The sequence below is a fragment of the Macaca nemestrina genome, chromosome 1 (assembly GCF_043159975.1).
Source record: "Macaca nemestrina isolate mMacNem1 chromosome 1, mMacNem.hap1, whole genome shotgun sequence".
Classification (NCBI taxonomy): Eukaryota; Metazoa; Chordata; class Mammalia; order Primates; family Cercopithecidae; genus Macaca; species Macaca nemestrina.
Window position 1 is genome coordinate 233221373 of NC_092125.1, and position 67323 is coordinate 233288695.

At 51.8% G+C, this 67323-nt stretch overlaps 9 protein-coding genes across 9 annotated transcripts; 1 reads left to right on the forward strand and 8 right to left on the reverse strand.

The window, feature by feature from the left end:
- Positions 1-2236: 2236 nt before the first annotated feature.
- On the forward strand, positions 2237-4372 carry LOC139356205 (double homeobox protein 4-like protein 4). Its single transcript, XM_071069267.1, has 2 exons — positions 2237-2256; positions 3601-4372. Exons 1-2 carry the CDS (start codon positions 2237-2239, stop codon positions 4370-4372), a joined length of 792 nt encoding a protein of 263 aa, XP_070925368.1.
- A 1391-nt stretch (positions 4373-5763) lies between these two features.
- On the reverse strand, positions 5764-6522 carry LOC139356206 (double homeobox protein 1-like). Its single transcript, XM_071069271.1, has one exon. It carries the CDS (start codon positions 6466-6468, stop codon positions 5764-5766), a length of 705 nt encoding a protein of 234 aa, XP_070925372.1. The 5' UTR covers positions 6469-6522.
- A 5181-nt stretch (positions 6523-11703) lies between these two features.
- On the reverse strand, positions 11704-13035 carry LOC139356995 (double homeobox protein 4C-like). The gene has a single exon (XM_071072470.1). The coding sequence runs from the start codon at positions 12979-12981 to the stop codon at positions 11704-11706; it is 1278 nt and encodes a 425-aa protein (XP_070928571.1). The 5' UTR covers positions 12982-13035.
- A 5177-nt stretch (positions 13036-18212) lies between these two features.
- Positions 18213-19544, reverse strand: LOC139356999 (double homeobox protein 4C-like). Its single transcript, XM_071072472.1, has one exon. It carries the CDS (start codon positions 19488-19490, stop codon positions 18213-18215), a length of 1278 nt encoding a protein of 425 aa, XP_070928573.1. The 5' UTR covers positions 19491-19544.
- A 5176-nt stretch (positions 19545-24720) lies between these two features.
- LOC139357002 (double homeobox protein 4C-like) lies at positions 24721-26052 on the reverse strand. Its single transcript, XM_071072474.1, has one exon. It carries the CDS (start codon positions 25996-25998, stop codon positions 24721-24723), a length of 1278 nt encoding a protein of 425 aa, XP_070928575.1. The 5' UTR covers positions 25999-26052.
- A 5172-nt stretch (positions 26053-31224) lies between these two features.
- LOC139357006 (double homeobox protein 4C-like) lies at positions 31225-32556 on the reverse strand. The gene has a single exon (XM_071072477.1). It carries the CDS (start codon positions 32500-32502, stop codon positions 31225-31227), a length of 1278 nt encoding a protein of 425 aa, XP_070928578.1. The 5' UTR covers positions 32503-32556.
- Positions 32557-37733: 5177 nt separating this feature from the next.
- On the reverse strand, positions 37734-39065 carry LOC139357009 (double homeobox protein 4C-like). Its single transcript, XM_071072480.1, has one exon. It carries the CDS (start codon positions 39009-39011, stop codon positions 37734-37736), a length of 1278 nt encoding a protein of 425 aa, XP_070928581.1. The 5' UTR covers positions 39012-39065.
- Positions 39066-44242: 5177 nt separating this feature from the next.
- Positions 44243-45574, reverse strand: LOC139357019 (double homeobox protein 4C-like). Its single transcript, XM_071072485.1, has one exon. The coding sequence runs from the start codon at positions 45518-45520 to the stop codon at positions 44243-44245; it is 1278 nt and encodes a 425-aa protein (XP_070928586.1). The 5' UTR covers positions 45521-45574.
- Positions 45575-50754: 5180 nt separating this feature from the next.
- Positions 50755-52086, reverse strand: LOC139357021 (double homeobox protein 4C-like). The gene has a single exon (XM_071072487.1). It carries the CDS (start codon positions 52030-52032, stop codon positions 50755-50757), a length of 1278 nt encoding a protein of 425 aa, XP_070928588.1. The 5' UTR covers positions 52033-52086.
- Positions 52087-67323: the final 15237 nt, after the last annotated feature.

A 67323-nucleotide genomic window follows, 5' to 3' on the forward strand; every position in this document is an offset into this window, starting at 1 on the left:
TGGGAACATAAGAAACAAACTTCTGCAATAATTGTTACACAGTTTTCCAGAGAGGGACCCAACCTCTGCCGTGAGTGGGTATCTGCATTGCAGGAGGGATTGTGAGGTCCCGGCTTGACTCACACCCTCTGTGGGTTTAGGCAGGGTCCAGGGTTTGGAGCCTTTCTTGGCTCAGGTTCCTGCTGGATCCCTCCCTGTGGCCAGAGAGGGAGGGCTCTGTTTCACCACAAGGTACCAGAAGAGGACTGGTGTGCGGGAAGACTAGGTAATCGTAATGGTATTAGTAATAGCAGTAATCATACTGTTTTATACATTGTATATGTCATAAGGATTTTAACTTTTATGTAACATAATTGTAAAAATGTCCCCAGTTGTTTGTCTTGTGTTTTTTTACATAGTGTTCAAATGTGTAAGAACTTTACATTTTAGGCAGTTTCATTTATTACTCCAATAATACCACCAATGGGATAATTATTCTTGATTTGTAGGTTCAAAGTGTTACCCCATTACTACACAAAATTACACAAAATTTCTGTGTTTTTAATTCTCTTTCTTTTATATGTCTATTTTTGTGCCATATCAAATGTTTAATTTTGAAAAGTTATAATGACCTTAAATATCTTACAGATTTATTTTGTAATATTTGCTCTCAGTGTGTGTTTGTTCGTCAGATGAATTTGAAATCACATTTTCTTGTTCCAAAATATTCTTCATGGAATTTGTATTGAAATGTGAGCATATTTTAAAATAATTTACAGCAAATTAGTGAGTTAATATTATTGAGTCCTGTCATCCAGAAGGTGATGAGCAAATTCCTCAAACCTCCTTTAATGCCATTTAGTGAAAATTAATATGTTAAATCAATATAAGTTAGCATAAACGAATATAGCTAATAATTACATAATGTGTTTGGCTCCGCTTTTCTGTCTTCTGCCTTCTGTCACATGTTTTATTCCTATGTTTGTTGTTTTCTACATTTTGTTTTATTATGTCTTTGTCTCTGTCTTGTGATTTGGAAAGTATATGACATATTGTAATTTTTAATTTTTTAATGTTTTTTAGTTTTAATAAATAAACTTTATTTTTTAGAGAAGTGCAGGTTCACAGCTAAACAGAGCAGAGAGTACAGACTTCCGCTGTGTCCCCTTCCCCACACACAGCCTCCCCACGACAGCTTCCTGCCTCACACAGCGCACCTGTGACAACCAGGACCTACCTGGACCCTTCATTATCGCTCAAAGCTTACAGAGCACATTCACGTTTACTCTTCACGTTGTACGTTCTGAATCTTGACAAAAGTATAACGGCAATGGGATATTACTCACTGCTAACAGGAGATGATTTACCAAGCCACAAAAAAATACAAGGAGGAAACTTAAATGCGTATTGCTAGGAGAAGAAGCCAATCCGAAAAGGCTACATACTGTTCGATTCCAATTATATGACATTCTGGAAACGGTGAAACTATGGGAACAGTAGAAAGATCAGTGGTTGCCGTGAACCAAGGGGAAGGAAGAGATGGATACACAGAGCGCCAAGAATCTTTACAGCAGTAAAACCATTCTGTGTGATACTATTATGGTAGATATATACATTTGTAAAAATATATTTTAACTTTTAAAGTATATTTTTGTTTTAAAAACTACAGATAACCTGGGTGTGGTGGCTCATGCCTGTAATCTCAGCACTTTGGGAGGCCAAGGTGGGAGGATTGCTTGAGCCCTGGAGTTTAAGACCAGCCTGGGCAACAGTGAAACCCCATCTCTACAAATAAAAATTAGCCAGGTGCAGTATTGCATGCCTGTAGTCCCAGCTACTCAGGAGGCTGTGATGGGAGGATCACTTGGCCTCAGGAATTCGAGACTGCAGTGAGCTATGATCATGCCACTGCACTCTAGCCTTGGTGACAGAGTGAGACCTCATCTCAAAACGTAAAACAACAAAAAACCTACAAGCACACCTCAGAAGTATTGTGGACTTGGTTCCAGACCACTGCAAGAAGACAAATGTTGCAATGAAGTTAGTCATACAATTTTTTTGGTTTTCCAGTGCATACAAAGGTTATGTTTAAACTATACTGTAGTCTAATGAGTATGTTAATAGCCTTATGTCTAAAAACTGTATGTGCATACCTTAATTAAAAACACTTTATTGCTAAAAAAAAAAATACTAACAAATGTCTGAGCCTTGAACAGGTCATAATCTTTTTCTTGGTGGGGATATTGCCTCTGTATTGATGGCTGCTGACCGCTCAGGGTAGGGGCTGCTGAAGGTTGGGTGCCTGTGGCAATTTCTTAAAATAAGACAATGAGGTTTGTTGCATTGATACCCTGTTCCTTTCACAAAAGATTTGCCTGTAGCATGTGATGCTGTTTGATTGCATTTCATCCACAGTAGAACTTCCTTCAAAACTGGAGTCAGCCCTCTCAAACCCTGCAGCTGCTTTATCAACCAGGTTTATGGAATATCCTAAATCCTTCACTGTCATTTCAGCAATGTTCATAGCATCTCCACCTGGAGCAGATTCCATCTCCAGAAAATACTTTCTTTCCTTACCCATAAGAAGCAACTCCCCATTTGTTCAAGTATCATCATGAGTTTACAGCAATTTCATCTCATCATAAGGCTCTAATTCTAGTTGACTTGCGATTTTTACCGCATCTGCAGGAACTTCCTCCACTGACATCCTGAGCCCTCAAAGTCATCCATGAGGGCTGGAATCAACTTCTTCCAAACTCCTGTTAATGTTGATGTTTCAACCTCCTCCCATCAATCACAAATGTCCTCAATGGCATTTAAGGATTACTATTAAGGACATTTGTGATTCACGGGAGGAGGTTGAAATATCATTAAAGGATTAATGGTGAATCCTTTCCAAAAGGTTTTTCAATTCAGTTTATCCAGATTCATCAAAGAAATCACTATGACACTGTACCTTTACAAAATGCATTTATTATTTAATAATAAGACTTGAAAGTCAAAACCACTCCTTGGTTCACAGGCTAAAGTATAGATATTGTATTAGCAGCCATGAAGATAACATTAATTTCCAAGTACATCAACATCTAAGCTTCTAGGTAGCTAGGTGAATTGTCAATAAGCAGCAACCTTTTTCCTTTTTTCTCTTCTTTCCTTCCTTTTATTTTAATTTTTGTTAGTTTCACTCTTGTCACCCAGGCTGGAGAGCAGTGGCGCGATCTCAGCTCACTGCAAGCTCCGCCTCCCGGGTTCACGCCATTCTCCTGCCTCAGCCTCCCGAGTAGCTGGGACTACAGGCGCCCGCCACCATGCCCGGCTATTTTTTTAAATTTTATTTTTAGTAGAGACGGGGTTTTACTGTGTTAGCCAGGATGGTCTCGATCTCCTGACCTCGTGATCCTCTCGCCCCGGCCTCCCAAAGTGCTGGGATTACAGGCGTGAGCCACCATGCCCGGCCCATCCTTCCAAGTTTTGAAGCCAAGCATTGATTTCTCTCTAGCTATGAAAATTCTACATCGTCACTAAGCTTAATCATTTCTAGTTCTGGACTTAAACTGAGAGACGTGCAATTCTTCCTTTCATTTGAGCTCTTTGAGGCCACTGTGGTTATTGACACCCCAGAGGGTGTCACCCTCCTCCCTCCTCTATCGCCTTCACCCACACCAGGGCGTGGGGAAGGGGGCTTCCCGCCCCCCACGTGCCCTGCGCGCCCTGGACTCTCCCACCGGGGGCCTTCGTGGGCCAGGGAGCAGGGGCCGTCGCCCCGCTGCAGCCCAGCCAGGCTGCGCAGGCAGCAGGGATCTCCCATCCTGCCCCGGCAGGCGGGGATTGGGATTTTTCCTACGCTGCTCTGGCGACTCCGGAAGGGGCGCTCTCCCACCCTCAGACTCCCCGGGGGTGGCCTCCGCGCCCGAGCCAATGGCGGGGGGATCGGGACCCGCAGCACCACAGCCTGCCGGGCCCTTGCTCGGTGGGACAGCCTGGGCCCGCTGGAGCTGAGACGCAGGGCCAGGGTGTGCTGGCGCCGCCCACGTCCCAGGGGAGTCCGTGGTGGGGCTGGGGCCAGGGGCCCCAGGTCGCCGGGGCGGCGTGGGAGCCCCAAGTCGGGGCAGCTCCACCTCCGGGGCCCGCGCCCCCGGAGGCCTCCGCGGGGCAGGAGCAGATGCAAGCCATCCGGGCGCCCTCCCCGCCGCTCCAGGAGCCTGGGCGCTCGTCTGCACTCCCCTCCAGCCTGCTGGATGAGCTCCTGGAGACCCCCGAGTTTCTGCAGCAGGCGCAACCTTTGCTAGAAACGGAGGCCCCGACGGAGCTGCAGGACGTGGGAGAGCCCGCTTTGCTGGAACCGCTACTCCTCAGCGAGGAGGAGTACCGGGCTCTGCTGGAGGAGCTTTAGGACGCGGGGTTGGGGACGGGATCGGGGGCGGGACGGTGGCCTCCCTTTCGCGGTGAACACCTGGCTCGGTGTGGAGAGGCGTGTCTTCCCTTCCAGCTGACCTGGCCCGGATCCCTGAGTTCCAGGTCCGGTGAGAGACTCCACACAGAGCAGGGCTGTCATTCTTTCTTGAGCATCCCCGGGATCCCGGAGCCCGCCCAGGTACCGGGAGGTGGACTGTCTACTGCGCATGCGCGGGTTTGCAGGCGGCCGGCTGGGTTTTCCCACCAGCCCCGGCGGAGCTCTCATCCCTTCCCCCACCCCCCACCCACGTTCTTCCGTGGGGTGGGCGGAGCTCTCATCCCTTCCCCCACCCCCCACCCACGTTCTTCAGTGGGGCGGGCGGAGCTCTCATCCCTTCCCCCACCCCCCACCCACGTTCTTCAGTGGGGTGGGCGGAGACCTCCATCCCAGGAAACACTGGCCCAGACAGCCGCCAGGCCTGCTCTCCTTTCCCCGTCTTGCCACCTCTGCCTCCCCCCGCCACCTTGACTCGCCTGCCGGTGCATCACCTTGGAGCGCCTGACAGCTAAACGCAGACCCTAGACCCCACGCAAACCTGGGTGCTGTCCTTTCTACTCCTGAGGCAACGCAGGCAGAGATGGGTAGCGGAACGGAGACAGAGAGGGAGGGAGCGATGGAGGGAGGAAAGAACGGATGGACGGAGGGACCTTGGAGGGAAGGGATGGAAGGATAAAGGGAGCGAGGGAGGAAGGAAGGAACTGAGGGAGGGACGGAGGGAAAGAGGGAGGGGGGGAACAGGGATAGAGGAAGGAAGGCAGAGAGAAAAACGGTCTTCTGCCTCCAGGACCAGCAGGACCCAGCACTCCGGGAAAATGTTGGGTGCCCAGTGCGGGCTAAGGGCTCGGCCCACAGCCCCGTTGGCCGGCAGGGCGCCCACTGGCCCCCCGGATCGCCAGCCTGGGTCACTTCATCCCGGAGCAATTCAGACAAATTCCGCCTCCCAAGGAATGGGCGATTTCCCGAGAGAGCAACGAGCCGAGACTCGCGTGGTTGTCCGTTTTTCATCCACGTGGTCCACAGATGACATAGCCCCACGTTGAGCCTGCAACAGAGCGCGAGGCGGATAGTCCCGTCCGCACAGGAGTCACACTCAGGCCGACTGTAGCCTGGTTTCGGGTTCCACGTCCCTTTGCCCTCTGCAAGGGGGCCTGTTGCTCACGTGTCTCTGGCCCCCGAAAGCGAGATCATATTGACTGTTTCCCCAGCTCTGTGGGGACCCAGAAACCTCCAGGGAAGCGTGAAAAAGCAGCGCCGTGTCTTCGCTCTTCTTTCCAGTTTCCAAACCGGCCACAGGGAGACTCCCCTTCTTGCAGGAAAAGAATCCGTCGTCAGGCCGTGATGCCTCCATACCCTGCCCAGGCTCTAGGCTCTCCGGGCGGCCTCCCTTTCGCAGGCGCTGCAGGCCTTCCCCGGCTCTGGAGCTCCCGAGCTTCCACCACACGGGCCGGCTCAGGATCGGGGGTGCTCCGAGGCGTCAGGGCCCAGGACTCAGGGTCCTGGGATCCCCTCCGGTCCTCCGCCTTGCCGCGGAAACATTGTTTCGGATCCCTCGCAGACCCTCCTGCAAGGCGCCCTCTTGCCCCCCACACAAAGAGCCACCAGGGCTGCACAGGGGCGAACAGATGGCCCTCCGGGAGGCCCGTCTCTCTGGCCAGTTCTTCCCGGGTGGCGATGCCTGGAAAGCGATCCTGCTGGAAGGCTCGCAGGAGCAGGGCGGTCTGGGACCGGGTGACGGCGGTCCGCTTTCGCCTGCCTTCTTGCGGGCCGCGTTTCCCGGGCCAGGGCCGAGATTCCCGCCGGTGCTGCCTCAGCTGGCGCGATCTCTCGTTCTGAAACCAAATCTGGACCCTGGGCTCCGGAATGCCGATGGCCTGGGCCAGCTCTTCCCTGGTGGCGATGCCCGGGTACGGGTTCCGCTCAAAGCAGGCTCGCAGGGCCTCCCTCTGGCTCGGGGTCCAAACGAGTCTCCTTCGCCGTCCTCGTCCTCGGGCTCCCGCCGGGAGGGCGCCGTCGCCGGGTGTCGGGAGAGCCATCGCGGGGAGACCTGGCCGGAATTTCGCGGACAGACACGGGCAGAGAGAGGCCGGCGGGCTCCAGTGCCCCTCAGTCGGCCTGTGCACGGCGAGCAGGTCCGGCCAGGAGGCCGGCCCAGCCGGCCAGCGGCCCTTATAAAGGCCCACAGGCTCCACCCCTTCAGGAATGCCGGAGGAGCCCAGGGCAAGGCCGCCCTCGGAAGCCGGGACCCACAGGGCCCAGGTCACTGTGGCCTGGGTATGGGTGGGGCCGGAGAAGCCCCGGAAGTGGGGAGTGGGGTGGGGGGAGTGGTTGATGATTTTTAGGATTGGGTTGGATTTGTGTATCGGAATCACTGGTGCTTTTGTAGTGGAAGTACAACGACGGTTTTTCGTATCATTGGTTATGGTTGGAGTCCATATGGAAGCAATGATATATGTTTTATTGACATTAAGTGTATCATTGGTTATGGGGTTTGTAGGTTTTTCTCCTAAGCCCTCTCCTATTTATGGGGGTTTAAGCCTTAATTGTTAGTGGTGTGATTGGTGGTGTGATTATTTTAATTTTGGGGGGGGGCGGCTTATATGGGTTTAATGATATTTTTAGTTTATCTGGGGGGTATGATAGTTGTCTTTGGTTATACTACAGCAATGGCCATTGAAGAGTATCCTGAGACATGGGGCTCAGGGCTTGAGGTTCTAGGGGGTCTTTTGGTAGGATTAATGATGGAGGTAGGGTTGGTTTTATGGGTTTTAAGTTTGGATGAAGTAGTGGTGGTGGTTAATTTTAATAATATGGGTAACCGTGTGATTTTTGAGGGGGAGGGGTCGGGGTAAATTCGAGGTGACTGTACTGGTGCGGGTGCCTTGTATGATTATGGGCGTTGGTTAGTGGTGGTTGCTGGTTGAACATTGTTTGTTGGTGTATACGTTGTGATTGAGATTACTCGGGGTAATAGGTTATATTATTAGAAGTAGGGTCAGGATAAGGGGGATGAGGAAAGAGAGGAAGTAGAGTTTGACTATGCCTTTCTGGGTGGTTACCGTTGTGGAAGCGGTAATATGTGTTTGTGAGATTGTTTTGGGTATAGATTTTTCCAGCCATGTTGAGTCTAATAAGAGGAGGGCTAAGTTTTGACTTCTAAGTAGGTTTTGCTAGGGGATCATACGGTGAACTGTGGTGGGGAAGTATCCTAGTATGTTGGAGAATTTGAATATTTGTGATGGGTTTTTCACTTTTAGTTTGTTGGTTATAAGGGCGAGGTCTAGGGCTGTTAGGAAACCGAGAGCAGTTGCGTCTAGGGCTGAGAGTTTGAGATAGAAGGGTATTGTTGGCTGGGGGAGTGAGGTAGGGGGGATATTACTGGTGATAGGGAATCCCGTGATTATACTGCCTATTGTGAGGCGTTTAATTGGGTTCAGTAGGGCGGGGTTGTTTTCGTTGATGTTGATTCGGGCTGGGAAGCGGGGTTGTCCTGTTAGGGTAAGGAGAATGGTTCGAGTACTGTAGGCGCTTGTTAGGGAGGTGGCGATGAGAGTAATAAATAGGGCTCAGGCGTTGTTATACGACGTATTTGTGGCTTTGATAATGAGATCTTTGGAGTAGGAGCCTGTGAGGAAAGGTATTCCTGTGAGTGCTAGGTTGCCAATAACTAGGGAAGTTGAGGTGAGGGGTAGTGTTTTAAACAGACCTCCTATTTTTCGAATGTCTTGTTCGTTGTTTAGGTTATGAATAATGGATCCGGAGCACATAAAAAGTATAGCTTTGAAGAAGGCATGGGTGCAGATGTGTAGGAATGCTAGGTATGGTTGGTTAATACCAATGGTGACTATTATTAGGCCTAGTTGACTTGAGGTAGAGAAGGCCACGATGTTTCAAATATCGTTTTGTGTGAGGGCACAGATGGCTGTGAAGAGAGTAGTAATGGCTCCCAGGCATAATGTGAGGTTTTGGATTAGTGTATTGTTTTCTATTAACGGGTGGAAACGGATGAGTAGGAATACTCCGGCAACAACTATGGTGCTGGAGTGAAGTAGAGCTGAGACTGGAGGTGGGCCTTCTATGGCAGAGGGTAGTCAGGGGTGAAGGCCAAATTGGGCTGATTTTCCTGTCGCTGCTAGGAGAAGGCCTATTAGTGGAAGGAGGTTTGAGTTGGAGTTTAGGGCTAATATTTGTTGAAAGTCTCATGAGTTGTAATGCAGGAGGAATCATGTCATAGCTAGGATAAGACCAATGTCGCCAATACGGTTGTATAGGACTGCTTGGATGGCTGCTGTGTTGGCGTCCGCTCGAGCGTGTCATCAGCTAATTAGGAGGAAGGATAGAATTCCTACGCCTTCCAAACCGATGAAGAGTTGGAAAAGGTTGTTAGCAGTAACTGGAATTAGTATGGCAGCGAGGAAGATAAGGAGATATTTGAAGAATTGGTTAATGTTTGGATCTGAGCTTATGTACCATAGCGAGGATTCTATAATGGATCAGGTGATGAACAGTGCGATTGGAAAACATATTATGGAAAAGTAATCTAGTTTAAAGCTTAGTGTTAGATCTAATGTCTGGGTTGTTATTCAATGTCAACTTCACATGGTTGTTTCTTGGTTGAAGAAAATGTAGAAAGTTGTTGGAAGAAGGCTAGTAATAAAAGCATATATGACAGTTGTTTGTACATAATTTGGATATGAGCTTTTTTTGTCAGGGTTGATGAGGGTGGCAAAAATTGGAAGGGTTAGGGAGGCGAGGGTTGTTATTATAATAGGGGCACACATGATTGTTACTTTTATTTTGAGTGGCACCAATGTTTTTGGCTCCTAAGGCCAATGGATAGCTGTTATCCTTTAAAAGTTGAGAAAGCCGTAATTTTAAGTACGGAGGCATGGATTAGCAGTCCTTGCAGGTTTTCTCGGTAAATAAGAAGTGATAAGCTTCTACAGTTAGGTTCACAATCTAATGTTTTGATTAAACTACATTTACAGGGAGCAAACCCTAGAATGATATTGGGGTTGAGGGATAGAAGAATGATTGGAGCGAGGTGTATAAATATGAACGTATTTTCTCGTGTGAAGGGGGGTTTTATGTTGATTATATGATGTGTAAGTGTTCCTCGCTGCATTGTGATGAACATGTGGAGAGAGTAGAGGGCTGTAATTAGTATGTTGAGTCCTGTTAGTACAATAGTAATATGGGATCAGGAAAATGAGGCTGCGATTACAAAGAGCTCACCTAGTAGGTTGATAGTGGGGGGTAGGGCAAGATTAGTAAGGTTTGCTGTGAACCATCAAAAGGTTCTTAATGGGAGAAGGGTTTGAAGTCCTCGGGACAGTAGTATGGTACGGCTGTGGGTACGTTCATAGTCTGAGTTAGCTAGGCAGAAATAGATGGAGGAGGTGAGTCCATGGGCAATTATAAGGATAAAATTATGATGATAAATGCAAGGACCGTTACAATAACGTTGTAAATATGGTCGTTACCTAGTAGATTGCCGGGTTGACCTAGTTCAGCTCGAATAAGAAGGCTTAGAGCTGTACCTATGATTCCAGCTCATGCACCAAATAGTAGGTATAGAGTCCCAATGTCCTTATGGTTTGTTGAAAAGAGTCAACGGTTGATGAGCATAGGTAGAGATAGAGAGAAGGGAAGGGTAAAGTGGCTGAGCAAGCATTAGGCTGTACACCTAAAGACAGGGGTCTAGTCCTCCTTTTAGCAGCCCTGAGGTGATTTTCACATTGAATTGCAAGTTCAAAGGAGCAGCTTTAAAAGTTTCTGCCGGGGCTTCTCCCGCCTTTTTTCCCTGCGGCGGGAGAAGTGGATCAAAGCCAGTTGATTAGGGTATTTAGGTGTTGACCAAATTTTTGTGGGTTCGAGTCCCATTGATCTAGTGCGGGCTTAGCTTAATTAAAGGAATTGATTTGCGTTCAATTGATGCAGAGTAGGTGTTTGCAGTCCTTATGTACTTCAGAAATTAAGTATGTTTACTTACTAAGGGCTTTGAAGGCTCTTGGTCTTGTTTAAACTACATTTCTAGTGGATAGCCCAAATTAGGGGGGAGGTTGGTAGTAAAAGGGTAGAGGCAATGACGAGTGGGGGAATAAGGAGTGTAGGTTTTGTGTTTTCGAATTGCCATATGATTTTTGTGTTGTTGGATGTAGGAAATAGTGTTAGGGAGACGGTATAGATTAGGCGTATAGAGAAATACAGGTTCAGCAGAGTTCTGATAATTATGATAGAGGGGATGAGAAAGTGATCGTTTATTGTGAGTTCTTGAATGGTAATTCATTTAGGTAGGAAGCCGGTTAGAGGGGGTAAGGCCCCTAGGGATAGGAGGGTGGATGCTCTTAGTGGTGCTAGACAGGTTGATTTGTTTCAGGTGTGGGATAGTATGAGGGTGGTGGTGTTTGAGTTTAGGTTGAGGGTCAGGAATATGGTAGTTGTTAGGATGATGTCTATGGTTAAGTAAAGAATTGTGATAGTGGGGTTATATACTAGCGTTCTTATTATTCAGCCTATGTGAGTGATGGAAGAATATCCTAGGATTTTGCGTAACTGTGTTTGGTTGAGACCTCCTCAACTGCCTACTATGATAGATAGGGTAGAGAGAGTTAGGAGGAGATAGGTGTTGATTGATGGGCGAATTTGGTATATGATCGAGATGGGGGCTAGTTTTTGCCATGTAAGGAGGAGTAGGCCAGAAGTTAGGGATGTTCCTTGGGTAACTTCTGGGACTCCAAAGTGGAAGGGGGCTATTCCTAGTTTTATGGCAAGGGCAGCCCAGTGCAGAACACGGTGGTGGTGCTTTCGGTCGTGGTGGGGGTGGGGGTGGGGGTGGTGTGTTTGGGTGTGTGGGTGTGTGGTTGTGTGGGTGTGTTGGGGTGTGTGGGTGTGTGTGTGCGTGCGGGCGCGCGCGCGCGCGCGCGCTCTGTGTTGGGGAGTGGGGTGGGGGATCAAGCGGGGGTCGGGTGGTGGCAAAGCATGAGAGCTCTGCCGGGGCTGCTCCCAGAGCCTAGGCCGCTGCCCGCACAGCCGCGCATGCGCAGTAGACGGTGCCCCTCCTGGAACCTGGGCCGGCTCTGGAATCCCCGGGATGCTCAGTTCTCCTCGGTGTGGAGTCTCCGGCCGCCGCCGCCGCGCCCAGACCGGGAAGGCAGGAATGCCAGGCTGGTCAGCCCGGAGGGAAAACAGGCCTCTCCACACCGAGCCAGGTGCTCACCGCGAAAGGGAGGCCACCGCCCCGCCCCCGATCCCGTCCCCAACCCCGCGTCCTAAAGCTCCTCCAGCAGAGCCCGGTACTCCTCCTCGCTGAGGAGTAGCGGTTCCAGCAAAGCGGGCTCTCCCACGTCCTGCAGCTCCGTCGGGGCCTCCGTTTCTAGCAAAGGTTGCGCCTGCTGCAGAAACTCGGGGGTCTCCAGGAGCTCATCCAGCAGGCTGGAGGGGAGTGCAGACGAGCGCCCAGGCTCCTGGAGCGGCGGGGAGGGCGCCCGGATGGCTTGCATCTGCTCCTGCCCCGCGGAGGCCTCCGGGGGCGCGGGCCCCGGAGGTGGAGCTGCCCCGACTTGGGGCTCCCACGCCGCCCCGGCGACCTGGGGCCCCTGGCCCCAGCCCCACCACGGACTCCCCTGGGACGTGGGCGGCGCCAGCACACCCTGGCCCTGCGGCTCAGCTCCAGCGGGCCCAGGCTGTCCCACCGAGCAAGGGCCCGGCAGGCTGTGGTGCTGCGGGTCCCGATCCCCCCGCCATTGGCTCGGGCGCGGAGGCCACCCCCGGGGAGTCTGAGGGTGGGAGAGCGCCCCTTCCGGAGTCGCCAGGGCAGCGTAGGAAAAATCCCAATCCCCGCCTGCCGGGGCGGGATGGGAGATCCCTGCTGCCTGCGCAGCCTGGCTGGGCTGCAGCGGGGCGACGGCCCCTGCTCCCTGGCCCACGAAAGCCCCCGGTGGGAGAGTCCAGGGCGCGCAGGGCACGTGGGGGGCGGGAAGCCCCGTTGCCCACGCCCCGGTGTGGGTGAAGGCGACCGGCGAGGGAGCGGGGGGACACCCGCCGGGGGCCGCGTCGCCCGGGCCGCCTGCGTGCGCCGGTGCCCCGCCACCCTGGCCCGGGTGCCTGGCCCTCCGGTTCTGAAACCAAATCTGAATCCGGGACTCCGGGAGGCCCGTCTCTCTGGCCAGTTCTTCCCGGGTGGCGATGCCTGGAAAGCGATCCTGCTGGAAGGCTCGCAGGAGCAGGGCGGTCTGGGACCGGGTGACGGCGGTCCGCTTTCGCCTGCCTTCTTGCGGGCCGCGTTTCCCGGGCCAGGGCCGAGATTCCCGCCGGTGCTGCCTCAGCTGGCGCGATCTCTCGTTCTGAAACCAAATCTGGACCCTGGGCTCCGGAATGCCGATGGCCTGGGCCAGCTCTTCCCTGGTGGCGATGCCCGGGTACGGGTTCCGCTCAAAGCAGGCTCGCAGGGCCTCCCTCTGGCTCGGGGTCCAAACGAGTCTCCTTCGCCGTCCTCGTCCTCGGGCTCCCGCCGGGAGGGCGCCGTCGCCGGGTGTCGGGAGAGCCATCGCGGGGAGACCTGGCCGGAATTTCGCGGACAGACACGGGCAGAGAGAGGCCGGCGGGCTCCAGTGCCCCTCAGTCGGCCTGTGCACGGCGAGCAGGTCCGGCCAGGAGGCCGGCCCAGCCGGCCAGCGGCCCTTATAAAGGCCCACAGGCTCCACCCCTTCAGGAATGCCGGAGGAGCCCAGGGCAAGCCCGCCCTCGGAAGCCGGGACCCACAGGGCCCAGGTCACTGTGGCCTGGGTATGGGTGGGGCCGGAGAAGCCCCGGAAGTGGGGAGTGGGGTGGGGGGAGTGGTTGATGATTTTTAGGATTGGGTTGGATTTGTGTATCGGAATCATTGGTGCTTTTGTAGTTGAAGTACAACGACGGTTTTTCGTATCATTGGTTATGGTTGGAGTCCATATGGAAGCAATGACATATGTTTTATTGACATTAAGTGTATCATTGGTTATGGGGTTTGTAGGTTTTTCTCCTAAGCCCTCTCCTATTTATGGGGGTTTAAGCCTTAATTGTTAGTGGTGTGATTGGTTGTGTGATTATTTTAAATTGGGGGGGGGCGGCTTATATGGGTTTCATGATATTTTTAGTTTATCTGGGGGGAATGATAGTTGTCTTTGGTTATACTACAGCAATGGCCATTGAAGAGTATCCTGAGACATGGGGCTCAGGGCTTGAGGTTCTAGGGGGTCTTTTGGTAGGATTAATGATGGAGGTAGGGTTGGTTTTATGGGTTTTAAGTTTGGATGAAGTAGTGGTGGTGGTTAATTTTAATAATATGGGTAACCGGGTGATTTTTGAGGGGGAGGGGTCGGGGTTAATTCGAGGTGACTGTACTGGTGCGGGTGCCTTGTATGATTATGGGCGTTGGTTAGCGGTGGTTGCTGGTTGAACATTGTTTGTTGGTGTATACGTTGTGATTGAGATTACTCGGGGTAATAGGTTATATTATTAGAAGTAGGGTCAGGATAAGGGGGATGAGGAAAGAGAGGAAGTAGAGTTTGATTATGCCTTTCTGGGTGGTTACAGTTGTGGAAGCGGTAATATGTGTTTGTGAGATTGTTTTGGGTATAGATTTTTCTAGCCATGTTGAGTCTAATAAGAGGAGGGCTAAGTTTTGACTTCTAAGTAGGTTTTGCTAGGGGATCATACGGTGAACTGTGGTGGGGAAGTATCCTAGTATGTTGGAGAATTTGAATATTTGTGATGGGTTTTTCACTTTTAGTTTGTTGGTTATAAGGGCGAGGTCTAGGGCTGTTAGGAAACCGAGAGCAGTTGCGTCTAGGGCTGAGAGTTTGAGATAGAAGGGTATTGTTGGCTGGGGGAGTGAGGTAGGGGGGATATTACTGGTGATAGGGAATCCCGTGATTATACTGCCTATTGTGAGGCGTTTAATTGGGTTCAGTAGGGCGGGGTTGTTTTCGTTGATGTTGATTCGGGCTGGGAAGCGGGGTTGTCCTGTTAGGGTAAGGAGAATGGTTCGAGTACTGTAGGCGCTTGTTAGGGAGGTGGCGATGAGAGTAATTAATAGGGCTCAGGCGTCGGTATACGACGTATTTGTGGCTTCGATAATGAGATCTTTGGAGTAGAAGCCTGTGAGGAAAGGTATTCCTGTGAGTGCTAGGTTGCCAATAACTAGGGAAGTTGAGGTGAGGGGTAGTGTTTTAAACAGACCTCCTATTTTTCGAATGTCTTGTTCGTTGTTTAGGTTATGAATAATGGATCCGGAGCACATAAAAAGTATAGCTTTGAAGAAGGCATGGGTGCAGATGTGTAGGAATGCTAGGTATGGTTGGTTAATACCAATGGTGACTATTATTAGGCCTAGTTGACTTGAGGTAGAGAAGGCCACGATGTTTCAAATATCGTTTTGTGTGAGGGCACAGATGGCTGTGAATAGAGTAGTAATGGCTCCCAGGCATAATGTGAGGTTTTGGATTAGTGTATTGTTTTCTATTAACGGGTGGAAACGGATGAGTAGGAATACTCCGGCAACAACTATGGTGCTGGAGTGAAGTAGAGCTGAGACTGGAGGTGGGCCTTCTATGGCAGAGGGTAGTCAGGGGTGAAGGCCAAATTGGGCTGATTTTCCTGTTGCTGCTAGGAGAAGGCCTATTAGTGGAAGGAGGTTTGAGTTGGAGTTTAGGGCTAATATTTGTGGAAAGTCTCATGAGTTGTAATGCAGGAGGAATCATGTCATAGCTAGGATAAGACCAATGTCGCCAATACGGTTGTATAGGACTGCTTGGACGGCTGCTGTGCGGGCGTCCGCTCGAGCGTGTCATCAGCTAATTAGGAGGAAGGATAGAATTCCTACGCCTTCCCAACCGATGAAGAGTTGGAAAAGGTTGTTAGCAGTAACTGGAATTAGTACGGCAGCGAGGAAGATAAAGAGATATTTGAAGAATTGGTTAATGTTTGGATCTGAGCTTATGTACCATAGCGAGGATTCTATAATGGATCAGGTGATGAACAGTGCGATTGGAATAAATACTATGGAAAAGTAATCTAGTTTAAAGCTTAGCGTTAGATCTAATGTCTGGGTTGTTATTCAATGTCAACTTCACATGGTTGTTTCTTGGTTGAAGAAAAGGTAGAAAGTTGTTGGAAGAAGGCTAGTAATAAAAGCATATATTACAGTTGTTTGTACATAATTTGGATATGAGCGTTTTTTGTCAGGGTTGATGAGGGTGGCAAAAATTGGAAGAGTTAGGGAGGCGAGGGTTGTTATTATAATAGGGGCACACATGATTGTTACTTTTATTTGGAGTTGCACCAATGTTTTTGGCTCCTAAGGCCAATGGATAGCTGTTATCCTTTAAAAGTTGAGAAAGCCGTAATTTTAAGTACGGAGGCATGGATTAGCAGTCCTTGCAGGTTTTCTCGGTAAATAAGAAGTGATAAGCTTCTATAGTTAGGTTCACAATCTAAAGTTTTGATTAAAGTACATTTGCAGGGAGCAAACCCTAGAATGATATTGGGGTTGAGGGATAGAAGAATGATTGGAGCGAGGTGTATAAATATGAACGTATTTTCTCGTGTGAAGGGGGGTTTTATGTTGATTATATGATGTGTAAGTGTTCCTCGCTGCATTGTGATGAACATGTGGAGAGAGTAGAGGGCTGTAATTAGTATGTTGAGTCCTGTTAGTACAATAGTAATATGGGATCAGGAAAATGAGGCTGCGATTACAAAGAGCTCAGCTAGTAGGTTGATAGTGGGGGGTAGGGCAAGATTAGTAAGGTTTGCTGTGAACCATCAAAAGGTTCTTAATGGGAGTAGGGTTTGAAGTCCTCGGGACAGTAGTATGGTACGGCTGTGGGTACGTTCATAGTCTGAGTTAGCTAGGCAGAAATAGATGGAGGAGGTGAGTCCATGGGCAATTATAAGGATAAAATTATGATGAATGCAAGGGCCGTTACAATAACGTTGTAAATATGGTCGTTACCTAGTAGATTGCCGGGTTGACCTAGTTCAGCTCGAATAAGAAGGCTTAGAGCTGTACCTAGGATTCCAGCTCATGCACCAAATAGTAGGTATAGAGTCCCAATGTCCTTATGGTTTGTTGAAAAGAGTCAACGGTTGATGAGCATAGGTAGAGATAGAGAGAAGGGAAGGGTAAAGTGGCTGAGCAAGCATTAGGCTGTACACCTAAAGACAGGGGTCTAGTCCTCCTTTTAGCAGCCCTGAGGTGATTTTCACATTGAATTGCAAGTTCAAAGGAGCAGCTTTAAAAGTTTCTGCCGGGGCTTCTCCCGCCTTTTTTCCCTGCGGCGGGAGAAGTGGATCAAAGCCAGTTGATTAGGGTATTTAGGTGTTGACCAAATTTTTGTGGGTTCGAGTCCCATTGATCTAGTGCGGGCTTAGCTTAATTAAAGGAATTGATTTGCGTTCAATTGATGCAGAGTAGGTGTTTGCAGTCCTTATGTACTTCAGAAATTAAGTATGTTTACTTACTAAGGGCTTTGAAGGCTCTTGGTCTTGTTTAAACTACATTTCTAGTGGATAGCCCAAATTAGGGGGGAGGTTGGTAGTAAAAGGGTAGAGGCAATGACGAGTGGGGGAATAAGGAGTGTAGGTTTTGTGTTTTCGAATTGCCATATGATTTTTGTGTTGTTGGATGTAGGAAATAGTGTTAGGGAGACGGTATAGATTAGGCGTATAGAGAAATACAGGTTCAGCAGAGTTCTGATAATTATGATAGAGGGGATGAGAAAGTGATCGTTTATTGTGAGTTCTTGAATGGTAATTCATTTAGGTAGGAAGCCGGTTAGAGGGGGTAAGGCCCCTAGGGATAGGAGGGTGGATGCTCTTAGTGGTGCTAGACAGGTTGATTTGTTTCAGGTGTGGGATAGTATGAGGGTGGTGGTGTTTGAGTTTAGGTTGAGGGTCAGGAATATGGTAGTTGTTAGGATGATGTCTATGGTTAAGTAAAGAATTGTGATAGTGGGGTTATATACTAGCGTTCTTATTATTCAGCCTATGTGAGTGATGGAAGAATATCCTAGGATTTTGCGTAACTGTGTTTGGTTGAGACCTCCTCAACTGCCTACTATGATAGATAGGGTAGAGAGAGTTAGGAGGAGATAGGTGTTGATTGATGGGCGAATTTGGTATATGATCGAGATGGGGGCTAGTTTTTGCCATGTAAGGAGGAGTAGGCCAGAAGTTAGGGATGTTCCTTGGGTAACTTCTGGGACTCCAAAGTGGAAGGGGGCTATTCCTAGTTTTATGGCAAGGGCAGCCCAGTGCAGAACACGGTGGTGGTGCTTTCGGTCGTGGTGGGGGTGGGGGTGGGGGTGGTGTGTTTGGGTGTGTGGGTGTGTGGTTGTGTGGGTGTGTTGGGGTGTGTGGGTGTGTGTGTGCGTGCGGGCGCGCGCGCGCGCGCGCGCTCTGTGTTGGGGAGTGGGGTGGGGGATCAAGCGGGGGTCGGGTGGTGGCAAAGCATGAGAGCTCTGCCGGGGCTGCTCCCAGAGCCTAGGCCGCTGCCCGCACAGCCGCGCATGCGCAGTAGACGGTGCCCCTCCTGGAACCTGGGCCGGCTCTGGAATCCCCGGGATGCTCAGTTCTCCTCGGTGTGGAGTCTCCGGCCGCCGCCGCCGCGCCCAGACCGGGAAGGCAGGAATGCCAGGCTGGTCAGCCCGGAGGGAAAACAGGCCTCTCCACACCGAGCCAGGTGCTCACCGCGAAAGGGAGGCCACCGCCCCGCCCCCGATCCCGTCCCCAACCCCGCGTCCTAAAGCTCCTCCAGCAGAGCCCGGTACTCCTCCTCGCTGAGGAGTAGCGGTTCCAGCAAAGCGGGCTCTCCCACGTCCTGCAGCTCCGTCGGGGCCTCCGTTTCTAGCAAAGGTTGCGCCTGCTGCAGAAACTCGGGGGTCTCCAGGAGCTCATCCAGCAGGCTGGAGGGGAGTGCAGACGAGCGCCCAGGCTCCTGGAGCGGCGGGGAGGGCGCCCGGATGGCTTGCATCTGCTCCTGCCCCGCGGAGGCCTCCGGGGGCGCGGGCCCCGGAGGTGGAGCTGCCCCGACTTGGGGCTCCCACGCCGCCCCGGCGACCTGGGGCCCCTGGCCCCAGCCCCACCACGGACTCCCCTGGGACGTGGGCGGCGCCAGCACACCCTGGCCCTGCGGCTCAGCTCCAGCGGGCCCAGGCTGTCCCACCGAGCAAGGGCCCGGCAGGCTGTGGTGCTGCGGGTCCCGATCCCCCCGCCATTGGCTCGGGCGCGGAGGCCACCCCCGGGGAGTCTGAGGGTGGGAGAGCGCCCCTTCCGGAGTCGCCAGGGCAGCGTAGGAAAAATCCCAATCCCCGCCTGCCGGGGCGGGATGGGAGATCCCTGCTGCCTGCGCAGCCTGGCTGGGCTGCAGCGGGGCGACGGCCCCTGCTCCCTGGCCCACGAAAGCCCCCGGTGGGAGAGTCCAGGGCGCGCAGGGCACGTGGGGGGCGGGAAGCCCCGTTGCCCACGCCCCGGTGTGGGTGAAGGCGACCGGCGAGGGAGCGGGGGGACACCCGCCGGGGGCCGCGTCGCCCGGGCCGCCTGCGTGCGCCGGTGCCCCGCCACCCTGGCCCGGGTGCCTGGCCCTCCGGTTCTGAAACCAAATCTGAATCCGGGACTCCGGGAGGCCCGTCTCTCTGGCCAGTTCTTCCCGGGTGGCGATGCCTGGAAAGCGATCCTGCTGGAAGGCTCGCAGGAGCAGGGCGGTCTGGGACCGGGTGACGGCGGTCCGCTTTCGCCTGCCTTCTTGCGGGCCGCGTTTCCCGGGCCAGGGCCGAGATTCCCGCCGGTGCTGCCTCAGCTGGCGCGATCTCTCGTTCTGAAACCAAATCTGGACCCTGGGCTCCGGAATGCCGATGGCCTGGGCCAGCTCTTCCCTGGTGGCGATGCCCGGGTACGGGTTCCGCTCAAAGCAGGCTCGCAGGGCCTCCCTCTGGCTCGGGGTCCAAACGAGTCTCCTTCGCCGTCCTCGTCCTCGGGCTCCCGCCGGGAGGGCGCCGTCGCCGGGTGTCGGGAGAGCCATCGCGGGGAGACCTGGCCGGAATTTCGCGGACAGACACGGGCAGAGAGAGGCCGGCGGGCTCCAGTGCCCCTCAGTCGGCCTGTGCACGGCGAGCAGGTCCGGCCAGGAGGCCGGCCCAGCCGGCCAGCGGCCCTTATAAAGGCCCACAGGCTCCACCCCTTCAGGAATGCCGGAGGAGCCCAGGGCAAGCCCGCCCTCGGAAGCCGGGACCCACAGGGCCCAGGTCACTGTGGCCTGGGTATGGGTGGGGCCGGAGAAGCCCCGGAAGTGGGGAGTGGGGTGGGGGGAGTGGTTGATGATTTTTAGGATTGGGTTGGATTTGTGTATCGGAATCATTGGTGCTTTTGTAGTTGAAGTACAACGACGGTTTTTCGTATCATTGGTTATGGTTGGAGTCCATATGGAAGCAATGACATATGTTTTATTGACATTAAGTGTATCATTGGTTATGGGGTTTGTAGGTTTTTCTCCTAAGCCCTCTCCTATTTATGGGGGTTTAAGCCTTAATTGTTAGTGGTGTGATTGGTTGTGTGATTATTTTAAATTGGGGGGGGGCGGCTTATATGGGTTTCATGATATTTTTAGTTTATCTGGGGGGAATGATAGTTGTCTTTGGTTATACTACAGCAATGGCCATTGAAGAGTATCCTGAGACATGGGGCTCAGGGCTTGAGGTTCTAGGGGGTCTTTTGGTAGGATTAATGATGGAGGTAGGGTTGGTTTTATGGGTTTTAAGTTTGGATGAAGTAGTGGTGGTGGTTAATTTTAATAATATGGGTAACCGGGTGATTTTTGAGGGGGAGGGGTCGGGGTTAATTCGAGGTGACTGTACTGGTGCGGGTGCCTTGTATGATTATGGGCGTTGGTTAGCGGTGGTTGCTGGTTGAACATTGTTTGTTGGTGTATACGTTGTGATTGAGATTACTCGGGGTAATAGGTTATATTATTAGAAGTAGGGTCAGGATAAGGGGGATGAGGAAAGAGAGGAAGTAGAGTTTGATTATGCCTTTCTGGGTGGTTACCGTTGTGGAAGCGGTAATATGTGTTTGTGAGATTGTTTTGGGTATAGATTTTTCTAGCCATGTTGAGTCTAATAAGAGGAGGGCTAAGTTTTGACTTCTAAGTAGGTTTTGCTAGGGGATCATACGGTGAACTGTGGTGGGGAAGTATCCTAGTATGTTGGAGAATTTGAATATTTGTGATGGGTTTTTCACTTTTAGTTTGTTGGTTATAAGGGCGAGGTCTAGGGCTGTTAGGAAACCGAGAGCAGTTGCGTCTAGGGCTGAGAGTTTGAGATAGAAGGGTATTGTTGGCTGGGGGAGTGAGGTAGGGGGGATATTACTGGTGATAGGGAATCCCGTGATTATACTGCCTATTGTGAGGCGTTTAATTGGGTTCAGTAGGGCGGGGTTGTTTTCGTTGATGTTGATTCGGGCTGGGAAGCGGGGTTGTCCTGTTAGGGTAAGGAGAATGGTTCGAGTACTGTAGGCGCTTGTTAGGGAGGTGGCGATGAGAGTAATTAATAGGGCTCAGGCGTCGGTATACGACGTATTTGTGGCTTCGATAATGAGATCTTTGGAGTAGAAGCCTGTGAGGAAAGGTATTCCTGTGAGTGCTAGGTTGCCAATAACTAGGGAAGTTGAGGTGAGGGGTAGTGTTTTAAACAGACCTCCTATTTTTCGAATGTCTTGTTCGTTGTTTAGGTTATGAATAATGGATCCGGAGCACATAAAAAGTATAGCTTTGAAGAAGGCATGGGTGCAGATGTGTAGGAATGCTAGGTATGGTTGGTTAATACCAATGGTGACTATTATTAGGCCTAGTTGACTTGAGGTAGAGAAGGCCACGATGTTTCAAATATCGTTTTGTGTGAGGGCACAGATGGCTGTGAATAGAGTAGTAATGGCTCCCAGGCATAATGTGAGGTTTTGGATTAGTGTATTGTTTTCTATTAACGGGTGGAAACGGATGAGTAGGAATACTCCGGCAACAACTATGGTGCTGGAGTGAAGTAGAGCTGAGACTGGAGGTGGGCCTTCTATGGCAGAGGGTAGTCAGGGGTGAAGGCCAAATTGGGCTGATTTTCCTGTTGCTGCTAGGAGAAGGCCTATTAGTGGAAGGAGGTTTGAGTTGGAGTTTAGGGCTAATATTTGTGGAAAGTCTCATGAGTTGTAATGCAGGAGGAATCATGTCATAGCTAGGATAAGACCAATGTCGCCAATACGGTTGTATAGGACTGCTTGGACGGCTGCTGTGCGGGCGTCCGCTCGAGCGTGTCATCAGCTAATTAGGAGGAAGGATAGAATTCCTACGCCTTCCCAACCGATGAAGAGTTGGAAAAGGTTGTTAGCAGTAACTGGAATTAGTACGGCAGCGAGGAAGATAAAGAGATATTTGAAGAATTGGTTAATGTTTGGATCTGAGCTTATGTACCATAGCGAGGATTCTATAATGGATCAGGTGATGAACAGTGCGATTGGAATAAATACTATGGAAAAGTAATCTAGTTTAAAGCTTAGCGTTAGATCTAATGTCTGGGTTGTTATTCAATGTCAACTTCACATGGTTGTTTCTTGGTTGAAGAAAAGGTAGAAAGTTGTTGGAAGAAGGCTAGTAATAAAAGCATATATTACAGTTGTTTGTACATAATTTGGATATGAGCGTTTTTTGTCAGGGTTGATGAGGGTGGCAAAAATTGGAAGAGTTAGGGAGGCGAGGGTTGTTATTATAATAGGGGCACACATGATTGTTACTTTTATTTGGAGTTGCACCAATGTTTTTGGCTCCTAAGGCCAATGGATAGCTGTTATCCTTTAAAAGTTGAGAAAGCCGTAATTTTAAGTACGGAGGCATGGATTAGCAGTCCTTGCAGGTTTTCTCGGTAAATAAGAAGTGATAAGCTTCTATAGTTAGGTTCACAATCTAAAGTTTTGATTAAAGTACATTTGCAGGGAGCAAACCCTAGAATGATATTGGGGTTGAGGGATAGAAGAATGATTGGAGCGAGGTGTATAAATATGAACGTATTTTCTCGTGTGAAGGGGGGTTTTATGTTGATTATATGATGTGTAAGTGTTCCTCGCTGCATTGTGATGAACATGTGGAGAGAGTAGAGGGCTGTAATTAGTATGTTGAGTCCTGTTAGTACAATAGTAATATGGGATCAGGAAAATGAGGCTGCGATTACAAAGAGCTCAGCTAGTAGGTTGATAGTGGGGGGTAGGGCAAGATTAGTAAGGTTTGCTGTGAACCATCAAAAGGTTCTTAATGGGAGTAGGGTTTGAAGTCCTCGGGACAGTAGTATGGTACGGCTGTGGGTACGTTCATAGTCTGAGTTAGCTAGGCAGAAATAGATGGAGGAGGTGAGTCCATGGGCAATTATAAGGATAAAATTATGATGAATGCAAGGGCCGTTACAATAACGTTGTAAATATGGTCGTTACCTAGTAGATTGCCGGGTTGACCTAGTTCAGCTCGAATAAGAAGGCTTAGAGCTGTACCTAGGATTCCAGCTCATGCACCAAATAGTAGGTATAGAGTCCCAATGTCCTTATGGTTTGTTGAAAAGAGTCAACGGTTGATGAGCATAGGTAGAGAAAGAGAGAAGGGAAGGGTAAAGTGGCTGAGCAAGCATTAGGCTGTACACCTAAAGACAGGGGTCTAGTCCTCCTTTTAGCAGCCCTGAGGTGATTTTCACATTGAATTGCAAGTTCAAAGGAGCAGCTTTAAAAGTTTCTGCCGGGGCTTCTCCCGCCTTTTTTCCCTGCGGCGGGAGAAGTGGATCAAAGCCAGTTGATTAGGGTATTTAGGTGTTGACCAAATTTTTGTGGGTTCGAGTCCCATTGATCTAGTGCGGGCTTAGCTTAATTAAAGGAATTGATTTGCGTTCAATTGATGCAGAGTAGGTGTTTGCAGTCCTTATGTACTTCAGAAATTAAGTATGTTTACTTACTAAGGGCTTTGAAGGCTCTTGGTCTTGTTTAAACTACATTTCTAGTGGATAGCCCAAATTAGGGGGGAGGTTGGTAGTAAAAGGGTAGAGGCAATGACGAGTGGGGGAATAAGGAGTGTAGGTTTTGTGTTTTCGAATTGCCATATGATTTTTGTGTTGTTGGATGTAGGAAATAGTGTTAGGGAGACGGTATAGATTAGGCGTACAGAGAAATACAGGTTCAGCAGAGTTCTGATAATTATGATAGAGGGGATGAGAAAGTGATCGTTTATTGTGAGTTCTTGAATGGTAATTCATTTAGGTAGGAAGCCGGTTAGAGGGGGTAAGGCCCCTAGGGATAGGAGGGTGGATGCTCTTAGTGGTGCTAGACAGGTTGATTTGTTTCAGGTGTGGGATAGTATGAGGGTGGTGGTGTTTGAGTTTAGGTTGAGGGTCAGGAATATGGTAGTTGTTAGGATGATGTCTATGGTTAAGTAAAGAATTGTGATAGTGGGGTTATATACTAGCGTTCTTATTATTCAGCCTATGTGAGTGATGGAAGAATATCCTAGGATTTTGCGTAACTGTGTTTGGTTGAGACCTCCTCAACTGCCTACTATGATAGATAGGGTAGAGAGAGTTAGGAGGATATAGGTGTTGATTGATGGGCGAATTTGGTATATGATCGAGATGGGGGCTAGTTTTTGCCATGTAAGGAGGAGTAGGCCAGAAGTTAGGGATGTTCCTTGGGTAACTTCTGGGACTCCAAAGTGGAAGGGGGCTATTCCTAGTTTTATGGCAAGGGCAGCCCAGTGCAGAACACGGTGGTGGTGCTTTCGGTCGTGGTGGGGGTGGGGGTGGGGGTGGTGTGTTTGGGTGTGTGGGTGTGTGGTTGTGTGGGTGTGTTGGGGTGTGTGGGTGTGTGTGTGCGTGCGGGCCGCGCGCGCGCGCGCGCGCTGTGTTGGGGAGTGGGGTGGGGGATCAAGCGGGGGTCGGGTGGTGGCAAAGCATGAGAGCTCTGCCGGGGCTGCTCCCAGAGCCTAGGCCGCTGCCCGCACAGCCGCGCATGCGCAGTAGACGGTGCCCCTCCTGGAACCTGGGCCGGCTCTGGAATCCCCGGGATGCTCAGTTCTCCTCGGTGTGGAGTCTCCGGCCGCCGCCGCCGCGCCCAGACCGGGAAGGCAGGAATGCCAGGCTGGTCAGCCCGGAGGGAAAACAGGCCTCTCCACACCGAGCCAGGTGCTCACCGCGAAAGGGAGGCCACCGCCCCGCCCCCGATCCCGTCCCCAACCCCGCGTCCTAAAGCTCCTCCAGCAGAGCCCGGTACTCCTCCTCGCTGAGGAGTAGCGGTTCCAGCAAAGCGGGCTCTCCCACGTCCTGCAGCTCCGTCGGGGCCTCCGTTTCTAGCAAAGGTTGCGCCTGCTGCAGAAACTCGGGGGTCTCCAGGAGCTCATCCAGCAGGCTGGAGGGGAGTGCAGACGAGCGCCCAGGCTCCTGGAGCGGCGGGGAGGGCGCCCGGATGGCTTGCATCTGCTCCTGCCCCGCGGAGGCCTCCGGGGGCGCGGGCCCCGGAGGTGGAGCTGCCCCGACTTGGGGCTCCCACGCCGCCCCGGCGACCTGGGGCCCCTGGCCCCAGCCCCACCACGGACTCCCCTGGGACGTGGGCGGCGCCAGCACACCCTGGCCCTGCGGCTCAGCTCCAGCGGGCCCAGGCTGTCCCACCGAGCAAGGGCCCGGCAGGCTGTGGTGCTGCGGGTCCCGATCCCCCCGCCATTGGCTCGGGCGCGGAGGCCACCCCCGGGGAGTCTGAGGGTGGGAGAGCGCCCCTTCCGGAGTCGCCAGGGCAGCGTAGGAAAAATCCCAATCCCCGCCTGCCGGGGCGGGATGGGAGATCCCTGCTGCCTGCGCAGCCTGGCTGGGCTGCAGCGGGGCGACGGCCCCTGCTCCCTGGCCCACGAAAGCCCCCGGTGGGAGAGTCCAGGGCGCGCAGGGCACGTGGGGGGCGGGAAGCCCCGTTGCCCACGCCCCGGTGTGGGTGAAGGCGACCGGCGAGGGAGCGGGGGGACACCCGCCGGGGGCCGCGTCGCCCGGGCCGCCTGCGTGCGCCGGTGCCCCGCCACCCTGGCCCGGGTGCCTGGCCCTCCGGTTCTGAAACCAAATCTGAATCCGGGACTCCGGGAGGCCCGTCTCTCTGGCCACTTCTTCCCGGGTGGCGATGCCTGGAAAGCGATCCTGCTGGAAGGCTCGCAGGAGCAGGGCGGTCTGGGACCGGGTGACGGCGGTCCGCTTTCGCCTGCCTTCTTGCGGGCCGCGTTTCCCGGGCCAGGGCCGAGATTCCCGCCGGTGCTGCCTCAGCTGGCGCGATCTCTCGTTCTGAAACCAAATCTGGACCCTGGGCTCCGGAATGCCGATGGCCTGGGCCAGCTCTTCCCTGGTGGCGATGCCCGGGTACGGGTTCCGCTCAAAGCAGGCTCGCAGGGCCTCCCTCTGGCTCGGGGTCCAAACGAGTCTCCTTCGCCGTCCTCGTCCTCGGGCTCCCGCCGGGAGGGCGCCGTCGCCGGGTGTCGGGAGAGCCATCGCGGGGAGACCTGGCCGGAATTTCGCGGACAGACACGGGCAGAGAGAGGCCGGCGGGCTCCAGTGCCCCTCAGTCGGCCTGTGCACGGCGAGCAGGTCCGGCCAGGAGGCCGGCCCAGCCGGCCAGCGGCCCTTATAAAGGCCCACAGGCTCCACCCCTTCAGGAATGCCGGAGGAGCCCAGGGCAAGCCCGCCCTCGGAAGCCGGGACCCACAGGGCCCAGGTCACTGTGGCCTGGGTATGGGTGGGGCCGGAGAAGCCCCGGAAGTGGGGAGTGGGGTGGGGGGAGTGGTTGATGATTTTTAGGATTGGGTTGGATTTGTGTATCGGAATCATTGGTGCTTTTGTAGTTGAAGTACAACGACGGTTTTTCGTATCATTGGTTATGGTTGGAGTCCATATGGAAGCAATGACATATGTTTTATTGACATTAAGTGTATCATTGGTTATGGGGTTTGTAGGTTTTTCTCCTAAGCCCTCTCCTATTTATGGGGGTTTAAGCCTTAATTGTTAGTGGTGTGATTGGTTGTGTGATTATTTTAAATTGGAGGGGGGCGGCTTATATGGGTTTCATGATATTTTTAGTTTATCTGGGGGGAATGATAGTTGTCTTTGGTTATACTACAGCAATGGCCATTGAAGAGTATCCTGAGACATGGGGCTCAGGGCTTGAGGTTCTAGGGGGTCTTTTGGTAGGATTAATGATGGAGGTAGGGTTGGTTTTATGGGTTTTAAGTTTGGATGAAGTAGTGGTGGTGGTTAATTTTAATAATATGGGTAACCGGGTGATTTTTGAGGGGGAGGGGTCGGGGTTAATTCGAGGTGACTGTACTGGTGCGGGTGCCTTGTATGATTATGGGCGTTGGTTAGCGGTGGTTGCTGGTTGAACATTGTTTGTTGGTGTATACGTTGTGATTGAGATTACTCGGGGTAATAGGTTATATTATTAGAAGTAGGGTCAGGATAAGGGGGATGAGGAAAGAGAGGAAGTAGAGTTTGATTATGCCTTTCTGGGTGGTTACCGTTGTGGAAGCGGTAATATGTGTTTGTGAGATTGTTTTGGGTATAGATTTTTCTAGCCATGTTGAGTCTAATAAGAGGAGGGCTAAGTTTTGACTTCTAAGTAGGTTTTGCTAGGGGATCATACGGTGAACTGTGGTGGGGAAGTATCCTAGTATGTTGGAGAATTTGAATATTTGTGATGGGTTTTTCACTTTTAGTTTGTTGGTTATAAGGGCGAGGTCTAGGGCTGTTAGGAAACCGAGAGCAGTTGCGTCTAGGGCTGAGAGTTTGAGATAGAAGGGTATTGTTGGCTGGGGGAGTGAGGTAGGGGGATATTACTGGTGATAGGGAATCCCGTGATTATACTGCCTATTGTGAGGCGTTTAATTGGGTTCAGTAGGGCGGGGTTGTTTTCGTTGATGTTGATTCGGGCTGGGAAGCGGGGTTGTCCTGTTAGGGTAAGGAGAATGGTTCGAGTACTGTAGGCGCTTGTTAGGGAGGTGGCGATGAGAGTAATTAATAGGGCTCAGGCGTCGGTATACGACGTATTTGTGGCTTCGATAATGAGATCTTTGGAGTAGAAGCCTGTGAGGAAAGGTATTCCTGTGAGTGCTAGGTTGCCAATAACTAGGGAAGTTGAGGTGAGGGGTAGTGTTTTAAACAGACCTCCTATTTTTCGAATGTCTTGTTCGTTGTTTAGGTTATGAATAATGGATCCGGAGCACATAAAAAGTATAGCTTTGAAGAAGGCATGGGTGCAGATGTGTAGGAATGCTAGGTATGGTTGGTTAATACCAATGGTGACTATTATTAGGCCTAGTTGACTTGAGGTAGAGAAGGCCACGATGTTTCAAATATCGTTTTGTGTGAGGGCACAGATGGCTGTGAATAGAGTAGTAATGGCTCCCAGGCATAATGTGAGGTTTTGGATTAGTGTATTGTTTTCTATTAACGGGTGGAAACGGATGAGTAGGAATACTCCGGCAACAACTATGGTGCTGGAGTGAAGTAGAGCTGAGACTGGAGGTGGGCCTTCTATGGCAGAGGGTAGTCAGGGGTGAAGGCCAAATTGGGCTGATTTTCCTGTTGCTGCTAGGAGAAGGCCTATTAGTGGAAGGAGGTTTGAGTTGGAGTTTAGGGCTAATATTTGTGGAAAGTCTCATGAGTTGTAATGCAGGAGGAATCATGTCATAGCTAGGATAAGACCAATGTCGCCAATACGGTTGTATAGGACTGCTTGGACGGCTGCTGTGCGGGCGTCCGCTCGAGCGTGTCATCAGCTAATTAGGAGGAAGGATAGAATTCCTACGCCTTCCCAACCGATGAAGAGTTGGAAAAGGTTGGTAGCAGTAACTGGAATTAGTACGGCAGCGAGGAAGATAAAGAGATATTTGAAGAATTGGTTAATGTTTGGATCTGAGCTTATGTACCATAGCGAGGATTCTATAATGGATCAGGTGATGAACAGTGCGATTGGAATAAATATTATGGAAAAGTAATCTAGTTTAAAGCTTAGCGTTAGATCTAATGTCTGGGTTGTTATTCAATGTCAACTTCACATGGTTGTTTCTTGGTTGAAGAAAAGGTAGAAAGTTGTTGGAAGAAGGCTAGTAATAAAAGCATATATTACAGTTGTTTGTACATAATTTGGATATGAGCGTTTTTTGTCAGGGTTGATGAGGGTGGCAAAAATTGGAAGAGTTAGGGAGGCGAGGGTTGTTATTATAATAGGGGCACACATGATTGTTACTTTTATTTGGAGTTGCACCAATGTTTTTGGCTCCTAAGGCCAATGGATAGCTGTTATCCTTTAAAAGTTGAGAAAGCCGTAATTTTAAGTACGGAGGCATGGATAAGCAGTCCTTGCAGGTTTTCTCGGTAAATAAGAAGTGATAAGCTTCTATAGTTAGGTTCACAATCTAAAGTTTTGATTAAAGTACATTTGCAGGGAGCAAACCCTAGAATGATATTGGGGTTGAGGGATAGAAGAATGATTGGAGCGAGGTGTATAAATATGAACGTATTTTCTCGTGTGAAGGGGGGTTTTATGTTGATTATATGATGTGTAAGTGTTCCTCGCTGCATTGTGATGAACATGTGGAGAGAGTAGAGGGCTGTAATTAGTATGTTGAGTCCTGTTAGTACAATAGTAATATGGGATCAGGAAAATGAGGCTGCGATTACAAAGAGCTCAGCTAGTAGGTTGATAGTGGGGGGTAGGGCAAGATTAGTAAGGTTTGCTGTGAACCATCAAAAGGTTCTTAATGGGAGTAGGGTTTGAAGTCCTCGGGACAGTAGTATGGTACGGCTGTGGGTACGTTCATAGTCTGAGTTAGCTAGGCAGAAATAGATGGAGGAGGTGAGTCCATGGGCAATTATAAGGATAAAATTATGATGAATGCAAGGGCCGTTACAATAACGTTGTAAATATGGTCGTTACCTAGTAGATTGCCGGGTTGACCTAGTTCAGCTCGAATAAGAAGGCTTAGAGCTGTACCTAGGATTCCAGCTCATGCACCAAATAGTAGGTATAGAGTCCCAATGTCCTTATGGTTTGTTGAAAAGAGTCAACGGTTGATGAGCATAGGTAGAGAAAGAGAGAAGGGAAGGGTAAAGTGGCTGAGCAAGCATTAGGCTGTACACCTAAAGACAGGGGTCTAGTCCTCCTTTTAGCAGCCCTGAGGTGATTTTCACATTGAATTGCAAGTTCAAAGGAGCAGCTTTAAAAGTTTCTGCCGGGGCTTCTCCCGCCTTTTTTCCCTGCGGCGGGAGAAGTGGATCAAAGCCAGTTGATTAGGGTATTTAGGTGTTGACCAAATTTTTGTGGGTTCGAGTCCCATTGATCTAGTGCGGGCTTAGCTTAATTAAAGGAATTGATTTGCGTTCAATTGATGCAGAGTAGGTGTTTGCAGTCCTTATGTACTTCAGAAATTAAGTATGTTTACTTACTAAGGGCTTTGAAGGCTCTTGGTCTTGTTTAAACTACATTTCTAGTGGATAGCCCAAATTAGGGGGGAGGTTGGTAGTAAAAGGGTAGAGGCAATGACGAGTGGGGGAATAAGGAGTGTAGGTTTTGTGTTTTCGAATTGCCATATGATTTTTGTGTTGTTGGATGTAGGAAATAGTGTTAGGGAGACGGTATAGATTAGGCGTACAGAGAAATACAGGTTCAGCAGAGTTCTGATAATTATGATAGAGGGGATGAGAAAGTGATCGTTTATTGTGAGTTCTTGAATGGTAATTCATTTAGGTAGGAAGCCGGTTAGAGGGGGTAAGGCCCCTAGGGATAGGAGGGTGGATGCTCTTAGTGGTGCTAGACAGGTTGATTTGTTTCAGGTGTGGGATAGTATGAGGGTGGTGGTGTTTGAGTTTAGGTTGAGGGTCAGGAATATGGTAGTTGTTAGGATGATGTCTATGGTTAAGTAAAGAATTGTGGTAGTGGGGTTATATACTAGCGTTCTTATTATTCAGCCTATGTGAGTGATGGAAGAATATCCTAGGATTTTGCGTAACTGTGTTTGGTTGAGACCTCCTCAACTGCCTACTATGATAGATAGGGTAGAGAGAGTTAGGAGGAGATAGGTGTTGATTGATGGGCGAATTTGGTATATGATCGAGATGGGGGCTAGTTTTTGCCATGTAAGGAGGAGTAGGCCAGAAGTTAGGGATGTTCCTTGGGTAACTTCTGGGACTCCAAAGTGGAAGGGGGCTATTCCTAGTTTTATGGCAAGGGCAGCCCAGTGCAGAACACGGTGGTGGTGCTTTCGGTCGTGGTGGGGGTGGGGGTGGGGGTGGTGTGTTTGGGTGTGTGGGTGTGTGGTTGTGTGGGTGTGTTGGGGTGTGTGGGTGTGTGTGTGCGTGCGGGCGCGCGCGCGCGCGCGCTGTGTTGGGGAGTGGGGTGGGGGATCAAGCGGGGGTCGGGTGGTGGCAAAGCCTGAGAGCTCTGCCGGGGCTGCTCCCAGAGCCTAGGCCGCTGCCCGCACAGCCGCGCATGCGCAGTAGACGGTGCCCCTCCTGGAACCTGGGCCGGCTCTGGAATCCCCGGGATGCTCAGTTCTCCTCGGTGTGGAGTCTCCGGCCGCCGCCGCCGCGCCCAGACCGGGAAGGCAGGAATGCCAGGCTGGTCAGCCCGGAGGGAAAACAGGCCTCTCCACACCGAGCCAGGTGCTCACCGCGAAAGGGAGGCCACCGCCCCGCCCCCGATCCCGTCCCCAACCCCGCGTCCTAAAGCTCCTCCAGCAGAGCCCGGTACTCCTCCTCGCTGAGGAGTAGCGGTTCCAGCAAAGCGGGCTCTCCCACGTCCTGCAGCTCCGTCGGGGCCTCCGTTTCTAGCAAAGGTTGCGCCTGCTGCAGAAACTCGGGGGTCTCCAGGAGCTCATCCAGCAGGCTGGAGGGGAGTGCAGACGAGCGCCCAGGCTCCTGGAGCGGCGGGGAGGGCGCCCGGATGGCTTGCATCTGCTCCTGCCCCGCGGAGGCCTCCGGGGGCGCGGGCCCCGGAGGTGGAGCTGCCCCGACTTGGGGCTCCCACGCCGCCCCGGCGACCTGGGGCCCCTGGCCCCAGCCCCACCACGGACTCCCCTGGGACGTGGGCGGCGCCAGCACACCCTGGCCCTGCGGCTCAGCTCCAGCGGGCCCAGGCTGTCCCACCGAGCAAGGGCCTGGCAGGCTGTGGTGCTGCGGGTCCCGATCCCCCCGCCATTGGCTCGGGCGCGGAGGCCACCCCCGGGGAGTCTGAGGGTGGGAGAGCGCCCCTTCCGGAGTCGCCAGGGCAGCGTAGGAAAAATCCCAATCCCCGCCTGCCGGGGCGGGATGGGAGATCCCTGCTGCCTGCGCAGCCTGGCTGGGCTGCAGCGGGGCGACGGCCCCTGCTCCCTGGCCCACGAAAGCCCCCGGTGGGAGAGTCCAGGGCGCGCAGGGCACGTGGGGGGCGGGAAGCCCCGTTGCCCACGCCCCGGTGTGGGTGAAGGCGACCGGCGAGGGAGCGGGGGGACACCCGCCGGGGGCCGCGTCGCCCGGGCCGCCTGCGTGCGCCGGTGCCCCGCCACCCTGGCCCGGGTGCCTGGCCCTCCGGTTCTGAAACCAAATCTGAATCCGGGACTCCGGGAGGCCCGTCTCTCTGGCCACTTCTTCCCGGGTGGCGATGCCTGGAAAGCGATCCTGCTGGAAGGCTCGCAGGAGCAGGGCGGTCTGGGACCGGGTGACGGCGGTCCGCTTTCGCCTGCCTTCTTGCGGGCCGCGTTTCCCGGGCCAGGGCCGAGATTCCCGCCGGTGCTGCCTCAGCTGGCGCGATCTCTCGTTCTGAAACCAAATCTGGACCCTGGGCTCCGGAATGCCGATGGCCTGGGCCAGCTCTTCCCTGGTGGCGATGCCCGGGTACGGGTTCCGCTCAAAGCAGGCTCGCAGGGCCTCCCTCTGGCTCGGGGTCCAAACGAGTCTCCTTCGCCGTCCTCGTCCTCGGGCTCCCGCCGGGAGGGCGCCGTCGCCGGGTGTCGGGAGAGCCATCGCGGGGAGACCTGGCCGGAATTTCGCGGACAGACACGGGCAGAGAGAGGCCGGCGGGCTCCAGTGCCCCTCAGTCGGCCTGTGCACGGCGAGCAGGTCCGGCCAGGAGGCCGGCCCAGCCGGCCAGCGGCCCTTATAAAGGCCCACAGGCTCCACCCCTTCAGGAATGCCGGAGGAGCCCAGGGCAAGCCCGCCCTCGGAAGCCGGGACCCACAGGGCCCAGGTCACTGTGGCCTGGGTATGGGTGGGGCCGGAGAAGCCCCGGAAGTGGGGAGTGGGGTGGGGGGAGTGGTTGATGATTTTTAGGATTGGGTTGGATTTGTGTATCGGAATCATTGGTGCTTTTGTAGTTGAAGTACAACGACGGTTTTTCGTATCATTGGTTATGGTTGGAGTCCATATGGAAGCAATGACATATGTTTTATTGACATTAAGTGTATCATTGGTTATGGGGTTTGTAGGTTTTTCTCCTAAGCCCTCTCCTATTTATGGGGGTTTAAGCCTTAATTGTTAGTGGTGTGATTGGTTGTGTGATTATTTTAAATTGGAGGGGGGCGGCTTATATGGGTTTCATGATATTTTTAGTTTATCTGGGGGGAATGATAGTTGTCTTTGGTTATACTACAGCAATGGCCATTGAAGAGTATCCTGAGACATGGGGCTCAGGGCTTGAGGTTCTAGGGGGTCTTTTGGTAGGATTAATGATGGAGGTAGGGTTGGTTTTATGGGTTTTAAGTTTGGATGAAGTAGTGGTGGTGGTTAATTTTAATAATATGGGTAACCGGGTGATTTTTGAGGGGGAGGGGTCGGGGTTAATTCGAGGTGACTGTACTGGTGCGGGTGCCTTGTATGATTATGGGCGTTGGTTAGCGGTGGTTGCTGGTTGAACATTGTTTGTTGGTGTATACGTTGTGATTGAGATTACTCGGGGTAATAGGTTATATTATTAGAAGTAGGGTCAGGATAAGGGGGATGAGGAAAGAGAGGAAGTAGAGTTTGATTATGCCTTTCTGGGTGGTTACCGTTGTGGAAGCGGTAATATGTGTTTGTGAGATTGTTTTGGGTATAGATTTTTCTAGCCATGTTGAGTCTAATAAGAGGAGGGCTAAGTTTTGACTTCTAAGTAGGTTTTGCTAGGGGATCATACGGTGAACTGTGGTGGGGAAGTATCCTAGTATGTTGGAGAATTTGAATATTTGTGATGGGTTTTTCACTTTTAGTTTGTTGGTTATAAGGGCGAGGTCTAGGGCTGTTAGGAAACCGAGAGCAGTTGCGTCTAGGGCTGAGAGTTTGAGATAGAAGGGTATTGTTGGCTGGGGGAGTGAGGTAGGGGGATATTACTGGTGATAGGGAATCCCGTGATTATACTGCCTATTGTGAGGCGTTTAATTGGGTTCAGTAGGGCGGGGTTGTTTTCGTTGATGTTGATTCGGGCTGGGAAGCGGGGTTGTCCTGTTAGGGTAAGGAGAATGGTTCGAGTACTGTAGGCGCTTGTTAGGGAGGTGGCGATGAGAGTAATAAATAGGGCTCAGGCGTCGGTATACGACGTATTTGTGGCTTCGATAATGAGATCTTTGGAGTAGAAGCCTGTGAGGAAAGGTATTCCTGTGAGTGCTAGGTTGCCAATAACTAGGGAAGTTGAGGTGAGGGGTAGTGTTTTAAACAGACCTCCTATTTTTCGAATGTCTTGTTCGTTGTTTAGGTTATGAATAATGGATCCGGAGCACATAAAAAGTATAGCTTTGAAGAAGGCATGGGTGCAGATGTGTAGGAATGCTAGGTATGGTTGGTTAATACCAATGGTGACTATTATTAGGCCTAGTTGACTTGAGGTAGAGAAGGCCACGATGTTTCAAATATCGTTTTGTGTGAGGGCACAGATGGCTGTGAATAGAGTAGTAATGGCTCCCAGGCATAATGTGAGGTTTTGGATTAGTGTATTGTTTTCTATTAACGGGTGGAAACGGATGAGTAGGAATACTCCGGCAACAACTATGGTGCTGGAGTGAAGTAGAGCTGAGACTGGAGGTGGGCCTTCTATGGCAGAGGGTAGTCAGGGGTGAAGGCCAAATTGGGCTGATTTTCCTGTTGCTGCTAGGAGAAGGCCTATTAGTGGAAGGAGGTTTGAGTTGGAGTTTAGGGCTAATATTTGTGGAAAGTCTCATGAGTTGTAATGCAGGAGGAATCATGTCATAGCTAGGATAAGACCAATGTCGCCAATACGGTTGTATAGGACTGCTTGGACGGCTGCTGTGCGGGCGTCCGCTCGAGCGTGTCATCAGCTAATTAGGAGGAAGGATAGAATTCCTACGCCTTCCCAACCGATGAAGAGTTGGAAAAGGTTGTTAGCAGTAACTGGAATTAGTACGGCAGCGAGGAAGATAAAGAGATATTTGAAGAATTGGTTAATGTTTGGATCTGAGCTTATGTACCATAGCGAGGATTCTATAATGGATCAGGTGATGAACAGTGCGATTGGAATAAATATTATGGAAAAGTAATCTAGTTTAAAGCTTAGCGTTAGATCTAATGTCTGGGTTGTTATTCAATGTCAACTTCACATGGTTGTTTCTTGGTTGAAGAAAAGGTAGAAAGTTGTTGGAAGAAGGCTAGTAATAAAAGCATATATTACAGTTGTTTGTACATAATTTGGATATGAGCGTTTTTTGTCAGGGTTGATGAGGGTGGCAAAAATTGGAAGAGTTAGGGAGGCGAGGGTTGTTATTATAATAGGGGCACACATGATTGTTACTTTTATTTGGAGTTGCACCAATGTTTTTGGCTCCTAAGGCCAATGGATAGCTGTTATCCTTTAAAAGTTGAGAAAGCCGTAATTTTAAGTACGGAGGCATGGATTAGCAGTCCTTGCAGGTTTTCTCGGTAAATAAGAAGTGATAAGCTTCTATAGTTAGGTTCACAATCTAAAGTTTTGATTAAAGTACATTTGCAGGGAGCAAACCCTAGAATGATATTGGGGTTGAGGGATAGAAGAATGATTGGAGCGAGGTGTATAAATATGAACGTATTTTCTCGTGTGAAGGGGGGTTTTATGTTGATTATATGATGTGTAAGTGTTCCTCGCTGCATTGTGATGAACATGTGGAGAGAGTAGAGGGCTGTAATTAGTATGTTGAGTCCTGTTAGTACAATAGTAATATGGGATCAGGAAAATGAGGCTGCGATTACAAAGAGCTCAGCTAGTAGGTTGATAGTGGGGTGTAGGGCAAGATTAGTAAGGTTTGCTGTGAACCATCAAAAGGTTCTTAATGGGAGTAGGGTTTGAAGTCCTCGGGACAGTAGTATGATACGGCTGTGGGTACGTTCATAGTCTGAGTTAGCTAGGCAGAAATAGATGGAGGAGGTGAGTCCATGGGCAATTATAAGGATAAAATTATGATGAATGCAAGGGCCGTTACAATAACGTTGTAAATATGGTCGTTACCTAGTAGATTGCCGGGTTGACCTAGTTCAGCTCGAATAAGAAGGCTTAGAGCTGTACCTAGGATTCCAGCTCATGCACCAAATAGTAGGTATAGAGTCCCAATGTCCTTATGGTTTGTTGAAAAGAGTCAACGGTTGATGAGCATAGGTAGAGATAGAGAGAAGGGAAGGGTAAAGTGGCTGAGTAAGCATTAGGCTGTACACCTAAAGACAGGGGTCTAGTCCTCCTTTTAGCAGCCCTGAGGTGATTTTCACATTGAATTGCAAGTTCAAAGGAGCAGCTTTAAAAGTTTCTGCCGGGGCTTCTCCCGCCTTTTTTCCCTGCGGCGGGAGAAGTGGATCAAAGCCAGTTGATTAGGGTATTTAGCTGTTAACCAAATTTTTGTGGGTTCGAGTCCCATTGATCTAGTGCGGGCTTAGCTTAATTAAAGGAATTGATTTGCGTTCAATTGATGCCGAGTAGGAGTTTGCAGTCTTTATGTACTTCATAAATTAAGTATGTTTACTTACTATGGGCTTTGAAGGCTCTTGGTCTTGTTTAACCTACATTTCTAGTGGATAGCCAAAATTAGGGGGGGAGGTTGGTAGTAAAAGGGTAGAGGCAATGACGAGTGGGGGAATAAGGAGTGTAGGTTTTGTGTTTTCGAATTGCCATATGATTTTTGTGTTGTTGGATGTAGGAAATAGTGTTAGGGAGACGGTATAGATTAGGCGTATAGAGAAATACAGGTTCAGCAGAGTTCTGATAATTATGATAGAGGGGATGAGAAAGTGATCGTTTATTGTGAGTTCTTGAATGGTAATTCATTTAGGTAGGAAGCCGGTTAGAGGGGGTAAGGCCCCTAGGGATAGGAGGGTGGATGCTCTTAGTGGTGCTAGACAGGTTGATTTGTTTCAGGTGTGGGATAGTATGAGGGTGGTGGTGTTTGAGTTTAGGTTGAGGGTCAGGAATATGGTAGTTGTTAGGATGATGTCTATGGTGAAGTAAAGAATTGTGATAGTTGGGTTATATACTAGCGTTCTTATTATTCAGCCTATGTGAGTGATGGAAGAATATCCTAGGATTTTGCGTAACTGTGTTTGGTTGAGACCTCCTCAACTGCCTACTATGATAGATAGGGTAGAGAGAGTTAGGAGGAGATAGGTGTTGATTGATGGGCGAATTTGGTATATGATCGAGATGGGGGCTAGTTTTTGCCATGTAAGGAGGAGTAGGCCAGAAGTTAGGGATGTTCCTTGGGTAACTTCTGGGACTCCAAAGTGGAAGGGGGCTATTCCTAGTTTTATGGCAAGGGCAGCCCAGTGCAGAACACGGTGGTGGTGCTTTCGGTCGTGGTGGGGGTGGGGGTGGGGGTGGTGTGTTTGGGTGTGTGGGTGTGTGGTTGTGTGGGTGTGTTGGGGTGTGTGGGTGTGTGTGTGCGTGCGGGCGCGCGCGCGCGCGCGCGCTCTGTGTTGGGGAGTGGGGTGGGGGATCAAGCGGGGGTCGGGTGGTGGCAAAGCCTGAGAGCTCTGCCGGGGCTGCTCCCAGAGCCTAGGCCGCTGCCCGCACAGCCGCGCATGCGCAGTAGACGGTGCCCCTCCTGGAACCTGGGCCGGCTCTGGAATCCCCGGGATGCTCAGTTCTCCTCGGTGTGGAGTCTCCGGCCGCCGCCGCCGCGCCCAGACCGGGAAGGCAGGAATGCCAGGCTGGTCAGCCCGGAGGGAAAACAGGCCTCTCCACACCGAGCCAGGTGCTCACCGCGAAAGGGAGGCCACCGCCCCGCCCCCGATCCCGTCCCCAACCCCGCGTCCTAAAGCTCCTCCAGCAGAGCCCGGTACTCCTCCTCGCTGAGGAGTAGCGGTTCCAGCAAAGCGGGCTCTCCCACGTCCTGCAGCTCCGTCGGGGCCTCCGTTTCTAGCAAAGGTTGCGCCTGCTGCAGAAACTCGGGGGTCTCCAGGAGCTCATCCAGCAGGCTGGAGGGGAGTGCAGACGAGCGCCCAGGCTCCTGGAGCGGCGGGGAGGGCGCCCGGATGGCTTGCATCTGCTCCTGCCCCGCGGAGGCCTCCGGGGGCGCGGGCCCCGGAGGTGGAGCTGCCCCGACTTGGGGCTCCCACGCCGCCCCGGCGACCTGGGGCCCCTGGCCCCAGCCCCACCACGGACTCCCCTGGGACGTGGGCGGCGCCAGCACACCCTGGCCCTGCGGCTCAGCTCCAGCGGGCCCAGGCTGTCCCACCGAGCAAGGGCCTGGCAGGCTGTGGTGCTGCGGGTCCCGATCCCCCCGCCATTGGCTCGGGCGCGGAGGCCACCCCCGGGGAGTCTGAGGGTGGGAGAGCGCCCCTTCCGGAGTCGCCAGGGCAGCGTAGGAAAAATCCCAATCCCCGCCTGCCGGGGCGGGATGGGAGATCCCTGCTGCCTGCGCAGCCTGGCTGGGCTGCAGCGGGGCGACGGCCCCTGCTCCCTGGCCCACGAAAGCCCCCGGTGGGAGAGTCCAGGGCGCGCAGGGCACGTGGGGGGCGGGAAGCCCCGTTGCCCACGCCCCGGTGTGGGTGAAGGCGACCGGCGAGGGAGCGGGGGGACACCCGCCGGGGGCCGCGTCGCCCGGGCCGCCTGCGTGCGCCGGTGCCCCGCCACCCTGGCCCGGGTGCCTGGCCCTCCGGTTCTGAAACCAAATCTGAATCCGGGACTCCGGGAGGCCCGTCTCTCTGGCCACTTCTTCCCGGGTGGCGATGCCTGGAAAGCGATCCTGCTGGAAGGCTCGCAGGAGCAGGGCGGTCTGGGACCGGGTGACGGCGGTCCGCTTTCGCCTGCCTTCTTGCGGGCCGCGTTTCCCGGGCCAGGGCCGAGATTCCCGCCGGTGCTGCCTCAGCTGGCGCGATCTCTCGTTCTGAAACCAAATCTGGACCCTGGGCTCCGGAATGCCGATGGCCTGGGCCAGCTCTTCCCTGGTGGCGATGCCCGGGTACGGGTTCCGCTCAAAGCAGGCTCGCAGGGCCTCCCTCTGGCTCGGGGTCCAAACGAGTCTCCTTCGCCGTCCTCGTCCTCGGGCTCCCGCCGGGAGGGCGCTGTCGCCGGGTGTCGGGAGAGCCATCGCGGGGAGACCTGGCCGGAATTTCGCGGACAGACACGGGCAGAGAGAGGCCGGCGGGCTCCAGTGCCCCTCAGTCGGCCTGTGCACGGCGAGCAGGTCCGGCCAGGAGGCCGGCCCAGCCGGCCAGCGGCCCTTATAAAGGCCCACAGGCTCCACCCCTTCAGGAATGCCGGAGGAGCCCAGGGCAAGCCCGCCCTCGGAAGCCGGGACCCACAGGGCCCAGGTCACTGTGGCCTGGGTATGGGTGGGGCCGGAGAAGCCCCGGAAGTGGGGAGTGGGGTGGGGGGAGTGGTTGATGATTTTTAGGATTGGGTTGGATTTGTGTATCGGAATCATTGGTGCTTTTGTAGTTGAAGTACAACGACGGTTTTTCGTATCATTGGTTATGGTTGGAGTCCATATGGAAGCAATGACATATGTTTTATTGACATTAAGTGTATCATTGGTTATGGGGTTTGTAGGTTTTTCTCCTAAGCCCTCTCCTATTTATGGGGGTTTAAGCCTTAATTGTTAGTGGTGTGATTGGTTGTGTGATTATTTTAAATTGGGGGGGGGCGGCTTATATGGGTTTCATGATATTTTTAGTTTATCTGGGGGGAATGATAGTTGTCTTTGGTTATACTACAGCAATGGCCATTGAAGAGTATCCTGAGACATGGGGCTCAGGGCTTGAGGTTCTAGGGGGTCTTTTGGTAGGATTAATGATGGAGGTAGGGTTGGTTTTATGGGTTTTAAGTTTGGATGAAGTAGTGGTGGTGGTTAATTTTAATAATATGGGTAACCGGGTGATTTTTGAGGGGGAGGGGTCGGGGTTAATTCGAGGTGACTGTACTGGTGCGGGTGCCTTGTATGATTATGGGCGTTGGTTAGCGGTGGTTGCTGGTTGAACATTGTTTGTTGGTGTATACGTTGTGATTGAGATTACTCGGGGTAATAGGTTATATTATTAGAAGTAGGGTCAGGATAAGGGGGATGAGGAAAGAGAGGAAGTAGAGTTTGATTATGCCTTTCTGGGTGGTTACCGTTGTGGAAGCGGTAATATGTGTTTGTGAGATTGTTTTGGGTATAGATTTTTCTAGCCATGTTGAGTCTAATAAGAGGAGGGCTAAGTTTTGACTTCTAAGTAGGTTTTGCTAGGGGATCATACGGTGAACTGTGGTGGGGAAGTATCCTAGTATGTTGGAGAATTTGAATATTTGTGATGGGTTTTTCACTTTTAGTTTGTTGGTTATAAGGGCGAGGTCTAGGGCTGTTAGGAAACCGAGAGCAGTTGCGTCTAGGGCTGAGAGTTTGAGATAGAAGGGTATTGTTGGCTGGGGGAGTGAGGTAGGGGGGATATTACTGGTGATAGGGAATCCCGTGATTATACTGCCTATTGTGAGGCGTTTAATTGGGTTCAGTAGGGCGGGGTTGTTTTCGTTGATGTTGATTCGGGCTGGGAAGCGGGGTTGTCCTGTTAGGGTAAGGAGAATGGTTCGAGTACTGTAGGCGCTTGTTAGGGAGGTGGCGATGAGAGTAATTAATAGGGCTCAGGCGTCGGTATACGACGTATTTGTGGCTTCGATAATGAGATCTTTGGAGTAGAAGCCTGTGAGGAAAGGTATTCCTGTGAGTGCTAGGTTGCCAATAACTAGGGAAGTTGAGGTGAGGGGTAGTGTTTTAAACAGACCTCCTATTTTTCGAATGTCTTGTTCGTTGTTTAGGTTATGAATAATGGATCCGGAGCACATAAAAAGTATAGCTTTGAAGAAGGCATGGGTGCAGATGTGTAGGAATGCTAGGTATGGTTGGTTAATACCAATGGTGACTATTATTAGGCCTAGTTGACTTGAGGTAGAGAAGGCCACGATGTTTCAAATATCGTTTTGTGTGAGGGCACAGATGGCTGTGAATAGAGTAGTAATGGCTCCCAGGCATAATGTGAGGTTTTGGATTAGTGTATTGTTTTCTATTAACGGGTGGAAACGGATGAGTAGGAATACTCCGGCAACAACTATGGTGCTGGAGTGAAGTAGAGCTGAGACTGGAGGTGGGCCTTCTATGGCAGAGGGTAGTCAGGGGTGAAGGCCAAATTGGGCTGATTTTCCTGTTGCTGCTAGGAGAAGGCCTATTAGTGGAAGGAGGTTTGAGTTGGAGTTTAGGGCTAATATTTGTGGAAAGTCTCATGAGTTGTAATGCAGGAGGAATCATGTCATAGCTAGGATAAGACCAATGTCGCCAATACGGTTGTATAGGACTGCTTGGACGGCTGCTGTGCGGGCGTCCGCTCGAGCGTGTCATCAGCTAATTAGGAGGAAGGATAGAATTCCTACGCCTTCCCAACCGATGAAGAGTTGGAAAAGGTTGTTAGCAGTAACTGGAATTAGTACGGCAGCGAGGAAGATAAAGAGATATTTGAAGAATTGGTTAATGTTTGGATCTGAGCTTATGTACCATAGCGAGGATTCTATAATGGATCAGGTGATGAACAGTGCGATTGGAATAAATACTATGGAAAAGTAATCTAGTTTAAAGCTTAGCGTTAGATCTAATGTCTGGGTTGTTATTCAATGTCAACTTCACATGGTTGTTTCTTGGTTGAAGAAAAGGTAGAAAGTTGTTGGAAGAAGGCTAGTAATAAAAGCATATATTACAGTTGTTTGTACATAATTTGGATATGAGCGTTTTTTGTCAGGGTTGATGAGGGTGGCAAAAATTGGAAGAGTTAGGGAGGCGAGGGTTGTTATTATAATAGGGGCACACATGATTGTTACTTTTATTTGGAGTTGCACCAATGTTTTTGGCTCCTAAGGCCAATGGATAGCTGTTATCCTTTAAAAGTTGAGAAAGCCGTAATTTTAAGTACGGAGGCATGGATTAGCAGTCCTTGCAGGTTTTCTCGGTAAATAAGAAGTGATAAGCTTCTATAGTTAGGTTCACAATCTAAAGTTTTGATTAAAGTACATTTGCAGGGAGCAAACCCTAGAATGATATTGGGGTTGAGGGATAGAAGAATGATTGGAGCGAGGTGTATAAATATGAACGTATTTTCTCGTGTGAAGGGGGGTTTTATGTTGATTATATGATGTGTAAGTGTTCCTCGCTGCATTGTGATGAACATGTGGAGAGAGTAGAGGGCTGTAATTAGTATGTTGAGTCCTGTTAGTACAATAGTAATATGGGATCAGGAAAATGAGGCTGCGATTACAAAGAGCTCAGCTAGTAGGTTGATAGTGGGGGGTAGGGCAAGATTAGTAAGGTTTGCTGTGAACCATCAAAAGGTTCTTAATGGGAGTAGGGTTTGAAGTCCTCGGGACAGTAGTATGGTACGGCTGTGGGTACGTTCATAGTCTGAGTTAGCTAGGCAGAAATAGATGGAGGAGGTGAGTCCATGGGCAATTATAAGGATAAAATTATGATGAATGCAAGGGCCGTTACAATAACGTTGTAAATATGGTCGTTACCTAGTAGATTGCCGGGTTGACCTAGTTCAGCTCGAATAAGAAGGCTTAGAGCTGTACCTAGGATTCCAGCTCATGCACCAAATAGTAGGTATAGAGTCCCAATGTCCTTATGGTTTGTTGAAAAGAGTCAACGGTTGATGAGCATAGGTAGAGATAGAGAGAAGGGAAGGGTAAAGTGGCTGAGCAAGCATTAGGCTGTACACCTAAAGACAGGGGTCTAGTCCTCCTTTTAGCAGCCCTGAGGTGATTTTCACATTGAATTGCAAGTTCAAAGGAGCAGCTTTAAAAGTTTCTGCCGGGGCTTCTCCCGCCTTTTTTCCCTGCGGCGGGAGAAGTGGATCAAAGCCAGTTGATTAGGGTATTTAGGTGTTGACCAAATTTTTGTGGGTTCGAGTCCCATTGATCTAGTGCGGGCTTAGCTTAATTAAAGGAATTGATTTGCGTTCAATTGATGCAGAGTAGGTGTTTGCAGTCCTTATGTACTTCAGAAATTAAGTATGTTTACTTACTAAGGGCTTTGAAGGCTCTTGGTCTTGTTTAAACTACATTTCTAGTGGATAGCCCAAATTAGGGGGGAGGTTGGTAGTAAAAGGGTAGAGGCAATGACGAGTGGGGGAATAAGGAGTGTAGGTTTTGTGTTTTCGAATTGCCATATGATTTTTGTGTTGTTGGATGTAGGAAATAGTGTTAGGGAGACGGTATAGATTAGGCGTATAGAGAAATACAGGTTCAGCAGAGTTCTGATAATTATGATAGAGGGGATGAGAAAGTGATTGTTTATTGTGAGTTCTTGAATGGTAATTCATTTAGGTAGGAAGCCGGTTCGAGGGGGTAAGGCCCCTAGGGATAGGAGGGTGGATGCTCTTAGTGGTGCTAGACAGGTTGATTTGTTTCAGGTGTGGGATAGTATGAGGGTGGTGGTGTTTGAGTTTAGGTTGAGGGTCAGGAATATGGTAGTTGTTAGGATGATGTCTATGGTTAAGTAAAGAATTGTGATAGTGGGGTTATATACTAGCGTTCTTATTATTCAGCCTATGTGAGTGATGGAAGAATATCCTAGGATTTTGCGTAACTGTGTTTGGTTGAGACCTCCTCAACTGCCTACTATGATAGATAGGGTAGAGAGAGTTAGGAGGATATAGGTGTTGATTGATGGGCGAATTTGGTATATGATCGAGATGGGGGCTAGTTTTTGCCATGTAAGGAGGAGTAGGCCAGAAGTTAGGGATGTTCCTTGGGTAACTTCTGGGACTCCAAAGTGGAAGGGGGCTATTCCTAGTTTTATGGCAAGGGCAGCCCAGTGCAGAACACGGTGGTGGTGCTTTCGGTCGTGGTGGGGGTGGGGGTGGGGGTGGTGTGTTTGGGTGTGTGGGTGTGTGGTTGTGTGGGTGTGTTGGGGTGTGTGGGTGTGTGTGTGCGTGCGGGCGCGCGCGCGCGCGCGCGCTCTGTGTTGGGGAGTGGGGTGGGGGATCAAGCGGGGGTTGGGTGGTGGCAAAGCATGAGAGCTCTGCCGGGGCTGCTCCCAGAGCCTAGGCCGCTGCCCGCACAGCCGCGCATGCGCAGTAGACGGTGCCCCTCCTGGAACCTGGGCCGGCTCTGGAATCCCCGGGATGCTCAGTTCTCCTCGGTGTGGAGTCTCCGGCCGCCGCCGCCGCGCCCAGACCGGGAAGGCAGGAATGCCAGGCTGGTCAGCCCGGAGGGAAAACAGGCCTCTCCACACCGAGCCAGGTGCTCACCGCGAAAGGGAGGCCACCGCCCCGCCCCCGATCCCGTCCCCAACCCCGCGTCCTAAAGCTCCTCCAGCAGAGCCCGGTACTCCTCCTCGCTGAGGAGTAGCGGTTCCAGCAAAGCGGGCTCTCCCACGTCCTGCAGCTCCGTCGGGGCCTCCGTTTCTAGCAAAGGTTGCGCCTGCTGCAGAAACTCGGGGGTCTCCAGGAGCTCATCCAGCAGGCTGGAGGGGAGTGCAGACGAGCGCCCAGGCTCCTGGAGCGGCGGGGAGGGCGCCCGGATGGCTTGCATCTGCTCCTGCCCCGCGGAGGCCTCCGGGGGCGCGGGCCCCGGAGGTGGAGCTGCCCCGACTTGGGGCTCCCACGCCGCCCCGGCGACCTGGGGCCCCTGGCCCCAGCCCCACCACGGACTCCCCTGGGACGTGGGCGGCGCCTGCACACCCTGGCCCTGAGGCTCAGCTCCAGCGGGCCCAGGCTGTCCCACCGAGCAAGGGCCCGGCAGGCTGTGGTGCTGCGGGTCCCGATCCCCCCGCCATTGGCTCGGGCGCGGAGGCCACCCCCGGGGAGTCTGAGGGTGGGAGAGCGCCCCTTCCGGAGTCGCCAGGGCAGCGTAGGAAAAATCCCAATCCCCGCCTGCCGGGGCGGGATGGGAGATCCCTGCTGCCTGCGCAGCCTGGCTGGGCTGCAGCGGGGCGACGGCCCCTGCTCCCTGGCCCACGAAAGCCCCCGGTGGGAGAGTCCAGGGCGCGCAGGGCACGTGGGGGGCGGGAAGCCCCGTTGCCCACGCCCCGGTGTGGGTGAAGGCGACCGGCGAGGGAGCGGGGGGACACCCGCCGGGGGCCGCGTCGCCCGGGCCGCCTGCGTGCGCCGGTGCCCCGCCACCCTGGCCCGGGTGCCTGGCCCTCCGGTTCTGAAACCAAATCTGAATCCGGGACTCCGGGAGGCCCGTCTCTCTGGCCAGTTCTTCCCGGGTGGCGATGCCTGGAAAGCGATCCTGCTGGAAGGCTCGCAGGAGCAGGGCGGTCTGGGACCGGGTGACGGCGGTCCGCTTTCGCCTGCCTTCTTGCGGGCCGCGTTTCCCGGGCCAGGGCCGAGATTCCCGCCGGTGCTGCCTCAGCTGGCGCGATCTCTCGTTCTGAAACCAAATCTGGACCCTGGGCTCCGGAATGCCGATGGCCTGGGCCAGCTCTTCCCTGGTGGTGATGCCCGGGTACGGGTTCCGCTCAAAGCAGGCTCGCAGGGCCTCCCTCTGGCTCGGGGTCCAAACGAGTCTCCTTCGCCGTCCTCGTCCTCGGGCTCCCGCCGGGAGGGCGCCGTCGCCGGGTGTCGGGAGAGCCATCGCGGGGAGACCTGGCCGGAATTTCGCGGACAGACACGGGCAGAGAGAGGCCGGCGGGCTCCAGTGCCCCTCAGTCGGCCTGTGCACGGCGAGCAGGTCCGGCCAGGAGGCCGGCCCAGCCGGCCAGCGGCCCTTATAAAGGCCCACAGGCTCCACCCCTTCAGGAATGCCGGAGGAGCCCAGGGCAAGCCCGCCCTCGGAAGCCGGGACCCACAGGGCCCAGGTCACTGTGGCCTGGGTATGGGTGGGGCCGGAGAAGCCCCGGAAGTGGGGAGTGGGGTGGGGGGAGTGGTTGATGATTTTTAGGATTGGGTTGGATTTGTGTATCGGAATCATTGGTGCTTTTGTAGTTGAAGTACAACGACGGTTTTTCGTATCATTGGTTATGGTTGGAGTCCATATGGAAGCAATGACATATGTTTTATTGACATTAAGTGTATCATTGGTTATGGGGTTTGTAGGTTTTTCTCCTAAGCCCTCTCCTATTTATGGGGGTTTAAGCCTTAATTGTTAGTGGTGTGATTGGTTGTGTGATTATTTTAAATTGGGGGGGGGCGGCTTATATGGGTTTCGTGATATTTTTAGTTTATCTGGGGGGGAATGATAGTTGTCTTTGGTTATACTACAGCAATGGCCATTGAAGAGTATCCTGAGACATGGGGCTCAGGGCTTGAGGTTCTAGGGGGTCTTTTGGTAGGATTAATGATGGAGGTAGGGTTGGTTTTATGGGTTTTAAGTTTGGATGAAGTAGTGGTGGTGGTTTATTTTAATAATATGGGTAACCGGGTGATTTTTGAGGGGGAGGGGTCGGGGTTAATTCGAGGTGACTGTACTGGTGCGGGTGCCTTGTATGATTATGGGCGTTGGTTAGCGGTGGTTGCTGGTTGAACATTGTTTGTTGGTGTATACATTGTGATTGAGATTACTCGGGGTAATAGGTTATATTATTAGAAGTAGGGTCAGGATAAGGGGGATGAGGAAAGAGAGGAAGTAGAGTTTGATTATGCCTTTCTGGGTGGTTACAGTTGTGGAAGCGGTAATATGTGTTTGTGAGATTGTTTTGGGTATAGATTTTTCTAGCCATGTTGAGTCTAATAAGAGGAGGGCTAAGTTTTGACTTCTAAGTAGGTTTTGCTAGGGGATCATACGGTGAACTGTGGTGGGGAAGTATCCTAGTATGTTGGAGAATTTGAATATTTGTGATGGGTTTTTCACTTTTAGTTTGTTGGTTATAAGGGCGAGGTCTAGGGCTGTTAGGAAACCGAGAGCAGTTGCGTCTAGGGCTGAGAGTTTGAGATAGAAGGGTATTGTTGGCTGGGGGAGTGAGGTAGGGGGGATATTACTGGTGATAGGGAATCCCGTGATTATACTGCCTATTGTGAGGCGTTTAATTGGGTTCAGTAGGGCGGGGTTGTTTTCGTTGATGTTGATTCGGGCTGGGAAGCGGGGTTGTCCTGTTAGGGTAAGGAGAATGGTTCGAGTACTGTAGGCGCTTGTTAGGGAGGTGGCGATGAGAGTAATAAATAGGGCTCAGGCGTTGGTATACGACGTATTTGTGGCTTCGATAATGAGATCTTTGGAGTAGAAGCCTGTGAGGAAAGGTATTCCTGTGAGTGCTAGGTTGCCAATAACTAGGGAAGTTGAGGTGAGGGGTAGTGTTTTAAACAGACCTCCTATTTTTCGAATGTCTTGTTCGTTGTTTAGGTTATGAATAATGGATCCGGAGCTCATAAAAAGTATAGCTTTGAAGAAGGCATGGGTGCAGATGTGTAGGAATGCTAGGTATGGTTGGTTAATACCAATGGTGACTATTATTAGGCCTAGTTGACTTGAGGTAGAGAAGGCCACGATGTTTCAAATATCGTTTTGTGTGAGGGCACAGATGGCTGTGAATAGAGTAGTAATGGCTCCCAGGCATAATGTGAGGTTTTGGATTAGTGTATTGTTTTCTATTAACGGGTGGAAACGGATGAGTAGGAATACTCCGGCAACAACTATGGTGCTGGAGTGAAGTAGAGCTGAGACTGGAGGTGGGCCTTCTATGGCAGAGGGTAGTCAGGGGTGAAGGCCAAATTGGGCTGATTTTCCTGTTGCTGCTAGGAGAAGGCCTATTAGTGGAAGGAGGTTTGAGTTGGAGTTTAGGGCTAATATTTGTGGAAAGTCTCATGAGTTGTAATGCAGGAGGAATCATGTCATAGCTAGGATAAGACCAATGTCGCCAATACGGTTGTATAGGACTGCTTGGACGGCTGCTGTGCGGGCGTCCGCTCGAGCGTGTCATCAGCTAATTAGGAGGAAGGATAGAATTCCTACGCCTTCCCAACCGATGAAGAGTTGGAAAAGGTTGTTAGCAGTAACTGGAATTAGTACGGCAGCGAGGAAGATAAAGAGATATTTGAAGAATTGGTTAATGTTTGGATCTGAGCTTATGTACCATAGCGAGGATTCTATAATGGATCAGGTGATGAACAGTGCGATTGGAATAAATATTATGGAAAAGTAATCTAGTTTAAAGCTTAGCGTTAGATCTAATGTCTGGGTTGTTATTCAATGTCAACTTCACATGGTTGTTTCTTGGTTGAAGAAAAGGTAGAAAGTTGTTGGAAGAAGGCTAGTAATAAAAGCATATATTACAGTTGTTTGTACATAATTTGGATATGAGCGTTTTTTGTCAGGGTTGATGAGGGTGGCAAAAATTGGAAGAGTTAGGGAGGCGAGGGTTGTTATTATAATAGGGGCACACATGATTGTTACTTTTATTTGGAGTGGCACCAATGTTTTTGGCTCCTAAGGCCAATGGATAGCTGTTATCCTTTAAAAGTTGAGAAAGCCGTAATTTTAAGTACGGAGGCATGGATTAGCAGTCCTTGCAGGTTTTCTCGGTAAATAAGAAGTGATAAGCTTCTATAGTTAGGTTCACAATCTAAAGTTTTGATTAAAGTACATTTGCAGGGAGCAAACCCTAGAATGATATTGGGGTTGAGGGATAGAAGAATGATTGGAGCGAGGTGTATAAATATGAACGTATTTTCTCGTGTGAAGGGGGGTTTTATGTTGATTATATGATGTGTAAGTGTTCCTCGCTGCATTGTGATGAACATGTGGAGAGAGTAGAGGGCTGTAATTAGTATGTTGAGTCCTGTTAGTACAATAGTAATATGGGATCAGGAAAATGAGGCTGCGATTACAAAGAGCTCAGCTAGTAGGTTGATAGTGGGGGGTAGGGCAAGATTAGTAAGGTTTGCTGTGAACCATCAAAAGGTTCTTAATGGGAGTAGGGTTTGAAGTCCTCGGGACAGTAGTATGGTACGGCTGTGGGTACGTTCATAGTCTGAGTTAGCTAGGCAGAAATAGATGGAGGAGGTGAGTCCATGGGCAATTATAAGGATAAAATTATGATGAATGCAAGGGCCGTTACAATAACGTTGTAAATATGGTCGTTACCTAGTAGATTGCCGGGTTGACCTAGTTCAGCTCGAATAAGAAGGCTTAGAGCTGTACCTAGGATTCCAGCTCATGCACCAAATAGTAGGTATAGAGTCCCAATGTCCTTATGGTTTGTTGAAAAGAGTCAACGGTTGATGAGCATAGGTAGAGATAGAGAGAAGGGAAGGGTAAGGTGGCTGAGCAAGCATTAGGCTGTACACCTAAAGACAGGGGTCTAGTCCTCCTTTTAGCAGCCCTGAGGTGATTTTCACATTGAATTGCAAGTTCAAAGGAGCAGCTTTAAAAGTTTCTGCCGGGGCTTCTCCCGCCTTTTTTCCCTGCGGCGGGAGAAGTGGATCAAAGCCAGTTGATTAGGGTATTTAGGTGTTGACCAAATTTTTGCGGGTTCGAGTCCCATTGATCTAGTGCGGGCTTAGCTTAATTAAAGGAATTGATTTGCGTTCAATTGATGCAGAGTAGGTGTTTGCAGTCCTTATGTACTTCAGAAATTAAGTATGTTTACTTACTAAGGGCTTTGAAGGCTCTTGGTCTTGTTTAAACTACATTTCTCTTGGATAGCCCAAATTAGGGGGGAGGTTGGTAGTAAAAGGGTAGAGGCAATGACGAGTGGGGGAATAAGGAGTGTAGGTTTTGTGTTTTCGAATTGCCATATGATTTTTGTGTTGTTGGATGTAGGAAATAGTGTTAGGGAGACGGTATAGATTAGGCGTATAGAGAAATACAGGTTCAGCAGAGTTCTGATAATTATGATAGAGGGGATGAGAAAGTGATTGTTTATTGTGAGTTCTTGAATGGTAATTCATTTAGGTAGGAAGCCGGTTAGAGGGGGTAAGGCCCCTAGGGATAGGAGGGTGGATGCTCTTAGTGGTGCTAGACCGGTTGATTTGTTTCAGGTGTGGGATAGTATGAGGGTGGTGGTGTTTGAGTTTAGGTTGAGGGTCAGGAATATGGTAGTTGTTAGGATGATGTCTATGGTTAAGTAAAGAATTGTGATAGTTGGGTTATATACTAGCGTTCTTATTATTCAGCCTATGTGAGTGATGGAAGAATATCCTAGGATTTTGCGTAACTGTGTTTGGTTGAGACCTCCTCAACTGCCTACTATGATAGATAGGGTAGAGAGAGTTAGGAGGATATAGGTGTTGATTGATGGGCGAATTTGGTATATGATCGAGATGGGGGCTAGTTTTTGCCATGTAAGGAGGAGTAGGCCAGAAGTTAGGGATGTTCCTTGGGTAACTTCTGGGACTCCAAAGTGGAAGGGGGCTATTCCTAGTTTTATGGCAAGGGCAGCCCAGTGCAGAACACGGTGGTGGTGCTTTCGGTCGTGGTGGGGGTGGGGGTGGGGGTGGTGTGTTTGGGTGTGTGGGTGTGTGGTTGTGTGGGTGTGTTGGGGTGTGTGGGTGTGTGTGTGCGTGCGGGCGCGCGCGCGCGCGCGCGCGCGCTGTGTTGGGGAGTGGGGTGGGGGATCAAGCGGGGGTCGGGTGGTGGCAAAGCATGAGAGCTCTGCCGGGGCTGCTCCCAGAGCCTAGGCCGCTGCCCGCACAGCCGCGCATGCGCAGTAGACGGTGCCCCTCCTGGAACCTGGGCCGGCTCTGGAATCCCCGGGATGCTCAGTTCTCCTCGGTGTGGAGTCTCCGGCCGCCGCCGCCGCGCCCAGACCGGGAAGGCAGGAATGCCAGGCTGGTCAGCCCGGAGGGAAAACAGGCCTCTCCACACCGAGCCAGGTGCTCACCGCGAAAGGGAGGCCACCGCCCCGCCCCCGATCCCGTCCCCAACCCCGCGTCCTAAAGCTCCTCCAGCAGAGCCCGGTACTCCTCCTCGCTGAGGAGTAGCGGTTCCAGCAAAGCGGGCTCTCCCACGTCCTGCAGCTCCGTCGGGGCCTCCGTTTCTAGCAAAGGTTGCGCCTGCTGCAGAAACTCGGGGGTCTCCAGGAGCTCATCCAGCAGGCTGGAGGGGAGTGCAGACGAGCGCCCAGGCTCCTGGAGCGGCGGGGAGGGCGCCCGGATGGCTTGCATCTGCTCCTGCCCCGCGGAGGCCTCCGGGGGCGCGGGCCCCGGAGGTGGAGCTGCCCCGACTTGGGGCTCCCACGCCGCCCCGGCGACCTGGGGCCCCTGGCCCCAGCCCCACCACGGACTCCCCTGGGACGTGGGCGGCGCCTGCACACCCTGGCCCTGAGGCTCAGCTCCAGCGGGCCCAGGCTGTCCCACCGAGCAAGGGCCCGGCAGGCTGTGGTGCTGCGGGTCCCGATCCCCCCGCCATTGGCTCGGGCGCGGAGGCCACCCCCGGGGAGTCTGAGGGTGGGAGAGCGCCCCTTCCGGAGTCGCCAGGGCAGCGTAGGAAAAATCCCAATCCCCGCCTGCCGGGGCAGGATGGGAGATCCCTGCTGCCTGCGCAGCCTGGCTGGGCTGCAGCGGGGCGACGGCCCCTGCTCCCTGGCCCACGAAAGCCCCCGGTGGGAGAGTCCAGGGCGAGCAGGGCACGTGGGGGGCGGGAAGCCCCGTTGCCCACGCCCCGGTGTGGGTGAAGGCGACCGGCGAGGGAGCGGGGGGACACCCGCCGGGGGCCGCGTCGCCCGGGCCGCCTGCGTGCGCCGGTGCCCCGCCACCCTGGCCCGGGTGCCTGGCCCTCCGGTTCTGAAACCAAATCTGAATCCGGGACTCCGGGAGGCCCGTCTCTCTGGCCAGTTCTTCCCGGGTGGCGATGCCTGGAAAGCGATCCTGCTGGAAGGCTCGCAGGAGCAGGGCGGTCTGGGACCGGGTGACGGCGGTCCGCTTTCGCCTGCCTTCTTGCGGGCCGCGTTTCCCGGGCCAGGGCCGAGATTCCCGCCGGTGCTGCCTCAGCTGGCGCGATCTCTCGTTCTGAAACCAAATCTGGACCCTGGGCTCCGGAATGCCGATGGCCTGGGCCAGCTCTTCCCTGGTGGCGATGCCCGGGTACGGGTTCCGCTCAAAGCAGGCTCGCAGGGCCTCCCTCTGGCTCGGGGTCCAAACGAGTCTCCTTCGCCGTCCTCGTCCTCGGGCTCCCGCCGGGAGGGCGCCGTCGCCGGGTGTCGGGAGAGCCATCGCGGGGAGACCTGGCCGGAATTTCGCGGACAGACACGGGCAGAGAGAGGCCGGCGGGCTCCAGTGCCCCTCAGTCGGCCTGTGCACGGCGAGCAGGTCCGGCCAGGAGGCCGGCCCAGCCGGCCAGCGGCCCTTATAAAGGCCCACAGGCTCCACCCCTTCAGGAATGCCGGAGGAGCCCAGGGCAAGCCCGCCCTCGGAAGCCGGGACCCACAGGGCCCAGGTCACTGTGGCCTGGGTATGGGTGGGGCCGGAGAAGCCCCGGAAGTGGGGAGTGGGGTGGGGGGAGTGGTTGATGATTTTTAGGATTGGGTTGGATTTGTGTATCGGAATCATTGGTGCTTTTGTAGTTGAAGTACAACGACGGTTTTTCGTATCATTGGTTATGGTTGGAGTCCATATGGAAGCAATGACATATGTTTTATTGACATTAAGTGTATCATTGGTTATGGGGTTTGTAGGTTTTTCTCCTAAGCCCTCTCCTATTTATGGGGGTTTAAGCCTTAATTGTTAGTGGTGTGATTGGTTGTGTGATTATTTTAAATTGGGGGGGGCGGCTTATATGGGTTTCGTGATATTTTTAGTTTATCTGGGGGGGAATGATAGTTGTCTTTGGTTATACTACAGCAATGGCCATTGAAGAGTATCCTGAGACATGGGGCTCAGGGCTTGAGGTTCTAGGGGGTCTTTTGGTAGGATTAATGATGGAGGTAGGGTTGGTTTTATGGGTTTTAAGTTTGGATGAAGTAGTGGTGGTGGTTTATTTTAATAATATGGGTAACCGGGTGATTTTTGAGGGGGAGGGGTCGGGGTTAATTCGAGGTGACTGTACTGGTGCGGGTGCCTTGTATGATTATGGGCGTTGGTTAGCGGTGGTTGCTGGTTGAACATTGTTTGTTGGTGTATACATTGTGATTGAGATTACTCGGGGTAATAGGTTATATTATTAGAAGTAGGGTCAGGATAAGGGGGATGAGGAAAGAGAGGAAGTAGAGTTTGATTATGCCTTTCTGGGTGGTTACAGTTGTGGAAGCGGTAATATGTGTTTGTGAGATTGTTTTGGGTATAGATTTTTCTAGCCATGTTGAGTCTAATAAGAGGAGGGCTAAGTTTTGACTTCTAAGTAGGTTTTGCTAGGGGATCATACGGTGAACTGTGGTGGGGAAGTATCCTAGTATGTTGGAGAATTTGAATATTTGTGATGGGTTTTTCACTTTTAGTTTGTTGGTTATAAGGGCGAGGTCTAGGGCTGTTAGGAAACCGAGAGCAGTTGCGTCTAGGGCTGAGAGTTTGAGATAGAAGGGTATTGTTGGCTGGGGGAGTGAGGTAGGGGGGATATTACTGGTGATAGGGAATCCCGTGATTATACTGCCTATTGTGAGGCGTTTAATTGGGTTCAGTAGGGCGGGGTTGTTTTCGTTGATGTTGATTCGGGCTGGGAAGCGGGGTTGTCCTGTTAGGGTAAGGAGAATGATTCGAGTACTGTAGGCGCTTGTTAGGGAGGTGGCGATGAGAGTAATAAATAGGGCTCAGGCGTTGGTATACGACGTATTTGTGGCTTCGATAATGAGATCTTTGGAGTAGAAGCCTGTGAGGAAAGGTATTCCTGTGAGTGCTAGGTTGCCAATAACTAGGGAAGTTGAGGTGAGGGGTAGTGTTTTAAACAGACCTCCTATTTTTCGAATGTCTTGTTCGTTGTTTAGGTTATGAATAATGGATCCGGAGCACATAAAAAGTATAGCTTTGAAGAAGGCATGGGTGCAGATGTGTAGGAATGCTAGGTATGGTTGGTTAATACCAATGGTGACTATTATTAGGCCTAGTTGACTTGAGGTAGAGAAGGCCACGATGTTTCAAATATCGTTTTGTGTGAGGGCACAGATGGCTGTGAATAGAGTAGTAATGGCTCCCAGGCATAATGTGAGGTTTTGGATTAGTGTATTGTTTTCTATTAACGGGTGGAAACGGATGAGTAGGAATACTCCGGCAACAACTATGGTGCTGGAGTGAAGTAGAGCTGAGACTGGAGGTGGGCCTTCTATGGCAGAGGGTAGTCAGGGGTGAAGGCCAAATTGGGCTGATTTTCCTGTTGCTGCTAGGAGAAGGCCTATTAGTGGAAGGAGGTTTGAGTTGGAGTTTAGGGCTAATATTTGTGGAAAGTCTCATGAGTTGTAATGCAGGAGGAATCATGTCATAGCTAGGATAAGACCAATGTCGCCAATACGGTTGTATAGGACTGCTTGGACGGCTGCTGTGCGGGCGTCCGCTCGAGCGTGTCATCAGCTAATTAGGAGGAAGGATAGAATTCCTACGCCTTCCCAACCGATGAAGAGTTGGAAAAGGTTGTTAGCAGTAACTGGAATTAGTACGGCAGCGAGGAAGATAAAGAGATATTTGAAGAATTGGTTAATGTTTGGATCTGAGCTTATGTACCATAGCGAGGATTCTATAACGGATCAGGTGATGAACAGTGCGATTGGAATAAATATTATGGAAAAGTAATCTAGTTTAAAGCTTAGCGTTAGATCTAATGTCTGGGTTGTTATTCAATGTCAACTTCACATGGTTGTTTCTTGGTTGAAGAAAAGGTAGAAAGTTGTTGGAAGAAGGCTAGTAATAAAAGCATATATTACAGTTGTTTGTACATAATTTGGATATGAGCGTTTTTTGTCAGGGTTGATGAGGGTGGCAAAAATTGGAAGAGTTAGGGAGGCGAGGGTTGTTATTATAATAGGGGCACACATGATTGTTACTTTTATTTGGAGTGGCACCAATGTTTTTGGCTCCTAAGGCCAATGGATAGCTGTTATCCTTTAAAAGTTGAGAAAGCCGTAATTTTAAGTACGGAGGCATGGATTAGCAGTCCTTGCAGGTTTTCTCGGTAAATAAGAAGTGATAAGCTTCTATAGTTAGGTTCACAATCTAAAGTTTTGATTAAAGTACATTTGCAGGGAGCAAACCCTAGAATGATATTGGGGTTGAGGGATAGAAGAATGATTGGAGCGAGGTGTATAAATATGAACGTATTTTCTCGTGTGAAGGGGGGTTTTATGTTGATTATATGATGTGTAAGTGTTCCTCGCTGCATTGTGATGAACATGTGGAGAGAGTAGAGGGCTGTAATTAGTATGTTGAGTCCTGTTAGTACAATAGTAATATGGGATCAGGAAAATGAGGCTGCGATTACAAAGAGCTCAGCTAGTAGGTTGATAGTGGGGGGTAGGGCAAGATTAGTAAGGTTTGCTGTGAACCATCAAAAGGTTCTTAATGGGAGTAGGGTTTGAAGTCCTCGGGACAGTAGTATGGTACGGCTGTGGGTACGTTCATAGTCTGAGTTAGCTAGGCAGAAATAGATGGAGGAGGTGAGTCCATGGGCAATTATAAGGATAAAATTATGATGAATGCAAGGGCCGTTACAATAACGTTGTAAATATGGTCGTTACCTAGTAGATTGCCGGGTTGACCTAGTTCAGCTCGAATAAGAAGGCTTAGAGCTGTACCTAGGATTCCAGCTCATGCACCAAATAGTAGGTATAGAGTCCCAATGTCCTTATGGTTTGTTGAAAAGAGTCAACGGTTGATGAGCATAGGTAGAGATAGAGAGAAGGGAAGGGTAAGGTGGCTGAGCAAGCATTAGGCTGTACACCTAAAGACAGGGGTCTAGTCCTCCTTTTAGCAGCCCTGAGGTGATTTTCACATTGAATTGCAAGTTCAAAGGAGCAGCTTTAAAAGTTTCTGCCGGGGCTTCTCCCGCCTTTTTTCCCTGCGGCGGGAGAAGTGGATCAAAGCCAGTTGATTAGGGTATTTAGGTGTTGACCAAATTTTTGCGGGTTCGAGTCCCATTGATCTAGTGCGGGCTTAGCTTAATTAAAGGAATTGATTTGCGTTCAATTGATGCAGAGTAGGTGTTTGCAGTCCTTATGTACTTCAGAAATTAAGTATGTTTACTTACTAAGGGCTTTGAAGGCTCTTGGTCTTGTTTAAACTACATTTCTAGTGGATAGCCCAAATTAGGGGGGAGGTTGGTAGTAAAAGGGTAGAGGCAATGACGAGTGGGGGAATAAGGAGTGTAGGTTTTGTGTTTTCGAATTGCCATATGATTTTTGTGTTGTTGGATGTAGGAAATAGTGTTAGGGAGACGGTATAGATTAGGCGTATAGAGAAATACAGGTTCAGCAGAGTTCTGATAATTATGATAGAGGGGATGAGAAAGTGATTGTTTATTGTGAGTTCTTGAATGGTAATTCATTTAGGTAGGAAGCCGGTTAGAGGGGGTAAGGCCCCTAGGGATAGGAGGGTGGATGCTCTTAGTGGTGCTAGACCGGTTGATTTGTTTCAGGTGTGGGATAGTATGAGGGTGGTGGTGTTTGAGTTTAGGTTGAGGGTCAGGAATATGGTAGTTGTTAGGATGATGTCTATGGTTAAGTAAAGAATTGTGATAGTTGGGTTATATACTAGCGTTCTTATTATTCAGCCTATGTGAGTGATGGAAGAATATCCTAGGATTTTGCGTAACTGTGTTTGGTTGAGACCTCCTCAACTGCCTACTATGATAGATAGGGTAGAGAGAGTTAGGAGGATATAGGTGTTGATTGATGGGCGAATTTGGTATATGATCGAGATGGGGGCTAGTTTTTGCCATGTAAGGAGGAGTAGGCCAGAAGTTAGGGATGTTCCTTGGGTAACTTCTGGGACTCCAAAGTGGAAGGGGGCTATTCCTAGTTTTATGGCAAGGGCAGCCCAGTGCAGAACACGGTGGTGGTGCTTTCGGTCGTGGTGGGGGTGGGGGTGGGGGTGGTGTGTTTGGGTGTGTGGGTGTGTGGTTGTGTGGGTGTGTTGGGGTGTGTGGGTGTGTGTGTGCGTGCGGGCGCGCGCGCGCGCGCGCTGTGTTGGGGAGTGGGGTGGGGGATCAAGCGGGGGTCGGGTGGTGGCAAAGCATGAGAGCTCTGCCGGGGCTGCTCCCAGAGCCTAGGCCGCTGCCCGCACAGCCGCGCATGCGCAGTAGACGGTGCCCCTCCTGGAACCTGGGCCGGCTCTGGAATCCCCGGGATGCTCAGTTCTCCTCGGTGTGGAGTCTCCGGCCGCCGCCGCCGCGCCCAGACCGGGAAGGCAGGAATGCCAGGCTGGTCAGCCCGGAGGGAAAACAGGCCTCTCCACACCGAGCCAGGTGCTCACCGCGAAAGGGAGGCCACCGCCCCGCCCCCGATCCCGTCCCCAACCCCGCGTCCTAAAGCTCCTCCAGCAGAGCCCGGTACTCCTCCTCGCTGAGGAGTAGCGGTTCCAGCAAAGCGGGCTCTCCCACGTCCTGCAGCTCCGTCGGGGCCTCCGTTTCTAGCAAAGGTTGCGCCTGCTGCAGAAACTCGGGGGTCTCCAGGAGCTCATCCAGCAGGCTGGAGGGGAGTGCAGACGAGCGCCCAGGCTCCTGGAGCGGCGGGGAGGGCGCCCGGATGGCTTGCATCTGCTCCTGCCCCGCGGAGGCCTCCGGGGGCGCGGGCCCCGGAGGTGGAGCTGCCCCGACTTGGGGCTCCCACGCCGCCCCGGCGACCTGGGGCCCCTGGCCCCAGCCCCACCACGGACTCCCCTGGGACGTGGGCGGCGCCTGCACACCCTGGCCCTGAGGCTCAGCTCCAGCGGGCCCAGGCTGTCCCACCGAGCAAGGGCCCGGCAGGCTGTGGTGCTGCGGGTCCCGATCCCCCCGCCATTGGCTCGGGCGCGGAGGCCACCCCCGGGGAGTCTGAGGGTGGGAGAGCGCCCCTTCCGGAGTCGCCAGGGCAGCGTAGGAAAAATCCCAATCCCCGCCTGCCGGGGCAGGATGGGAGATCCCTGCTGCCTGCGCAGCCTGGCTGGGCTGCAGCGGGGCGACGGCCCCTGCTCCCTGGCCCACGAAAGCCCCCGGTGGGAGAGTCCAGGGCGAGCAGGGCACGTGGGGGGCGGGAAGCCCCGTTGCCCACGCCCCGGTGTGGGTGAAGGCGACCGGCGAGGGAGCGGGGGGACACCCGCCGGGGGCCGCGTCGCCCGGGCCGCCTGCGTGCGCCGGTGCCCCGCCACCCTGGCCCGGGTGCCTGGCCCTCCGGTTCTGAAACCAAATCTGAATCCGGGACTCCGGGAGGCCCGTCTCTCTGGCCACTTCTTCCCGGGTGGCGATGCCTGGAAAGCGATCCTGCTGGAAGGCTCGCAGGAGCAGGGCGGTCTGGGACCGGGTGACGGCGGTCCGCTTTCGCCTGCCTTCTTGCGGGCCGCGTTTCCCGGGCCAGGGCCGAGATTCCCGCCGGTGCTGCCTCAGCTGGCGCGATCTCTCGTTCTGAAACCAAATCTGGACCCTGGGCTCCGGAATGCCGATGGCCTGGGCCAGCTCTTCCCTGGTGGCGATGCCCGGGTACGGGTTCCGCTCAAAGCAGGCTCGCAGGGCCTCCCTCTGGCTCGGGGTCCAAACGAGTCTCCTTCGCCGTCCTCGTCCTCGGGCTCCCGCCGGGAGGGCGCCGTCGCCGGGTGTCGGGAGAGCCATCGCGGGGAGACCTGGCCGGAATTTCGCGGACAGACACGGGCAGAGAGAGGCCGGCGGGCTCCAGTGCCCCTCAGTCGGCCTGTGCACGGCGAGCAGGTCCGGCCAGGAGGCCGGCCCAGCCGGCCAGCGGCCCTTATAAAGGCCCACAGGCTCCACCCCTTCAGGAATGCCGGAGGAGCCCAGGGCAAGCCCGCCCTCGGAAGCCGGGACCCACAGGGCCCAGGTCACTGTGGCCTGGGTATGGGTGGGGCCGGAGAAGCCCCGGAAGTGGGGAGTGGGGTAGGGGGAGTGGTTGATGATTTTTAGGATTGGGTTGGATTTGTGTATCGGAATCATTGGTGCTTTTGTAGTTGAAGTACAACGACGGTTTTTCGTATCATTGGTTATGGTTGGAGTCCATATGGAAGCAATGACATATGTTTTATTGACATTAAGTGTATCATTGGTTATGGGGTTTGTAGGTTTTTCTCCTAAGCCCTCTCCTATTTATGGGGGTTTAAGCCTTAATTGTTAGTGGTGTGATTGGTTGTGTGATTATTTTAAATTGGGGGGGGGCGGCTTATATGGGTTTCGTGATATTTTTAGTTTATCTGGGGGGGAATGATAGTTGTCTTTGGTTATACTACAGCAATGGCCATTGAAGAGTATCCTGAGACATGGGGCTCAGGGCTTGAGGTTCTAGGGGGTCTTTTGGTAGGATTAATGATGGAGGTAGGGTTGGTTTTATGGGTTTTAAGTTTGGATGAAGTAGTGGTGGTGGTTTATTTTAATAATATGGGTAACCGGGTGATTTTTGAGGGGGAGGGGTCGGGGTTAATTCGAGGTGACTGTACTGGTGCGGGTGCCTTGTATGATTATGGGCGTTGGTTAGCGGTGGTTGCTGGTTGAACATTGTTTGTTGGTGTATACATTGTGATTGAGATTACTCGGGGTAATAGGTTATATTATTAGAAGTAGGGTCAGGATAAGGGGGATGAGGAAAGAGAGGAAGTAGAGTTTGATTATGCCTTTCTGGGTGGTTACAGTTGTGGAAGCGGTAATATGTGTTTGTGAGATTGTTTTGGGTATAGATTTTTCTAGCCATGTTGAGTCTAATAAGAGGAGGGCTAAGTTTTGACTTCTAAGTAGGTTTTGCTAGGGGATCATACGGTGAACTGTGGTGGGGAAGTATCCTAGTATGTTGGAGAATTTGAATATTTGTGATGGGTTTTTCACTTTTAGTTTGTTGGTTATAAGGGCGAGGTCTAGGGCTGTTAGGAAACCGAGAGCAGTTGCGTCTAGGGCTGAGAGTTTGAGATAGAAGGGTATTGTTGGCTGGGGGAGTGAGGTAGGGGGGATATTACTGGTGATAGGGAATCCCGTGATTATACTGCCTATTGTGAGGCGTTTAATTGGGTTCAGTAGGGCGGGGTTGTTTTCGTTGATGTTGATTCGGGCTGGGAAGCGGGGTTGTCCTGTTAGGGTAAGGAGAATGGTTCGAGTACTGTAGGCGCTTGTTAGGGAGGTGGCGATGAGAGTAATAAATAGGGCTCAGGCGTTGGTATACGACGTATTTGTGGCTTCGATAATGAGATCTTTGGAGTAGAAGCCTGTGAGGAAAGGTATTCCTGTGAGTGCTAGGTTGCCAATAACTAGGGAAGTTGAGGTGAGGGGTAGTGTTTTAAACAGACCTCCTATTTTTCGAATGTCTTGTTCGTTGTTTAGGTTATGAATAATGGATCCGGAGCACATAAAAAGTATAGCTTTGAAGAAGGCATGGGTGCAGATGTGTAGGAATGCTAGGTATGGTTGGTTAATACCAATGGTGACTATTATTAGGCCTAGTTGACTTGAGGTAGAGAAGGCCACGATGTTTCAAATATCGTTTTGTGTGAGGGCACAGATGGCTGTGAATAGAGTAGTAATGGCTCCCAGGCATAATGTGAGGTTTTGGATTAGTGTATTGTTTTCTATTAACGGGTGGAAACGGATGAGTAGGAATACTCCGGCAACAACTATGGTGCTGGAGTGAAGTAGAGCTGAGACTGGAGGTGGGCCTTCTATGGCAGAGGGTAGTCAGGGGTGAAGGCCAAATTGGGCTGATTTTCCTGTTGCTGCTAGGAGAAGGCCTATTAGTGGAAGGAGGTTTGAGTTGGAGTTTAGGGCTAATATTTGTGGAAAGTCTCATGAGTTGTAATGCAGGAGGAATCATGTCATAGCTAGGATAAGACCAATGTCGCCAATACGGTTGTATAGGACTGCTTGGACGGCTGCTGTGCGGGCGTCCGCTCGAGCGTGTCATCAGCTAATTAGGAGGAAGGATAGAATTCCTACGTCTTCCCAACCGATGAAGAGTTGGAAAAGGTTGTTAGCAGTAACTGGAATTAGTACGGCAGCGAGGAAGATAAAGAGATATTTGAAGAATTGGTTAATGTTTGGATCTGAGCTTATGTACCATAGCGAGGATTCTATAACGGATCAGGTGATGAACAGTGCGATTGGAATAAATATTATGGAAAAGTAATCTAGTTTAAAGCTTAGCGTTAGATCTAATGTCTGGGTTGTTATTCAATGTCAACTTCACATGGTTGTTTCTTGGTTGAAGAAAAGGTAGAAAGTTGTTGGAAGAAGGCTAGTAATAAAAGCATATATTACAGTTGTTTGTACATAATTTGGATATGAGCGTTTTTTGTCAGGGTTGATGAGGGTGGCAAAAATTGGAAGAGTTAGGGAGGCGAGGGTTGTTATTATAATAGGGGCACACATGATTGTTACTTTTATTTGGAGTTGCACCAATGTTTTTGGCTCCTAAGGCCAATGGATAGCTGTTATCCTTTAAAAGTTGAGAAAGCCGTAATTTTAAGTACGGAGGCATGGATTAGCAGTCCTTGCAGGTTTTCTCGGTAAATAAGAAGTGATAAGCTTCTATAGTTAGGTTCACAATCTAAAGTTTTGATTAAAGTACATTTGCAGGGAGCAAACCCTAGAATGATATTGGGGTTGAGGGATAGAAGAATGATTGGAGCGAGGTGTATAAATATGAACGTATTTTCTCGTGTGAAGGGGGGTTTTATGTTGATTATATGATGTGTAAGTGTTCCTCGCTGCATTGTGATGAACATGTGGAGAGAGTAGAGGGCTGTAATTAGTATGTTGAGTCCTGTTAGTACAATAGTAATATGGGATCAGGAAAATGAGGCTGCGATTACAAAGAGCTCAGCTAGTAGGTTGATAGTGGGGGGTAGGGCAAGATTAGTAAGGTTTGCTGTGAACCATCAAAAGGTTCTTAATGGGAGTAGGGTTTGAAGTCCTCGGGACAGTAGTATGGTACGGCTGTGGGTACGTTCATAGTCTGAGTTAGCTAGGCAGAAATAGATGGAGGAGGTGAGTCCATGGGCAATTATAAGGATAAAATTATGATGAATGCAAGGGCCGTTACAATAACGTTGTAAATATGGTCGTTACCTAGTAGATTGCCGGGTTGACCTAGTTCAGCTCGAATAAGAAGGCTTAGAGCTGTACCTAGGATTCCAGCTCATGCACCAAATAGTAGGTATAGAGTCCCAATGTCCTTATGGTTTGTTGAAAAGAGTCAACGGTTGATGAGCATAGGTAGAGATAGAGAGAAGGGAAGGGTAAGGTGGCTGAGCAAGCATTAGGCTGTACACCTAAAGACAGGGGTCTAGTCCTCCTTTTAGCAGCCCTGAGGTGATTTTCACATTGAATTGCAAGTTCAAAGGAGCAGCTTTAAAAGTTTCTGCCGGGGCTTCTCCCGCCTTTTTTCCCTGCGGCGGGAGAAGTGGATCAAAGCCAGTTGATTAGGGTATTTAGGTGTTGACCAAATTTTTGTGGGTTCGAGTCCCATTGATCTAGTGCGGGCTTAGCTTAATTAAAGGAATTGATTTGCGTTCAATTGATGCAGAGTAGGTGTTTGCAGTCCTTATGTACTTCAGAAATTAAGTATGTTTACTTACTAAGGGCTTTGAAGGCTCTTGGTCTTGTTTAAACTACATTTCTAGTGGATAGCCCAAATTAGGGGGGAGGTTGGTAGTAAAAGGGTAGAGGCAATGACGAGTGGGGGAATAAGGAGTGTAGGTTTTGTGTTTTCGAATTGCCATATGATTTTTGTGTTGTTGGATGTAGGAAATAGTGTTAGGGAGACGGTATAGATTAGGCGTATAGAGAAATACAGGTTCAGCAGAGTTCTGATAATTATGATAGAGGGGATGAGAAAGTGATTGTTTATTGTGAGTTCTTGAATGGTAATTCATTTAGGTAGGAAGCCGGTTAGAGGGGGTAAGGCCCCTAGGGATAGGAGGGTGGATGCTCTTAGTGGTGCTAGACAGGTTGATTTGTTTCAGGTGTGGGATAGTATGAGGGTGGTGGTGTTTGAGTTTAGGTTGAGGGTCAGGAATATGGTAGTTGTTAGGATGATGTCTATGGTTAAGTAAAGAATTGTGATAGTGGGGTTATATACTAGCGTTCTTATTATTCAGCCTATGTGAGTGATGGAAGAATATCCTAGGATTTTGCGTAACTGTGTTTGGTTGAGACCTCCTCAACTGCCTACTATGATAGATAGGGTAGAGAGAGTTAGGAGGAGATAGGTGTTGATTGATGGGCGAATTTGGTATATGATCGAGATGGGGGCTAGTTTTTGCCATGTAAGGAGGAGTAGGCCAGAAGTTAGGGATGTTCCTTGGGTAACTTCTGGGACTCCAAAGTGGAAGGGGGCTATTCCTAGTTTTATGGCAAGGGCAGCCCAGTGCAGAACACGGTGGTGGTGCTTTCGGTCGTGGTGGGGGTGGGGGTGGGGGTGGTGTGTTTGGGTGTGTGGGTGTGTGGTTGTGTGGGTGTGTTGGGGTGTGTGGGTGTGTGTGTGCGTGCGGGCGCGGGCGCGCGCGCGCGCTCTGTGTTGGGGAGTGGGGTGGGGGATCAAGCGGGGGTCGGGTGGTGGCAAAGCATGAGAGCTCTGCCGGGGCTGCTCCCAGAGCCTAGGCCGCTGCCCGCACAGCCGCGCATGCGCAGTAGACGGTGCCCCTCCTGGAACCTGGGCCGGCTCTGGAATCCCCGGGATGCTCAGTTCTCCTCGGTGTGGAGTCTCCGGCCGCCGCCGCCGCGCCCAGACCGGGAAGGCAGGAATGCCAGGCTGGTCAGCCCGGAGGGAAAACAGGCCTCTCCACACCGAGCCAGGTGCTCACCGCGAAAGGGAGGCCACCGCCCCGCCCCCGATCCCGTCCCCAACCCCGCGTCCTAAAGCTCCTCCAGCAGAGCCCGGTACTCCTCCTCGCTGAGGAGTAGCGGTTCCAGCAAAGCGGGCTCTCCCACGTCCTGCAGCTCCGTCGGGGCCTCCGTTTCTAGCAAAGGTTGCGCCTGCTGCAGAAACTCGGGGGTCTCCAGGAGCTCATCCAGCAGGCTGGAGGGGAGTGCAGACGAGCGCCCAGGCTCCTGGAGCGGCGGGGAGGGCGCCCGGATGGCTTGCATCTGCTCCTGCCCCGCGGAGGCCTCCGGGGGCGCGGGCCCCGGAGGTGGAGCTGCCCCGACTTGGGGCTCCCACGCCGCCCCGGCGACCTGGGGCCCCTGGCCCCAGCCCCACCACGGACTCCCCTGGGACGTGGGCGGCGCCTGCACACCCTGGCCCTGAGGCTCAGCTCCAGCGGGCCCAGGCTGTCCCACCGAGCAAGGGCCCGGCAGGCTGTGGTGCTGCGGGTCCCGATCCCCCCGCCATTGGCTCGGGCGCGGAGGCCACCCCCGGGGAGTCTGAGGGTGGGAGAGCGCCCCTTCCGGAGTCGCCAGGGCAGCGTAGGAAAAATCCCAATCCCCGCCTGCCGGGGCAGGATGGGAGATCCCTGCTGCCTGCGCAGCCTGGCTGGGCTGCAGCGGGGCGACGGCCCCTGCTCCCTGGCCCACGAAAGCCCCCGGTGGGAGAGTCCAGGGCGAGCAGGGCACGTGGGGGGCGGGAAGCCCCGTTGCCCACGCCCCGGTGTGGGTGAAGGCGACCGGCGAGGGAGCGGGGGGACACCCGCCGGGGGCCGCGTCGCCCGGGCCGCCTGCGTGCGCCGGTGCCCCGCCACCCTGGCCCGGGTGCCTGGCCCTCCGGTTCTGAAACCAAATCTGAATCCGGGACTCCGGGAGGCCCGTCTCTCTGGCCACTTCTTCCCGGGTGGCGATGCCTGGAAAGCGATCCTGCTGGAAGGCTCGCAGGAGCAGGGCGGTCTGGGACCGGGTGACGGCGGTCCGCTTTCGCCTGCCTTCTTGCGGGCCGCGTTTCCCGGGCCAGGGCCGAGATTCCCGCCGGTGCTGCCTCAGCTGGCGCGATCTCTCGTTCTGAAACCAAATCTGGACCCTGGGCTCCGGAATGCCGATGGCCTGGGCCAGCTCTTCCCTGGTGGCGATGCCCGGGTACGGGTTCCGCTCAAAGCAGGCTCGCAGGGCCTCCCTCTGGCTCGGGGTCCAAACGAGTCTCCTTCGCCGTCCTCGTCCTCGGGCTCCCGCCGGGAGGGCGCCGTCGCCGGGTGTCGGGAGAGCCATCGCGGGGAGACCTGGCCGGAATTTCGCGGACAGACACGGGCAGAGAGAGGCCGGCGGGCTCCAGTGCCCCTCAGTCGGCCTGTGCACGGCGAGCAGGTCCGGCCAGGAGGCCGGCCCAGCCGGCCAGCGGCCCTTATAAAGGCCCACAGGCTCCACCCCTTCAGGAATGCCGGAGGAGCCCAGGGCAAGCCCGCCCTCGGAAGCCGGGACCCACAGGGCCCAGGTCACTGTGGCCTGGGTATGGGTGGGGCCGGAGAAGCCCCGGAAGTGGGGAGTGGGGTAGGGGGAGTGGTTGATGATTTTTAGGATTGGGTTGGATTTGTGTATCGGAATCATTGGTGCTTTTGTAGTTGAAGTACAACGACGGTTTTTCGTATCATTGGTTATGGTTGGAGTCCATATGGAAGCAATGACATATGTTTTATTGACATTAAGTGTATCATTGGTTATGGGGTTTGTAGGTTTTTCTCCTAAGCCCTCTCCTATTTATGGGGGTTTAAGCCTTAATTGTTAGTGGTGTGATTGGTTGTGTGATTATTTTAAATTGGGGGGGGGCGGCTTATATGGGTTTCGTGATATTTTTAGTTTATCTGGGGGGGAATGATAGTTGTCTTTGGTTATACTACAGCAATGGCCATTGAAGAGTATCCTGAGACATGGGGCTCAGGGCTTGAGGTTCTAGGGGGTCTTTTGGTAGGATTAATGATGGAGGTAGGGTTGGTTTTATGGGTTTTAAGTTTGGATGAAGTAGTGGTGGTGGTTTATTTTAATAATATGGGTAACCGGGTGATTTTTGAGGGGGAGGGGTCGGGGTTAATTCGAGGTGACTGTACTGGTGCGGGTGCCTTGTATGATTATGGGCGTTGGTTAGCGGTGGTTGCTGGTTGAACATTGTTTGTTGGTGTATACATTGTGATTGAGATTACTCGGGGTAATAGGTTATATTATTAGAAGTAGGGTCAGGATAAGGGGGATGAGGAAAGAGAGGAAGTAGAGTTTGATTATGCCTTTCTGGGTGGTTACAGTTGTGGAAGCGGTAATATGTGTTTGTGAGATTGTTTTGGGTATAGATTTTTCTAGCCATGTTGAGTCTAATAAGAGGAGGGCTAAGTTTTGACTTCTAAGTAGGTTTTGCTAGGGGATCATACGGTGAACTGTGGTGGGGAAGTATCCTAGTATGTTGGAGAATTTGAATATTTGTGATGGGTTTTTCACTTTTAGTTTGTTGGTTATAAGGGCGAGGTCTAGGGCTGTTAGGAAACCGAGAGCAGTTGCGTCTAGGGCTGAGAGTTTGAGATAGAAGGGTATTGTTGGCTGGGGGAGTGAGGTAGGGGGGATATTACTGGTGATAGGGAATCCCGTGATTATACTGCCTATTGTGAGGCGTTTAATTGGGTTCAGTAGGGCGGGGTTGTTTTCGTTGATGTTGATTCGGGCTGGGAAGCGGGGTTGTCCTGTTAGGGTAAGGAGAATGGTTCGAGTACTGTAGGCGCTTGTTAGGGAGGTGGCGATGAGAGTAATAAATAGGGCTCAGGCGTTGGTATACGACGTATTTGTGGCTTCGATAATGAGATCTTTGGAGTAGAAGCCTGTGAGGAAAGGTATTCCTGTGAGTGCTAGGTTGCCAATAACTAGGGAAGTTGAGGTGAGGGGTAGTGTTTTAAACAGACCTCCTATTTTTCGAATGTCTTGTTCGTTGTTTAGGTTATGAATAATGGATCCGGAGCACATAAAAAGTATAGCTTTGAAGAAGGCATGGGTGCAGATGTGTAGGAATGCTAGGTATGGTTGGTTAATACCAATGGTGACTATTATTAGGCCTAGTTGACTTGAGGTAGAGAAGGCCACGATGTTTCAAATATCGTTTTGTGTGAGGGCACAGATGGCTGTGAATAGAGTAGTAATGGCTCCCAGGCATAATGTGAGGTTTTGGATTAGTGTATTGTTTTCTATTAACGGGTGGAAACGGATGAGTAGGAATACTCCGGCAACAACTATGGTGCTGGAGTGAAGTAGAGCTGAGACTGGAGGTGGGCCTTCTATGGCAGAGGGTAGTCAGGGGTGAAGGCCAAATTGGGCTGATTTTCCTGTTGCTGCTAGGAGAAGGCCTATTAGTGGAAGGAGGTTTGAGTTGGAGTTTAGGGCTAATATTTGTGGAAAGTCTCATGAGTTGTAATGCAGGAGGAATCATGTCATAGCTAGGATAAGACCAATGTCGCCAATACGGTTGTATAGGACTGCTTGGACGGCTGCTGTGCGGGCGTCCGCTCGAGCGT

What these genes read in the sequence shown, in the direction of transcription:
- LOC139356995 (XM_071072470.1), bottom strand. Translation starts at nt 12,981, where the DNA reads ATGGCTCTCCCGACACCCGGCGACGGCGCCCTCCCGGCGGGAGCCCGA.
- LOC139356999 (XM_071072472.1), bottom strand. Translation starts at nt 19,490, where the DNA reads ATGGCTCTCCCGACACCCGGCGACGGCGCCCTCCCGGCGGGAGCCCGA.
- LOC139357002 (XM_071072474.1), bottom strand. Translation starts at nt 25,998, where the DNA reads ATGGCTCTCCCGACACCCGGCGACGGCGCCCTCCCGGCGGGAGCCCGA.
- LOC139356205 (XM_071069267.1), top strand. Translation starts at nt 2,237, where the DNA reads ATGGCTGCTGACCGCTCAGG. An exon ending in ATGGCTGCTGACCGCTCAGG is followed by an intron (nt 2,257 to 3,600) that starts GTAGGGGCTGCT and finishes TTGACACCCCAG; the next exon opens with AGGGTGTCACCCTCCTCCCT.
- LOC139357009 (XM_071072480.1), bottom strand. Translation starts at nt 39,011, where the DNA reads ATGGCTCTCCCGACACCCGGCGACAGCGCCCTCCCGGCGGGAGCCCGA.
- LOC139357006 (XM_071072477.1), bottom strand. Translation starts at nt 32,502, where the DNA reads ATGGCTCTCCCGACACCCGGCGACGGCGCCCTCCCGGCGGGAGCCCGA.
- LOC139356206 (XM_071069271.1), bottom strand. Translation starts at nt 6,468, where the DNA reads ATGGCTCTCCCGACACCCGGCGACGGCGCCCTCCCGGCGGGAGCCCGA.
- LOC139357021 (XM_071072487.1), bottom strand. Translation starts at nt 52,032, where the DNA reads ATGGCTCTCCCGACACCCGGCGACGGCGCCCTCCCGGCGGGAGCCCGA.
- LOC139357019 (XM_071072485.1), bottom strand. Translation starts at nt 45,520, where the DNA reads ATGGCTCTCCCGACACCCGGCGACGGCGCCCTCCCGGCGGGAGCCCGA.